Here is a 72089-nt window from a genome sequence, read left to right on the forward strand (position 1 = left end):
TCGAAGCTTTCGCGGTGGAGTGCAGAGCTTGATTCATACGATTTCAAGGTCGTTCATTGTAAATCTACATAAAATATTTCCGACGACCTTCGCAGGGAGTCAACCAACTCCCCGGACGACGAATCGCCAGAATCGGGCCAGCCTCATATATTTCTTCTCCAGGATGAATCAATAGATGTGGGAAAACACCACCGTGACGACTAATTTTTTCAGAAATCATAAAATTTTTGGAGAGGGCTGATGACGCCCAAACCCACTTCGAACGACAGCTTTTTATTATGTGCTGGAAAATGGTCTTTTATACAGGAACCACAAGATGGGTGGGGGAAGTAAGAAATTACTTTGTATACCTAAGTCCTTACGTCATACTGTAATAGAACAATTACATTCTCACCCATGTGGTGGTGGTCATTCAGGGTCTAATAAAACATATTACAATGCGGCCAATCGCATATATTTTCCCTATATGAAACGATTTATACAGGACAAATGTCGCCAGTGCCTATCTTGTCAAACAAACAAGCGCCCTACAGGGTTGCCCCACGGCGAGCTCCAGACCTTTCCGAGATGTCGCCCTTTTGAACGCCTAGCTATAGATTTCATGGGACCTTTCACTCCCAGTGGCCCAAATAAATGTAAATACATTTTATCATGCATGGACTTCGGTACCCGCTATATGATTGCTGCTCCTGTTGTCGATACCACTGCTCAAACGGCTGCTAACTTTCTCTACGAGCACATAATATTAAGATTCGGATGCCCAAAAATTTTAAACTCAGGCAGGGGTAGTTCATTTAATTCCTCTGTATTTAAAGAACTTAGGGCCAGTTTTTCAATGTGCTGTTAATCTTTATGTTAACTAACTGCCAGTTGGAGACAACAGCCAGTCTTAACCAGCACCGGGTTTTTCAATGTGAAAGTAACTGCCAGTTAACTAAACCATGGTTCGTTCTCCGAAACAGTGTGTTGGCAATTCTGAAGCACGGAAATTACAGGAAATCGATCTGCACGCCATCTCTTAGTATAGTTTCAAACCGTGCCGACTGGCACACAACCTGGCATTTAAATATAGAACTACAATTGAATTTGAATTTGATTTAAAATTGTGGGAGCGTCAGCACTTAGGCTATTTTCCTCCCGTCACATTATACGGGGGCCAGCCCCTTATCATTACAAACAACAACTCTAACGTTGCATAATTAAAAATCTTAAAATGTTCTGACTTCTGTTAAAAGCTGAGGCTGTAAACGGGCACTCAGCACAAATAAGGACAAAACAAAGAACATCACAAACAAAATTATACTGGCCATGGGACCAGTCGCCAGAGCCTCGTTAGTCTTCAGTCCAGGGTGTACTAGCGTGGAAGTGAGGTTGACATTTGGGTGTACTATGTGGAAGGTCACCCCTTACACCCCTATAGAATTACAAGCACGCCGCCTCGAAAGCACGTTATTGCATTGTGAAACGATAGGAACAATGGCTGCGCATCCATTTTGTATGCTTACGAAATAAATTAATGAAAGACAGCACCACAAATTTGGTTTTCTTCTAATAAAGGCCAATTCCACCTGGGGGAAATCATGTTATGAGGCGCAAGTGCAGATACTTTCTTGTAAAAGAAGCGTGAAGAACTCGAAAGTCGAGACATTAATAATAACGGTTTGTTGATATAAACACTACTATTATTATTAATATGTAAATATTGTACATTTGACTGCATGCTTTGTACCTCTCTATGCATGTTGTTGAGCGAAAAAACATGACGTTAATAGTAAGCATGCTTTCGAAACTTCTAAAAATATGAAGGTACGAGTAAAAATAATTTTAAAATTTACTCTAATATTTATCCGAGAAGATGATTCAACAATAAAGCGCGAATTAAATGCAACACACGTAATAAATAATTGACAAGAAAAAAAACCTTAACCAGGACTCGAACTCGTATTACAAAACAGAACACGCTTCGAAAGGTCTAACCACTACACCAAATTATCGATTGGAGATTGTCCCGCTTAGTAGACCGGATATCCTGGCCACAAATTCTCTAACACAACCTTACCAAGCGAATTCTAGCAACTACGCTGCTTAATTTCCATATTTGGATGGACGTTGGTAAGCTCTGCCAAACAAAACAAGTCTTTTTCTGTAACAATTTAAAAGTTTCGTGAATCATATCTTGTTTAGGGCCGTTTTTTCAATGTTCAGTTAAAGTTCATGTTAGCACGTAACTGGAAGTTAGTGAAAATTTCTGTTTTTCAATGTACAGTTAGCTCGTAACTGGAACTCTGGTGGCGATTATCTTTACTGGTGCTTCTTCTTGTAGTTACCAGCCTAACTGTAAGTTACGAGGCAACATGGATGCCTCGTGCAGCTATCGAAGTTCCACACTTGCAACTTCACTGTCAGATTAAACAAGATATGATTCATAAAACTTTTAAATTTGTACAGAAAAATACTTGTTTTGTTTGGCAGAGCTTGCCAACGTCCATGCAAATATGGAAATTAAGCAGCGTAGTTGCTAGAATTCGCTTGGTAAGGTAATGTTAGAGAATTTGTGGCCAGGATATCCGGTGTACTAGGCGGGATAATCTCCAGTAAGTACTTTGGTGTAGTGGTTAGCGGCACCATCTTTCGGAGCGTGTTGCGTTTTGTAATACGAGTTCGAGTCCTGGTCAAGGCCGGTGGCAACCCACCATCGTGAGGAAATTGGGGAGCTCCGAGTGAGTGAACGTAATCCGGTCACGGAGACCTACTATAATGGCTGGGGATACGTCGGGCTGACCTCCCGACTTTTCCAATACTGGTTGAAGATCTCCACGCTTAGAGGTGGCGAAGGAAAGTGTGGGAGGGAGACCGGCAGTCGGTAGGTATGCCTAGGCCCTTCATGGGCTGTTGCACGACGGATTATTATTATTATTGTTGAATGATCTTCTCGGATAAATATTAGAGTGTTTTAAAATTATTTTTACTCGTACCTTCATATTTTAAGAAGTTCAGAAAGCATGCTTACTATTAACATCATGTTTTTTCGCTCAACAGCATGCATAGAGAGGTACAAAGCATGCAGCCAAATGTACAATATTTACATATTAATAATAATAATAATAATAATAATAGTGTTTATATCAACAAACCGTTATTATTAATGACTCGAGATTCGAGTGCTTCACGCTTCTTCTACAAGAAAGTATCTGCGCTTGCGCCTCATAACATCATTTCCCCCACGTGGAATTGGCCTTTATTAGAAGAAAACCAAATTTGAGGTGCTGTCTTTCGTTAATTTATTTCGTAAGCATACCAAATGGATGCGGAGCCATTGTTCCTATCGTTTCACAATGCAATAACGTGCTTTCGAGCGCGGCGTGCTTGTAGTTCTATATTTAAACGCCAGGCTGTGTGCCAGTCGACGCGGTTTGAAACTATAATAACAGATGGCGCGCAGATCGATTTCCTATAATTTCCGTGCTTCAGAATTGCCAACACACTGTTTCGGAGAACGAACCATGGTTTAATTAACTGGCAGTTACTTTCACATTGAAAAACCCGGTGCTGGTTAAGACTGGCTGTTATCTCCAACTGGCAGTTAGTTAACATAAAGATTAACAGCACATTGAAAAACTGGCCCTAAATCTGACAGTGAAGTTGCGAGTGTGGAACTTCGATAGCTGCACGAGGCATCCATGTTGCCTCGTAACTTACAGTTAGGCTGGTAACTGCAAGAAGAAGCACCAGTAAAGATAATCGCCACTAGAGTTCCAGTTACGAGCTAACTGTACATTGAAAAACAGAAATTTTCACTAACTTCCAGTTACGTGCTAACATGAACCTTAACTGAACATTGAAAAAACGGCCCTTAGTGCTAAACTAGGTATTCAGTTAAAATTTGTTACTGCGTATCATCATAACACTTTGGGCTTAGAAGAACGAGGTCACGGTATTGTATAGAGTATAATTAAGCATTTTGTAACCCCAAAACATGATGACTGGATTACCTATCTACAGCCAGCAGTGTTTACGTATAATGTTACAAGTAGCGATTCCAGCAGATTTAGCCCGTTTTACCTCATGCATGGGTTCGAAGCCCGTTTGCCCTGGGAAAGTATGTTTTACGCAGATCCCTGCGAAAATAGTGCAAACACAAACTTCAAAGGCCAAACAAGGCACGAGACGCGACTCATGAAAATTTATGTAAACGATTTGAGTCCCAAAAGAAGTATTATGACAGACGTCATCAAGCAACAAGTTACGCTCCTGGTGAATTGGTTTTATTATATAACCCCACTCAGAAGGCAAATACGGCTAAGTGCTTTTCAGGTGTTTATTCTGGGCCCGCGGTAATAGTAAGAAAGGAAAATATAAATTCCTGTTTAGTAGAATACGAAAATAAACGGGGCCAGATTCTGTTCGATTCAGTCGCAGTACAAAGGTTAAAACGCTATCACCGCCCTTCAGGGGGTGAGGAAGAAACGAATATTGTATCTCTTCAAGAGGAAGATTTCGAACCAGTAACCGCCCATATGTAGCTCAAAGCACATGTCGTAATTGTTTACTTTCTGTGTGGACCCTATTTTTTCCTTCATATTTTAATTTTATTTTTTGTTCCATTTCCCTAAAGTATCAATACGTCAATTTGTTTTCTCGCCAGACCTAATGTCCGCACCATTGTTGTTTTCTCGTAGATGTAAAACTATTTTGTTAGGCAATTGCATGTTTTATATATGAAGTTATTTATGAACACGCTCTGAAATATATGTGCATTTTTTCCATCCATGCATGAGTTATGAAAAGAATTAAATATGTTGTCAGTGAGCTCATTTAGTTAATTAAAGCAACGAAAGTGCGGCACGAGTGTTATCTAGTGTATAGTTGTCTTTTCTTTGTGTATATTGAACCTACCGGTAGTTGTGTGAAAAGACCCGTTATTATAGTTAATAACGTAAGAAATGTTAATGTCCCCAATACATTTAGTCTTAAATGAAGAAAGAAGTCTGCGTAAGCCGACTAAAATGAAGCAGAGAACCAAGTTTTCATTTAGAACATGTAATTTGTGCTAGTAATAAGCAAGGTGTGAAGTTTCATACATTTGACGAGATGTTTTTTTAAATCTATTTTCAGTTAAAATTATTCCTGGCTGACAGTTTGACTATTATCTTCTTGACCCCTCCTTGAATAATTCCTATTTGTATTGCACTAATTGCGTTGTTTCTAAAACTAATTAAAATACCCAAGAAAATTTTAATTTAAATTTATTTTGTGCAAAAATATGTGATTTATCAAATTTATTGATTTGACATTTAGTGGCCAAAAAGTAATTCATTTTTTCAATAATAACTAACAATAACAGTTGTGGTAATTTAAGCTAGTTTAGGTTCAATAATTGCTACCTAATTCAACAAGATGCAGTTCTTCCGAAATTTATTAATTTTAAATGCCTTTATCTATCATGTAAATTCCCTATCCTTCAAGGAAGTGGTCATAAGATCTTTCCAATACCCGTACATCATTTGTTCAGTAATTACGTTAACACTAGTTTTTATTTGTATTTTTATTATTGCTTTTATTTGTTGTCAGCGAAGATGCAAAAAGTTAAAAGTTTTGGAAAATAATTGCTCACGGGAAATGGAACGAGTAAATAAGTCTTCAAGTGTACAATTTTTAAATATATCCCAGTCGGATAGCGACTCTTGGCACAGTGGTCCCAACCAACCCATTATATGTCGAAATCTTGAGTCAGTTTTTATTTTTCAAGACCCTTTTTGTGACGAAGCAGGTACTCCAAACGAAATTTTTTCCACTTGAAATTCCCCCAGTCCGTCTAGATACATTTAATGTTGTATATCAAACTCTTATTCTGTTAAAGTTAGATGTTAACACCTCATCTCGCTCTGTTCAAACTAATCCTGTTAAAGTAAAGAAAGTTAAAGGAGTTACGATGAAAACACAAAACGTAGATGTGTCTCGAACCGACGACCCAAAGCCCCTTTCTGAACCAATTGTCCCTTTCATTCAAAACATGTTTTATGACGGCATATAATCAAGCTGCTTTTTCCACGCACTCCCCTAGCAGTTATGCAACCCTTTTTGTAGCAGCTTGGGGCGCTGAGCAAACTTCTCCCCCTTTTTCTCTCTGCTTTAAAAATCGCGGGAATCCAGGTACATCAAGAAACAAAAGTTCATGAAAGGTACTCTCTTCTTCTTCCTATTTGCACCTTGGCACCGCCTCCCTCGTTACCAGTCCTAAGTTTCTATCGTCGTGTTCCTCGTAGAGGAAGAACAAGTTCCTGTTATTGTTCATCACTCACGGGAGCTCCGCCCATCCAGAACGGCCGCCATATACCTTTCCCCCTCCCCCCTCTTTTCCCCCGACTCAGATCAAACCTCCAGCAGAGTTGAAAGATGTTTTTAGCTAGACTCCTCGAGTTAATTTTTATGCTGAATTGCATTTCCCTCGCAGTTCTAATTTTCGAGGCCATTTAGATGCTCAGTTTATAATTCAGGTTCAGGCTAGTGGAAGAAGCATATCCTATTTCAGTCTCCTAGAGAGATAATTTGATGACACAGTTCCTTTAAACAAGTGTCGGGATGGATGCGGAATTTGTTGTAGATGAACTTTACACTCAGGTGGCTTAGACACTGAATTTCTAGCCTCAAACCGAGGTGTTAATAAGAACCTCTTCAAGGGCGCTTATTTATGCGATTTTTTCTCGTTCCTTCAGAATTTTCCAAAGTTTCACGAATGAAATTAATTACCTTTTATAGATTATTTCCGTGTTCATTTTCGTAAAGTAGGTAATAGCGAGTAATTGTGTTTATATTTTAATCTCCCACACGTCATAGACTCTAGTTGAAGTAATATCATACGAAAGGAACGTGTGTCCAGGTTATTTGTAGGGGTGAGGAAATAGTCGCACAACATCAACCTGGCTAATTGTGACTGCCCATGCCAAATCCTACACCTTTTCTCCTGGCCCGGCGTCATGATGTTTCATTTACGGTTCCGTTTCTATTTTTTTCCCAAGGCGACCATAAAAAGTAGTATTTTTTTTTGTTTACCTTATCAGGGTAAAAACTCAAAAGACTGGATTTAGACGCCTACAGTTGTCATGGGTCAAGTGTAATATCTTACGCGGCGAGCATTTATGCTAAGTGACAAAGAAAATACACGGCGGGCTATAGCACGACGTAGAGTAGTTTTCCTCTTTTCTGTTTAACGTAATGCCTTATAATTGTTTTCCCTTTATTCTCAGAACCGTAAATTTACTTCACAGGTAGCCAAGAAATGTTTTCTAAAACAATAATCCAGTTTAGTTTCACCTTTGAATTTGCATTTTACCTCAGCGTGACAAATGTGCCCCCCCTATTTTGCCAACGGTTTTAGGACCAGCGAAGGCAACCGCCTAGTGTCACACCCGGGATGTTTATCTTTTGCTTTAATCAATTTTCATTTGATTTTTTGTTTGTTTTGTTATTATTATTTTTCTCATTTTTATTATTTTTTTTCTTTCCTCACTTTCCCACCCTCCTTTTTTCATTTTATTTCAAATATTTACAAATTTACATCTCCAATACACCATTTTTTGCGCAGTGGTACCGCATGTCCGATACCCAAATTAATAGCTCATTTCTGGTTCATTAGGCACATTAGCTCCCGATAGGGCTCGCAATGGCACGAACCGTACCCCGCTCGGGCATCGCATGCCATGGCTGCATCTTCGGTGGCAGCTTTACAAATACCGTCGAGCTTCTTAAGCGTGCGAACGACGTGCCTTCCATATAATCCATTTCGTTAATATCTCTAGGGCCTCACGCCATCAGGGGATATTTCTGCCAGGTGGAGATATTGGTGGAGGGCTATCTCCACGTCTGGAATCCAGCATAGAATGGCTAGACATACATCCATGGGCATATTTTGCAACATATTTCCTGTTGAGCTTAGAACAAATGATACAAAACATACATTTATTTCTTTTATATACCTCACTAAATTCCCGTAGTTTCAGTTTTTGAGCTTCCCACCAGCAGAATTCAAATATCACACCATGCTCATCAATTTTGAATATGTTTTGCTGATTTTACCCTTGTTGACCACTGATTTGTCATTCTGTAATTTATTGGTTTCTAGTGAATCTACATATTTTACATTAGGAACACCTTTTGTTTACGTCACCAACATTTTTTTTTCTCCCTTCCCGATACCAAGCATGGCTGACATCGCGCAATTTTATTCGAGGTGTCTTTTTCTATTCCTGACGAGCCTTCCCACCTTTCAATATACAGTGGCAAATGAAAGTGAGGATATTTTTGTAAGTGGGTTGGGCTTATTTTATGAACAACAAGGCCTTATGGTTCACAGTTCCAATTACATACATACAACTGCCAATATTCATATTGATATTAACATTTGGACCGATAACCACTCAGGCTGTGTTAAGTGGTCAGCTATTCAGAATGATACCCATGATCATATTCAACAATACTTGCACGAAATTTCACTTTACCTCCCTTGTCGTTTTAAAACCAGCGATAGTCGGCCGAACTGCCATGGGGTGTGGTAAAATGTATTTGGGAGCACTCGAGGGAAAAAATCGATTTTCTTTAATTTAATGAATTTATTTTCGGCGGGTCTTTCAATTTATAACTCCTTTTCAATTCATCACCTTAGCTCCTCTGTTCAAGCTCTAAAACATAATCAAGATCAGATTCAGGCAGAATTACAGGAAATGAAGAAAGACGAAATCCAGGCTTTCCGAGTTGTTAGTAACATTTTGGTAATCTCGGAACACCATCTGCATCACCATTGGCCGCACCATGTGTGAATCGGGTCATCTGTTGTTGCACAGCATTGGCAATGTCGTCTCGTGTCGCAAACCGCCTTCCACGTACTGGTTCCTTAACCATGCGACGTGGCGTTCGGGAGAAACGTCCGGACCTTCTGGACAGTGCAATCATCCTGCACGACAACGCTAGACCACATAAAGCAGTGTGTGTACGGCGGCAACTGCAACACTGGGGATGGGAAGAATTGGAGCACCCGCTGTACTCTCCTGACATTTCGCCCTGTGACTTTCATCTCATACGCAAGGTTAAGGAACCACTACGTGGAAGGCGGTTTGCGACACGAGACGACATTGCCAATGCTGTGCAACAACAGATGACCCGATTCACACATGGTGCGGCCAATGGTGACGCAGATGGTGTTCCGAGTCTCCCACATCGTTGGCAGCATGTGGGTCACATGGCAGGTGACTACTTTGAGGGCCTTTAGCCCCAGTTTTGTTCTGTCAACTGTAGAACAGGTATGTAATTAATTTTGCACGATCAAACCAGTATTGTCCTGTACACTATCGTAATAAATATGTGAGGCACAATGTTCGCGTGTTTCAACTGTCCCCACATGTAGTTCCCCCCTCGTCCTTTCATCTGTATATGTCGCATTTTCCAACCGGGCTGGTATCTACAAGAAAAAAAATAGTTCCAATGACTTTTGCCCCAACCCTCGTATTTATCCATCAATATTTAATCCCAGTTATTTTAGTTTGTTTTTCTGTCCCTCCTTTATTCTATATTGATCATATTTATTAATTTTCAAGAAGTCATATTTTCATTTTAATAGTGTTCCAGGGTTAAGGCATCGAAGTACATTTTCCACCTTTTATTTTATTTAGCCTTCATTCCAATTTTGTTTTATAATTTATTGGGCAGTTTGTTTTATTTTATTCTTGATTGTCACTTGCCTATAAAATGACGATTACTTTACACATTTTTTTATATTTTTTAAATATTCATGACTGAGAGCAATGTAGTTTTTCCACTGTCCTACCTGTTTTCTATCCTGTTCGGAAATTCTACGAGTTCAAAGAATTTCAAAAGTAGTCCAGCGACTCTTTTTTTTTTTTTTGAGGACGGAAGAAGAACGCATTGCTGATGGCTTTGGAGCTCAACAGCCTCCTTTGGATTCCAGCCGTGTATGTCACTGGTGTGAGAGCTGAAATCGCCTCAAGATGCCAGTGCTGCTGTTATGCATTTTCGATAATCACGGCAATCAGAACGACCTATCCCCTTTTGGTCGTCTTCGCCCCTGTTCCTATTATCTACCAACAATTGGGACCAGCGTAGCAGCAACGAAAATCCTACTCCACGTGACACCCTAGGATCGGAACATCGTCAAAAACATCCGAAGAAATTTCATCTTACAGAGCAAACCCCTCCCCCACGACTTTAACCCCCTTAAGAAGAAACATGAGCATCTTTCATGTACATCGTCCCTTTTGCTCTGTAAGGCCAGGCAGTGTACTTCCCGAGCATACTGTACAGTCAACGAACCACATGTGTTGAGACCCCGCCACTGTGGATCTGCAACCAGCCTGGCCCCTCTGCACTTTCACCTAAGCAGTGCCCATGTTTAGTGTTCCCCTTCTTGTAGCGACCGTGGCGTCACAACTCCTGGACACCTTGCATACAGTATGCAATGGCACGGTACACCTTCCGTTCTCGTATGCAACCAGCGACATTTTCTCTCTCTCCAGTGTTGGCATAAGATGAGTGCTGGAAATATGGAATGGCGTGTGCTTTGAACTTTCGGGGGCCTATCATAAATACCCCCCCCCCCCCCCCCCCGTGTCCGTCATTGGACAACACTTATTTTGGGGCTTGCAAATGCTACTTGGAGTGGCTCTCCATGGACTACCCTCTGTTCGCCCGCTCCACTGCCAACGTGCTTTCATCTGCTGAACTGTATTCCTGAACTCTCCACACGGGATTTGAACCTGGTCCCCCAGTACAATTGTGACCGGTCAAGGACCGTGGATTTCCCGGAACAGAGCATCGTACCCCCAGGTTTCCGAGGTTCACATGTGTCTGGATTGCCCTGCCTTCTGACGTCGCAAGACATAGTGTGCTCCGAACATCAATGGCAAGTGAAAATATAATCTTCAACTATTTTTTTATCTTCTGTGGTTGTGCGTAGCCAATACTGCGTGTGTTGTTTCGTTTATTGGCTTCAGTGCATCCATTTCAATGACGCGCAGTCCAAGCAGAGATTGGTGTTTACCACAGTCTTTTCGCTCTCGCCTCTTGAACTGTCATCCTGACGAGGCGGAAGACCGCGAGCATTCGGCCTCAAGGTTTCTCACGGCTTACGTTCGGTGCTTCGTTAGCATTTGTTCAGAGGCCATTACTTATCTCTCCGAGTTGTTATGCGAAACACAGAAGCCATTCGCATGTCTCAAGTTACAATACAATGTGTTGAACTTTCCACTGAATCCACAGGCCTGCGAACAACACATGCTATCATATGTTGATCAAACGTCAGCATTTTTCATTACGAAAGACTCTTCCAGCATGTGGCTAATAAAAACAAAATACTTTATTTTAGCAGTCAAGCTTTGAGCTTAATTTTGATCCATTTAATTTTTGGTGAAGGGTTTCCGACATTTTTATTTTTTACTTTATGTAACCTTTTTTCTTGTAATAAAATACCTTTTAAATTTTGGTGAATGGCAGAAGGTTCAATTTAAACTTTTAATGATTACAATTTCAATTACGGAAATTGTCTTGCAAGAGGGGTGTCCTAGCATATCCGTTGGATTAAGAAATATGACCCTGGTAGATCTTGTCAGCTCCTGCTCAGAAATGTGTAGGATAAGCCTTTCACAGGAAATGGTAAGAACACTGGTCTTTGGCAAGAGGGGACGAGAGGCCAAGCGAGGGCTTAAATAGGTTTTTTACTTGGAATCATCGGAGAAGCAGGAGCTATTGGTCTGTTTTCTAAACCGAACAGGGTAAGCTATTCTACACCCTATTCTGCCATTCACATTGCTCACTTCAGTCTAAACCGAATCATGAGGTTATTTTAATGTAAAGTTAGATATTTGTACCTGCCCGTTCAGGGTTGTTTCTACCATCAATAGAAATAATCGGGAGGAGCAAGTTACATCCCTATTTAAGATCCCCGCGTTCATGTTTTAACGCTACGACAGCTCACAAGTATGTGGATAAGTAAACATGTTTTGTGTGCATGCTAATGTCTTACCATGCCTAAATTCCTGTAACATGTATGTTATTCATATTTTGGGAACTGAAAGACATAATAAATAATTACAGAGAAACTTAGTACTCACGTTTTCCATGAAGCTGTTTTTAGTTTGTGCAGCAAGTTCTAACAAGAATGTGGCAGTGGCCACTGAAATAATTAGAACGAAGTAATAACAGCTTACTTAATGTGATTACTAAGTTTCTTTGTAAATGTGAATAGGTTATGTAGTTGTGCACTACTAAAGAATTTTAAATTATGCAAAGAAGGGGTATGAACAGAGGATGCAGATGTGTAATGGAAAAGTCAATATGTGCCAAATAAAGAATTATTGCAAACAATAGTAAAGTAAAAAACAATTAGATTCATTTTATTAATCAACAGTTTTACAACACCACTGGTAATTAAATATTAAAAAGGAATCCACTTATGAAGTTGAAATATTCGCACAACTTATACTGCAATCAACTGTTCATGGTAGGTTGATCTAATAAGAAAACAATCTCATCCTTGATTGTGGCCTCATGCTCATTTCAAAGTACAAACTTACTTCTCGAATCTGTTGATTTCACAAAAGTCAAACTTAGAATCCACCAGGGAGTATTTCTGTTAAGTTCGCAATGTAAACCTTCACTGTTCATTTCTCTAGACACTATCACACTCATTCAATTTCACACAGTTATACCTTCGATGTTCAGAGTTGTGCTTCTCATTGTCTGAATCTGAGTTTACAACCTAATAGTGCTATTTTTTTTGGCACATCTCTCTGAACTATGGTCAGTTCAGGAAATGTTAATGAATGACAAAGAAGTATTTCTTGCTCTTCAAACATGGTGAAAATTGTTTTTCGCTAACATTTAATTAGGCTACAGTGAAACTTTAGTACAGCTGACATCTGAACACTATACAATTTTTTTCAGTTCGTGCTTTCTCTGTTAGATACTGTGACATCAGGGTCATATAAAACTCTTCAGGTTTAGCACACATAACAATTTTGGTGATCAACACATGTCACTTGATAACAAAATCAGAGTTGGAAAAGGTTACTTTAAGTCTGTCCACACAGCAGTGGAAATTACATTTAATACACCAAAGTAGATATTCTACTTGATGTAACCTTTTTTCTAATTTTCTCATTTTGTAATATGTTTATGATTTATCTGAAGTAGAAACACAAGAAAAATATAATCATTGGTACTAAAAAAAATGTGTGGTGGACAGCAAAGTATATGTTTTTGGAGGATCACCGAGGTGTCTTCAATGACTCCACCAATTTGTTGCCAAATCTATCAATGGCACTTACAAGACTCGTTCCAAAATTGTTTATGGCTTCTGCTATTGCCTGGAAGAAAAAGATGCAACTTTTTAAGAAAACCATTTGACATGGGTACCAGTACACATTAATGTTCTGCACTCAAGATACTAAGCAATATTAATCCCATTACTTCTTTCTTCTTCTTTTTACACTCTGATGTTATTTTTAGTGGTTCTGTATATTAATGGTAATAACTAAGGCTAGGATTTTTATGACTTAGCATATTTCTTTTTGGTAAGGGTGATGTGTTCCCTAAATATATAGAAATTCATATTGTGAAGTAACTAACTGAATGAAGGTGCTTTTTTAAGGGCATTTATTTTGGCATATTTGGCCATTTCTATGTGATAAAGCATATTTTGATGGATTTTCGGTCATATTCAGCATTTTTCAAGTGGATTCGTTCTTACTCCCATTTTCACTAGAGGTTTTATTTTCCTTTTTAGGACTACAGCAAAATCTTTTTCATTTTTATTTGAAAATTTACAGAAAGTATTCATTGTACATTAGGTCATAAAAATCCTAGCTCTTGTAATGACTTACAAACTGTAACACGTGGCACTACACTTGTGTCTGATATTTTTAAATGTTCATTTTAGAAGGGTTATGTTTTGAATGATATTCATTCATAGAATGCTACAATGCCAGGGGTCCTGGGTTTGAATTCCAGCCTGGGCATGTGTGTCCTTTGTGAGTCCCCATCCATCAATTTCATCATATCATCACTCATCCTCATCCATTCTGATTAGCCAAAAGTGGAAAAAAAGAAGTAAAATAAACCAAATCAATTGACTTCTGTCAAGCCATACCCTTGTGTGGTTCAGCATATAGTAATAATTACAAACGTAGCACATATCTGAAGTTATACAATTATGGTAAATGTTAGTTAATTCCTAGGAAAATACATGAAAAAATGTAATTTAAGATGAGATTCATTCATAAACACTTTAGAAAATTGACTTCCAAATCATTTTATGTTCATGAACGCAGATGACATACAATTTGGATGAAGTACAGAATGCTCTAAGAATATCTAACCTTCCATATTTTTTCACATGTCCGATAAAAAAAATCTTTCTAGAATCTATTACCTAAAGGATCATTAATCTGCTATAAAAAAGGAAATCTGACTTAAATCTAACATGATGATGATTTGATGTAGAATTACACAATCACTAAATATCAATTTAGGATTACTTACATGAAGCCCATCATTTCTTTGTTTGAGCTCTTCATGCCTTGATAGGGTTGGCCTTCTCTCTCCTATTGAGAAAAAAAATCAGTGATTCAAATTAGATAAAATATTATATTTTAACCTCCATATGGCCATAATTGAACACACTTTTATTATTGTACTGTATATTTACAAAAAGAATGAGAAACTTTCAGGAATGTGTTTTTTTCAGGGTATATAAAATTTTATAAACCAGCCACTTAAGACAAAACATGGTTAAAATCATCAGTTGATACAGCATTCAAGAAAGGTGTGTCTAGACATAAAATATATTTGTGCGCGTTTCTCACATCTTGTTAGACATTAAATGACTCCTCGTTTTGTTACAAACATTTCTAAAACCAGTTTATTCAATAACCCTACAATTTCTGCTTTTGGGGCAGAAAAGGGAGGTAAGAAAACTGTTCTGAACAAGCAAACAAACAAAAAAAATATCTCTTGGGACAGTGATACTGCAATTAGTGCACAAATTACACAGTCACCTGCGAGATAAAATTTTTATTTTGTGGCATAAGAGTAAATATGATTGATTTATTGATTGATGGCCTTGCTTTATTTTATCTCGTATTTTGTGCCACTTTTGGCTAAATTGTGAGGATGGGGATGAGTTATGATGTGATGAAAACTGATGAATGGACATTCACAAACATCCATGCCCAGGCCAGGATTCAAATTTGGGAGCCCTGGCATCGTACCCACGATGTGCTAACCATTCTGCCATGGGGGCCGGCTGGGTAAATAGGCGTTCCTTCCTAATTTTGGTGTGCTGAATTCAAATCTGCACAACACTTTCCTGTGTCACGTAAGGATTTTCACAATAATGACATGAAATATTTATTTCCTTGCTGATTTTATGTTAATACTCAGCATCAACCAAACTATGAAATGCATAAAACACTGGCAACAACCAAACCTCCTCGTAGCAATAACAGAACCACTATTTCATTCACAATGAAAGCAGAACAAACTATGGCTAGAGCTCCTGTTTTTAGTGGCCCGCACACTGGCATTTGGCATGAAGCTCGGCAGTTTGATTCCCTGTAGAGGCTTCAGGAGCACACATCCACACATCTTCATTGCCAGTGACATTTAATCAACACACAAACAAATACATTACAAGACACCATATTTTGCAACGTTTTTAAAATATCATTCTACTAATGTTATAAGCAGTGCTTCTAATACTATTACTGCAATGTTATCACGATTAATAAAAAGTACAATTGTACAAAATCTGTACATGATATGCTGAAATTAGTAATAGATGTGATATCAGGGCACTTGATTTGACTTAAATATTCCATACCGCAAAATCATCGCAGCCTTGTGTTATTTTCTGAAATACAGTGAGTATTGTCTCTATTACACCTTAGCATTTATCATATAGAAGGTCTGCAAGGCATGGTATGGGAATTGGGCATAACAAGTGAAATTGTTGATCAACTTCTCTGTTCAAATTCTATATCAGCCAGCATAAAATATCTTTGCAGTGGAAATGAACAATATATTTTTAATGTGGTTTTTAGCTGATTGTGCAAAAGTAGGTTTTAAGTATGTTTTGTGATATTGCACTGAATTTTATATTATATAAGAAAGTTCTGTGATATTTCCAACAGGTTTACTTATTAAATAAAATACATGTAAATCTTACGTTTGAAGAATTTTTCAAGGAATATGGAACTGGTTGTCAGAGGGCAATGTTCATAGGGGAGAAGAGGTGAGAGGTGGAATATGTTGAATTTGAAATGTGATGATCCATGCGAGAGTGCACTGTCATTAAGCTCTAAGTGTTAGTGTGCCTGTGAACTCTGTAGGAACTGGTTGCTGTGTGGTGGCGGTGGCAGAATCATGCGGAGTGGAAAAATTGAGCAGCATGTGAAACTCAAATTTCTGGTGAAATTGTACAAAATGCCAACAGAGTGTCTCCAATTACTACCTGAAGTGTACGGGGACAATACCATGTTAGGTAATGAATGACAAAAGCAAGTTTAAGGAAGAGGTGGAACACGATGAACATGTGGGTCAACCTGTGACATCAAAAACCAGAGAAAACATTCATAAAATAGGTGTGATCATGATGGATTGGGTGTCTTGGATCAGTTACTCAGCACTACTACATCAAGATTTCGACTTGACTATGAGAATGCGTGTACAGGAAATAGCCGGATGTCTGGAAGAACAACACTTGGATGCTGTATCAAAGGCAATGTGCCCTATCTGTGAGCAGTTTTTAGCTGATAAATGCATTCCAATGCTTGATTATCCCCCATACTCACCAGAGTTAGGTCCTTGTAACTTTTTCTTTTCCTCCCGAAAGTGAAAGCTACCTTGAAGGGAACAATTTCCAGTCCATGGAAAAGATGATGGCAAAAACATCCGACTGCTGAACAATGTGACAGTTGCAAAGTTGCAACACTGGTATGAACAGTGGCAGACACATATGCAGGAGAGTATGGACAGTGAAGGTGTACATTGAAGGTGATACCATGTAATATGTGCTTGTTTGTAAGTAAAGGAATTTATAGCAGGAGCCCTTTTATTAATAGCCACCATAGACATACGCATATCATGTGGACACAGTGCATGCTTACTTATGATCAGGGAATTGATTTATATGTACTAAAAATGCACTAAATATGTAAATACATATTTAGTTATTTTCACCAAAATATGGAGTTAAATATGGACTAAAATATGTAAAAAAAAATTACTTTTTTAATAATATAAGCCACAATGCAAGCTACATAAAATACAGTATTTGCATTGTAACTATTAACATAACTGTCTTAAAGAGAAACCAGAAGCGAATCCCATATGTGCAATATGGAATCTTTGCTTCTGGTGCTGCTGTCGGGCAAGAAACTAATGGTGACGGTGGTGTTAGCAATAGGCTGCTCGACTTGGGACTGTCTTTCAATAATAACAAAATAACATGTGTAGGAACAAGGAGTGGATGCTAGAGACCTCATGCTCTATTGTTGACAACAATGGTAAATACACAGGAATTTGAAGTATTTTACAACACCAGAAGCAAACAGTTGGGAGGTGTAAAATTCAAGAAGATAAACATAAATACTGTTCAGTTGATAAAAAACTTGCAATTAATGCAATTCAAAGGTGTAAAAAGGTCGTACACTTTCGTTCCTTTAATGTTCCTTCAGACTTGGTCAATTATTCGCAAAACATTTTCCCAACTCTTTTGGTCACATGGGGACATGTAGGTATTGCGCGAATATGGAGTAATGTTGAGAAATGTTCTGAAATTTGGAAATAATATGTAAAAAATAAATAAAATATGAGCCAAAACCTGAAAATTAAAACTCAGTGTAAATGCCATGATGCACAAAGATAATATAACTCATTTCAGCTTCATACATAAATATGTATTTATATAATCCATTCCCTGGTTATGATTAAGGTAGTTCATATATTATGTGGTTGAGCACAGAAACTAAAAATGAATGTTTACAATTATGTAGAAATTATCCAGTGATGTTGTAGCGACCTGATGTACTATGACTTTGAGGAAACAAGGTGGCACAAGGTTAACATTTGGATTTCCAATGGAACTGCTATTTACCTTTAAAGATAGTCTGTTAGAATTTCATTATAAAAAAATAAAAATTAGTGGTAATCCCAATACAGTCCAACTATTGTGCCACTGACTTCATTGATTTATTGATTTGCTCTTTTAAGTCCGCTTTATGCATAGTAAGGCTAATCAGGACAGGAGATACAGTTTAAAGTGGGACACGAACCACTATGAGCCTCCGAAGGGTATCTAACCGGGATTCTTCATTACAAGGAAACGACACTACCACTGTGCCATCGGGGAGGCCTTATTGTGCCACTGACAACTTAACAAAGACAAAACCTAGTTCTTGAGCCTCCCACATACTAAGTAATCATAGAAAACTTGTCTCGATCTTCAGCATTACACAATTACAGTAATTACAAAGAATGCAATCACTTTACCACCTCAGACAATGTTAAAAATTGACCTATCTTACATTTCTCTGTAGCAATACACATTGAACGAAATTTCATGTTTATGCAATTAAAACAGTGACAGGACTGAAACCTAAACTGTATGTAATCAATTAATGTAACTACAATATACCTTCTAGCCTTTTGGATAAGTCCTGACTAGTTTCCATTGTGTCCATCACCTTCCTTTCCACACCTGAAGTGTCTAAAACAAAAAAGGAAAGGATTAGTAATTCCAATAATCAATCACAGTACATCCTCTACATCCTCTACTGATAGCTCTTTCTTTAACCTGCACAATATAACTGTTAATTTATCTTCCAGAAAGAAAATTTGGGCTTTTTAATGTTATATAGGGATAAAAGAAGTTTTTTAACATTGAAAAATTTCGATATTGTTCACAAGCTATGTTAATGTTACATTTAGGTCGTTGGCCCGCCTAAACTGCTTGGCTACGAGAGGGGTTTAAACGTGAGAAGGGGGAATAATTAATGCTCCTTTGTCCTTCACCTATTTATTATGTAAGGCTGAACAGGTAAGGGGGTGAACATGCCTGAGCCAAGTTTTAACAACTAAACACTGATACTTGAATTACTAGTGTCATCACTGTACCTGACCTGGTCCGTCGGCCTGGTCTCATCGGCACCGTGTGGTCCGTTGACAGTGTGTACTTTGGGCACTGTCCAACCTTTACATGGACATACTCCACGAGTCGCACCACTTATGCTACTCGCTCCCGACTCAGCCACTAACTTCTGACTCTCTCGGTGACCTCTCGTCAACAGGGACTCGACTGGTGTTTGCTGATTTAGCATTTAATGCCGGCTTGTGACATGCCACCTCCCTCTGAAAAGAAATGGGGTTGACGAAGGGACAAGCCCATTTCTTTATTAACAAAAGAGTTTATGGTTTAAATATAGAATTAAATATATGTAGTAAAATGACCTTATCCACCAATAAATAAATGCACCTCATATATATTGCATCTCGCCGCAAACTGTTTCTATGAGTGAAAGTCGCATATTTAGATGTAAGCATATTTGTCACGTAATGTTACATTAATAGTCCAGTAAAAGTAGGCAAAATGTCATAAAAGAATGGAAAAAATTCCAACAGAGATAAAAATTGGTAGATATCACCAGTATGGTATTTTTTTTTTTTTTTTTTTTTTGATTTAGTTTATTTTACTTTGCGTTTTGTGCCTCTTGGCTAATTTGCGAAGATGGGGATGAGTGATGAAATGATGAAATTGATGAATGGACATTCACAAACAACCAAGCCCGACCGGGATTCGAACCCGGGACCCTTGGCGTCGCAGCGCGATGTGCTAACCACTCGGCCGCAGGGTCGGGCAGTATGGTATTTCAAACAACATACTAAAAGTCCCCGACAATCCGAGTTGTGCTCTGGCCGCCATATTGGAAAATGGCGGATGAACGGTGACATTTGATCATAATTGCTTTATTAACTAAAAATGGTGAAGGTTGAGCCGAAAATGTGTTCAGACATAAATTAAAGAAAAGAAAATTTCCAATAACTGTAAGAAGATAAATGTTTGTGATTTAACCAACGTATCTAATTATGTAAAAAATAAATTTAACTGTGTGGAAACTTTTCCCATTATTTTGTAATCAAATTTGCCTGGTGTTGATTGAAGTTTTACACTTTAATTCGTGACTTGTAACGAATAATATATATTACTGACCAAGTTTCTTCCAGTCTGCTTCCCCTCATCATATATCCTATCCTTCCCTGCTTCCCCTCATCATGTATCCTATCGCTCCCATATACGACATAAGCATGTGGAATCCATCTAGACGAAGGACAACTGACGACATATCTCCGTTGTCTAGAGAAGCCGCAACAATTTCAGAGGCTTTCAGATATAGAGGTTGGTCGAAAGTAACAATACATGTCTTTTGAATATGTTTCATGCATTCTTCAACTGCGAACAAAGGGATAAGTATATGGCATCTGGACTTGTCTGCAACAGCTTTATAAATGGTAATATACTTATTTCAGAAATGTGATATGCCTTGCTACCTTCAGTGGCAAGCTCCATATAACCACTCCAACTTGGACTTGGTGACAAGGTAAGGTGATTTCCACACATCCATACAAAATCATGAAGTGATGCAACATGCACTGATGGTGCTACCTGTTTGGTGTATTCAATTTCTTTAATCTTGATTTTCTGCAGCCACGGACAGCAGGCACAACGTACGTGCGTAATGGAACATTACCAAATTTGGCAAGGTAACATTCTGGTGGTTGCTTCTTCAATCGAACTTTTTCTTTTCTGGGATGAACAGATCTTGCAGGAGTAGTGCACATAATGCTCCCCATATTGTGGAAAGTTCCTAGTCCGTCCAAGGTCCAAACATTGACGTCTGCATTATCAAAAACAAAGCGATTCAATAATTCCTTGTCAGCAACAATTTCCTCATCACTTAACATTGCAGAACTAAGATACAATATGGCTTCATTGTAGGATGCACATAAACCCATGCTTGATAACATATCATTAAGATTTCTTAAACCAAAATGTCTATGTAGATGAACTGCAAGTCCAATCTGAATCATTGAATTGAATGACCGTGGTCTTACTGCTGATATAATAGCATGCTCTATACACACACATTTTCTTTTGATGGAGTCTTCATTTCCTTTTATTCGTTTCATAATCACAACCTCTGTAAAGACCCTTAATGTCTTTGGAACCATATAATCAACTGTCTTCAAGCATTCATGTGGATTTGGATACATATCTTTGGCATATGTTTCAGATCGTATATCTTCCCGAATTATTGCAGCAGCAGTTCTAACAATTCTAAGTCTTTCGTTCTTTGGATCTTCTTCTTTCTGTGTGTACCAACTTTTGGATATTATTTTATATCCTGTATCACGGAAACATACTCTAGCGGTTTGCCCTTTACGTGTTGTTATTATCATGTCTTCTCCATAGTGATCACATAGGCGTTTCCTAAGAGTTTTTTCTGAGACATCAGTATCTTGTGGAAGATATTCATTCATCTTCGTCATAAGTTGATTCATCGAGTACTGACACTCGTCATTATCATTATCAAGGTAGCAGCATAACTGCAGAAATGATATAGAAATACACTCATCTTCAGGCCTACCGCGTTTTCCCGATGTAGGTGAAGATGTGTAAAATTTAGTGAAACAAGGATGGTGGTACCTAGCCTCAACTGCAACTAGATCAATAACGGTACGAATTCGATCAAGCACTGTCCTTCCCCAATCATCATTCCTCTTGATGGCAGCTTCAATGATTTGATCCTTGAATTTTAAGGATCGAACTTAAAATATTTTAACTCGTCTGTTCACATTTTTTTTCGTTTCTGCTTGAAAATCACAAACTTCACTGCAAAACCAGCAATCACGTTTGAAGTCAAATATATGTATTATATATATATATGTATCGAAGGAGTATTGAATTTTGTGGCGAACGATTACTTGCAGCAGTAATACTACTCTCACGAGTATAGTCTTTACGGCACTTAATATGTAACCATACATTCGTCTCATTTTCCAATTTCTCAAATATTCCATCTTTTTGACGTAAACTGCTGCTGTTTATAGCATGTAAGCCTTTTATCACAACCACAGTGTTACCTTCACTCAACGTTTGTTCACAAATAATACAATATTGGGTTATATCCAATGTTGCCTTGCCGAAAAGGTTATTCAGTTTGTTTTCCGATGATCACATACATTACATCCAAGTTCCACAACGGGCAGCATGTAAAGAAATTACATATATTATTAACAGTGAAATGGTTGGTTAAATCACAAAAAAATATTTTCTTACAGTTATTGGCAATTTTCTTTTCTTTAATTTATGTCTGAACACATTTTCGGCTCAACCTTCACCATTTTTAGTTAATAAAGCAATTATGATCAAACGTCACCGTTCATCCGCCATTTTTCAATATGGCGGCCAGAGCACAACTCGGATTGTCGGGGACTTTTAGTATGTTGTTTGAAATACCATACTGGTGATATCTACCAATTTTTGTCTCTATTGGAATTTTTTCCATTCTTTTTTCTAATTTGCCTGGACTATAAGTTGCACTGTATCACGGTGCAAAGTTCAGTACACAAAATTGAAGCGAAATGAAAAAAGAAAAAAACAAAACAAATATGTCGATCTCATTACGAGCACTGATGTAAACACTGTTGAAACACTTGAAAAAATGTCACTGTTCACACTGATAGAAAGATAAGTTAGGTGTACACAAATTTTGAAAAATGCACATTGAAGTTGGAGACAAAATCATGTTCATGACGAAAGTTCACCAACAAAGGAAAGTCCTTGGAATAATATTAATTCGATGCGGGTTTGTCTGCAACTCTGGATGGAATCTGGAGCAATGGCTGCATCTTATGTATACTACAAGGTACATTAATGATGACACAGCGATTCGTGATATATTATCAGTGTTTAGTCAAAATAAAGTTTGGGCGTAAATTGGAGCATTGTTAATTAAGTCAGATGTAAATAACAAGATTAGTTATTGAATTATGCACTCTATTTTAGCAGTAACTCGTGATTAAAAGGAATGGAAGTTTCTAATATGTAATAATACTTAATGTAAATAGATGGAAATGGCAAAATTGCATGATGTCATAAAAATGGCAGATTTAACAAGAGGCTGGGACTCGATTTGGTATTTCTGTTCAAATCGTGAGAGTTGTGTTTCGTATCAAGAAAAAATGTGTTTCTGTGCGAGAGTTTGGTCGCTTTTTAATGATGCAGCACTCTCAGTTCGCTTCATCGATAGCTGGGACACATCTGCACGATAATAATTTAGAAGTTAACATGCTGTCATATATTAATTATATTGATAATATTGCTGTTTATATGTAAGAAGTTATATGAATTGAAGAATTATGAAGAGAAAAGGTGGATAAGACATTGGCCAATGCATGATCTGTAAGGGCATTTTGACATGTTGAAGGTAGTTGTGAATTATTGAAAAGTCAGAGAATGAGAAATTTACAGCGAATGATGCATAGTGTTTTTTCTCCGCCAACAGTGAGAACACATGAGTTCTCTTCCCATATGCAGTAGCTATATTCAACTCGTTCGTGCTTTTTGTTTACATACACAAAGCAGAAGGTCGTGTTGCTACGATATTGTCTTCAGAATTCCATCCTACTCTGTGTGAAATCACATCATACAGTGACGTCATGGTGACAAAGGGTCGGCATCTTGTATGAGAAAGAAAATAAAATGTTGCGGCGAGTGCTGTCGCGTGTAGGAGATATATTTAATTTTCTTCTTGTTCTGTGAGTTATTGGTGCAGAGGAAAAAACAACAGAATTTATAAGAAGAAGCATAGTTCATACGTGTTATTCAACATGGTAAAATATATAGTTGATGGATTGTTACTATTACTGTTCGAATTTTTGTCGCGGCGAGGAACTATGAAGGATGATGATGATGATCGTCTTCGTTAGGAAGTAGCTGTTTTATGCTGCCAGTGTTTCAATGTCTCTTGCAGTGTTGTCAACTTCTGATGTATAAGGTTCACTAGTTGTGAATTCCTCCAAATAAAGCCCCTAGAATATGACGGATATCCGCTTGTGTTCCTGAATGTAAATCTAAGGTGTTCATATTATCTTCCTCTGTACCGGTTCGATCGAGAGTTACCGTTTGTGGTGTGTAAAGTTTCATCTTGACCGACGCTTAATTTTGTTCAAACAGTTTTCCTTGCTTGATCCCTTCAATTCTGCAATGGTTTTTATCGAGTCGCTTGATTACTGTGAAGGGGCCTTCGTACTTGCCTGAAAATGCTTTGGACGTCTCTGATAAGCATCGATCGTTCCACAAAAGTATTTGATCGCCAGATTTAAATGCTGCTTGAGAATAGTGAGGATCAAGCCGTGCCTTATCCGTTCTGGGGCGTTTGAGGAGATTTTCTTGTGCCAATCAGCGCGAAAGCTTCATATCTTCCAGCCGTTCATAATTGCATCCAGTAAGGTGCTGGGATGATAACCCATCAGTAAATAGGCGAGTACTGTGCAGATGAATGTGGCATGTTGTTGATAGCTGAGACCGCTGTTGGTAAGAAATTGGACCAATTACTGTGTTTGGCATTGACGTAGAACTTGATCATTGCTTCCAGCGTTTGTCGCATTTTTTCAACTAAGCCAAGGCTCTGATGAAATCCTGGGCTGACAAAGCTTAGTTCAATTTGGAATTTGTTGGCCAATTCTTTGAACAAATCTGAAGTTTGACCTGGAAGTTGGTCGACAATGATTTTTTCTGGAAAGCCAAATTTTAATATGATTTTCGTGTACAGAAAAAGCGCTAAAACTTCAGCAGTGAGAGAATGTGTCGGTGCGGCTACTACGTAAGACGTGGCTGCATCAATGCATGTGATCACGTAGCGACGTCCCTCGGGTCCTGAAGTGACGTATGGACAACATTGATCCAAGGTGATAATTTAGAAAGGTGTCAGAGAAGTCCTTCTTTGAAGTTCGAAGTGCTTTGGTTGGCGGGACTGCTTAAGTTGTGCACACTGTTCACATTCTTTCCATTTCTTGTAGATGAAGGATTTCTGAGAAGGAAAGTAATAATGGTCCTTCGTATAGGCATATGTTTTATAGTATCCAAAATGGTTGAGAGTGTGTGGAGAAGAGTGCACTTGTTCGAACCATATATCTTTTAATGAATATGGGATGCACGTGAGTAGCCTTTCCTCTTTGAACTTCGTATCCTTCTATAAATAATTTCATCTAGGTGAGGAATTGCTGGCTGGTTCTGTCATATTTAGGGTCGGTTTCTTTACATCCAATTAAATGTAGGTAAATATTTTTGAGAAAAGGGTCTGCTTGCTGTTCCTTGGCAAGGTCAAATTCATGTGTTCTCAAAACAGACACAATTTCATCTTCCAGGAGAGGAGAAAAAGTTTTATCTTGGATCCTCGTGTTACGGCTTATGGCATCCGAGGCACTGTTGTCGGTTCCCATTAGATGTTGAATAACGAAATAAATCGTAGTCGGACAGAAATTGTGAAAAATGCCAAAGGTGGCCTTTTAGGGTAGTTGATTGTCGTAAATTTTGAATACATTTACAATCGGTGTGTAATATAAATCTTTTGAAAAGGATGTAGTGTCGGAATGCTTTTAAAGCAAAAATTATGCCAGAGAGTTTCTAACATGTTTATGTCTTGTTCCCTTTCCTTATCACTTAGTATCCTGCTTGCATATGCAATTGGCTTAACATTTCCTTGGGGGTCTTCGGTAGCTATTTTGCCTATACTACGACAAAACCGGCACCTCCACCACGTTATGTTTAGGTCGTTGGCCGGCCTACTAAACTGCTTGGCTACGAGAGGGGTTTAAACATGAGGAGGAGGAATAATTAATGCTCCTTTGTCCTTCACCTATTTATTGTGTAAGGCCGAACAGATAAGAGGGTGAACACGCCTGAGCCAAGTTTTAACAAGTAAACACTGATACTTAAATTACTAGTGTCATCACTGTACCTGATCTGGTCCGTCGGCCTGGTCTCGTCGGCATTGTGTACTTTGGGCACTGCCCAACCTTTGCACCGACACACTTCACGAGTTGCACCACTTAGGCTACTCACTCCTGACTCTGTCGGCCACTAACTTATGACTCTCTCGGTGACCTCTCGTCACCGGGGACTCGATTGTTGTTTGCTGATTTAGCATTTAATGCCGGCTCGTGACAATAAACTTTTGAAAGAATGTACTACACAATTACATGATGCAGTCAAGTATTACATTGATTTTTTAAACCAATTAAACCACTAAAATTTTGCCTCGTGTATCAAAATCTAATAAAATAAAATTTGATTTATTGATCAATTTGATTTATTTCACTTTGCATTTCTGCCAATTTTGGCTAATCGTGACAATGGGGATGAGGGGATACTCACAAATAACACCCATGTCCAGGCTGGAATTTGAATCTGGGACCCCTGGTGTCATAGTGCAAAATTTATTTATGTTGCACACATTAGGCGGTAGTATTTCCCCAAAAAGGAAACTTTCTCGATGTAATTATGTAATTTGATTACAGGATGGAAACAGATAAAAAGGTTGACATCCTGCAACAAATATTTTTACTCTGACACTACTTACCTGTAGGGGATGCTGATGCCGGTTCATGGTAATCAACCACAGTGGAGGGCTCGTACTCATGGATTTCCTCTACTTCAATAAAGTCCTCCTGAAATATATGAAAAGTACCAACATATTTATTACTATGTAGAATTTTCAGCGAAAAGTGCAGGCTTGACCAGGAATCAAACCTGGGTCTCTGGCATACTGTGGCATTTCTCTACCACTGAACTACCAAGCCAGCCTGGCTTCACCTGATTTTCTGCTGCCACTGTTTTACTTGTGTGGAATCGCCTCTGCTAGCTTGGTAGTTCAATGGTAGAGCAATGACACGGTATGCCTGAGAACCGGGTTCAAGTCCTGGTTGAGCCTGTATTTTTCACTGAAAATTCTACATATGACATCTCCTGTGTGTGACTAATTTTTATTAAGAAAACATTTGTTACAGTCTACTCACACAAACCAAAAAGAAAGAAATGAAATTTTAATTAGGTTAACTGCAAAGAATGGTACATATAAAATTTTCTTACCAACTTATTTGATTCATCAATAAAGCCAGCTTTTAAAAGCCCTAGTCCTTGTGACAACTCCTTTTTAATAGCAGATATAACTAGGGCCTCTTCATGGCTCAATCTTGGAGAATGACTTGGTTTCTCTGTTTGTTGGACAGCCCTTTTGATGCCTGCATTTCTACTTCGGTTCAGGGAGCATTGGTTTTTCCATGCCTGCAAAACATTAGAGCTAACATTATTATCTACAACAAGTACTATATTTCGTTTAGCAACACTTCAGCATATTCATGTTTTCAATGGTTAAAAATTTGTAGTAACAATTATTTTAACATAATACAGCTTTTGAAAATAGCTGAATCCGTGAAAGGAAATGGTATTTTAAGATGAATTTCCTGTAGATTAATTTCTTCCATTATTTATGGTCAACAAATTTCAGAATACAAAAGCTTATGCAGCAGCATGTCATGTTGCTAAGCTGTGAACTTTTATGCTTTGTCTTCAAGTAGCAGGCAACATGTGTCTCTTGTCAGTAAGGTGTACAATGGGCCTTAATTTTAATGTCTGTCACAAAGTGTGTTAGGTTCCAGGCACAACAATCTGGAAAGCAATAAATAAGATACACATATGAACCCGCAAATAAAGTGAGTCAAAAGTGCTACATGATCACAGAAATAAGAAATGTTATAAATAAAACAAAAAACCTAGTCAATGATAAATCAGGCTTATGTAGAATCAATAATATCCTTGCAATATTTATGTGGGGACAATTCCGAAAGATAATTGCAATTATAATAATGCAGAATAAGAATCACAGAATGTGTGCCTGTAAACCATTATTTGCTACACTAAGGTTTCTGACATTCTCCTGCATTTTTATTAAACACTAAATCAACCAGAATTTGCCAAAAACCATGAAGTACAGTGGGATCCACAAGTATTGCTCGGCAAATTGTTCATGACTACTTTCATTAATTTTGATCTCTTATCCTGTTAGTTTTTAATGAATTAATTTTTATTTATGTTATGCAGAAAAATGGCCATTTGGCATTTTGTTCGAATTCTTGAAGCTGTCTTTGTGTAAAATAAAGAGAGTAAACTTGGTGATGGACAATTTGCTTGGTAATACTCCTGGATCTCACTGTAGACAGATACCAAACAATAATTTTTCATTTTGTTCATCTGGTGACACACACAACCAAATGCTCAACAAGCAGTGTTTATCATAAATATACAAGAAATTATCTCAGAAATACAACTCACTGAATGTGGTGGATCCTTACAATAAATTTAAAAAAAATAACATTCCTTTTATTCTGTAGATGAATATCTTGTGCATCGCATCTGTAAGGGGATTCAATCACTTTACTTGAATCTATATATGTCTATGTATATCCATTTATGCATGTATGTGTGTGTGCATAAATCCATGCAACATAGTTTCCAAATGTCACTGTGTAAAAAAAAACACTAATATCTGCAACCATGCATTGCTGGGAAATGTAATTCTTTTGTAAGAATGTTAAATTAAGTATTTTATTCCTGTCCCTAGCTATGGTTCTGTAGGAAAGTTTGAGTGTAGAGACTTTTCTTTCGGAAATGGTTAGTAGGTGCCTTTGCAACTTTTGTTTGGCGTGGGTGGACAGCTGTCACTTGCTACATTTTCCCACTATGACATCAAAGATGGCAGCCACTTGATCACAAAACTGCTTATATCTCTGTTACTACTTGACCGATTTTCATGCAGATTGAGTCAGTATGTTGTAATTTCTATTTAGAAGGTGAATGAAGATGAATCGAAAATAGTTTTGTCTTTGTTTATTACTTTTCTAGTTTTCTCTCACATGAAAAAGCTCCATAGATACTTTCACTTAATACATATTGAAATAAGTTAAATATTACTGTTGGGTTTGTGTTTAAGTCCACTTTATGCACAGAAAGGCTCATCAGGAATGAACCAACAGTATAAAGTGGGATCAGAACCACTATATGGCTCCACTGGGTATCAAACTCTGTACCCTTAGATTGAAAAAGGTGATGTTTGCATGATTTGGTTTATTTTACTTCGCTTTTCTGCCACTTTTGGCTAATAACGAATATGAGGATGAATGACGATATGATGAAATTGATGAAGGGACACTCACCAAGAACACCCATGCCCAGGATGGGATTCGAACCCAGGACCCCTAGCATTGTAGCATACTGTGTTAATAGGCGATGACATATCCAATCTGTCAATAATCATAATACAATGATACCATGAATAAAGGTGGTTTTAACTACCATTAAAATTAACAGAACCATAGCCAGGTCCTGGACTATTTGTACTATATGTCCAGAAACTAGATGCTCTCGGTGGCTGTGGCCACATCTGGAACTGACGATGGTATGAGAAATTATGTGCAACATGTAACAATGCCCCTTCACATTTAAAATACGTGAGTTTTGTCACATCAATGTAGACGGGAGAGAATATGTTGCCACAGAAGTCTAGTTCTGAGTTGCAGACTTTAAGTCTATTCCAGCTTGTAAAAATAAACTAGTGTATGTTAACAAAGTTTGCAAGATTGCTGACGATCTTTAAGACAAAATTTCAAGATAGTTTGTTGGAGTGGTAAAGTTTGAAAGTGGTAAAAGGACTGGCCCAGTTGTCTAAAGGTCACAGGTTTGAATCTCTTTTAGAGCCGATTATTTTTTTATTGACTAGAATTAGTGTATTGTCGACATTTAAAAGAAGCAAAATACGATAAATCTAATTCCTCGTCGATGCCACTTAGGATGTGTTTCTCGTGTAGTTTCTCCAATACTAAATTACTTCTTACAGGAGGTAATAGGGTGGACAGAGAGATATTGGCGAAAATCTTAACCCTTTGAGGCCCACCTTGTGAGGTAAAATATGAGTTGATTGTTTTTAAATAAACTAGTAGAACAATGACAACCCATATATAGCCAGTGGTGTAGCAACATATCATGAGGTCCTGGGCAAGATGATAATATGAGTCCCCAAACAGTTTTTAAATTTGAAATCTCTGTGTGACTCGATACAAAATCTTCAGAGATACGTCAGCAAATTATCATATTTATATAATAAATTATTGAAGAAAATTATATTTAATAATTTCACTCACTCTCATAATATCTTTCTTTGTCTTCCGGGAGCTGAAATATGAAGTTGTAGGAAGGAAGTAAGAACTGCTTATATTATCCATTGCCTTCTTGAGTTGCAAACGACCAAAGCATTTAAATGCCTCACACTTGCTTCGTGGCAGTTGGAGATACTTTATTGTTAATATATTAAAATCGGGAGTGCAAGGTCGAGAGATAGAAGAAAAGACAAAACAAATTGCTTTTTATTCGAGAAATGAATAAATATGCAAAAATGTCCATGCAATATATCGTGAATTTTTGCAAAAATGTTAAACATGAGAAATATGACAATAATTTTTAATTTTTCCGGACCCCCTTAGGCTTAGAGCCTGTATGTTATGCCCCTGATTTGACATATTATGAATATAACATTTAACTAGAATTTAAAGTCAGATAAAAACAGAATGTTTTAATTTTATTGCCTACAAAAATTAGCCTGTTCCATCTTTTTCCCCCCTCACTTAATACATTTTTTGTATCAACCCCATGAGATGCGATGCCCTGGGCACCCACTTCGCCCACCCCTTGATATGTCACTGCATATACCTCCTTTACAAATTCTTGGGCACCTGCTGTAAAACAACCAAGGATGATGTCATACTGCTGAGAAAACCTTCGTGAATTGTGGGCTCAGACAGAGAACACGAAGCTTGCCAATCATAGAACTGCGCATGCTCAGCTTGCAGTCTTCTTAGGTAGACTGTTGAATCATACATTACATGGGCCATCCTATATGTGACCGAATTCTAAATTTCATTGTTTACAATATATAGAGTTAACAAGAAAACATTATGCTTCGTAGTTTCGAGGAACACTAATTTAATTACAATATACTTTTTATGAATAGCATATAGAATAGTTCGATACCTGGTGGAGGCACATAGTGGTTCGGATCCCACTTTAAACTGTAGGTCCAGTCCCGATTAGCCTTACTGTACATAAAGTGGACTTAAAACACCAAATGAATCAATCATTAAAACATAGACAAAGACATGGATTACTGTAATCTCTAAAAGGGAATAAATCAACCAATAAAAGTTTCCATCTCTACTTGACTCACTGAAATGTTTGTCATTAATTATATAGAAATAACATTCAAGGGTAAACTAAGATTATTTTAGAACTCTTCAAAACACAGAGCTAATTTCTTTACATACTTTTTGCCAACCTGCAACACTCTTCTGAGTTCCCATTTTATTGAGAGCACTTGCTAGTTGCTCCCATCCTTTCCTCAGCTGTTCTTTTCCCATGGACCCTTTACGCCGTGAGACTGCAAAGTCCGTGTGGCTGGCCATATATTCCGCCAAGTGTTTTAACTGCTGTTCATTGGCTCTGGATTTTTTGTTGCCTGCCCTAAATGTACAACATGATATTACTCACAATAATATTCAGAATCACAACTGAATATGAACTGAACCTAAAGAATAAACATATTAGTAAAATTGATTCTTTGAATACTTCTGAGAATGGGTGTGTACAAAAAGAAAGTTAATTTCACTGTAGACAATGACTGGCTGCTGAACACTGTAAGTGCATTGGGTGTAACCAAAAATGCCCTCCATTGAAGATGGAACACATATTTTAGCAAGACATTTCACACATTAAGGAATTCTTGTAAGCAACTCTTGTTGTGAGAGGTTCAAAATCAAAATAATTAACAACTGGTAATAAATGTGCCACTACATGTAACTTTCACCAAAACTAATTATAAATCATCTAATGTACCATACAAACAAAAAATTGGCCAATTTGATCCTAGATTCCAACCCCCACAACTCTTTTTTGGACACCTTTAGTACTTCCATCATCTGTCTCCAATCTTAAATTCTTACACCTGCAGCAAAATGACTTCTGACCTCATAACAAAAACATAAGAAATTACATCTTTATTGCAGGCAGGAGTCCCGCATAATTGACTTGTTGATAAAAGCAAGAGACTTGGTAGGATTAATTGTTCTATCATTAAAGATATTTTCAGTCGAGTAGCCAATCAATATCTGCAGTCCGATGGCCGCCATCTTGAAAATAATCCGCCATATTTGATATTTTTTTGATTTGATATATCTCGGGAACAGTGTCTTCTATAAACCCCCGGTTTTCTCAGAAATGTTCAAAATAGTGCAGATTTTCATAATAAATCAATAAATCTATTTTTGAAAAATAAGAAATAGAAGTTTGCAGAAAGTCTTAATTAATAATTCTCGCACCAAACAATGGCATTTTCTATTTTGTAAGATTACTTAGTGTTTGTTAGAAGTCTTTAGACGAACTGAACCCCTATTTTTTTCTAGATTTATAAATTTACCTTAAATAACATTTTAAAAGAAATACAATTTACAAACAAGTCGACATAATTTTTTAAAAAAGAATCGTTGTTAAGACTTTCAACTTGCCGTTATTCTCATAAAATGTTTTGTGGTTTTTTGAAACACTTCTATTTCTTATTTTTCAAAAACAGATTTATTGATTTATTATGGAAGTTTACACTATTTGGAACATTGCTGAGAAAACTGGATGTTGATAGGAGACACCGTTCCCGAGATATATCAAATCAAAAAAATATAAAATATGGCGGATTATTTTCAAGATGGTAGCCGTCGGAGTGCAGATATCGATTGGCAACTTGACTGATAATATCTTTAATGATAGAACAATTAAACCTACCAAGTCTCTTGCTTTTATCAACAAGTCAATGATTTGGGACTTAGCCTCCGGCCTGTGATAAAGATGTAAGTCTTTGTGCTTTTGTTATGAGGTCCGAAGTCATTTTGCGATGGGTGTATTACCCACTACCATGAATTGTTCTTTGCACCAGTCATTCCAGTGATTCATGAGTTCGTTTCTTACTCTAGGTAATATATTATTTTATTTGTGCGAGTAAGTATGTAACGTGCACAATGAGGTATTTAAGTCTTTGGACTTATGTTCCGCGGATTACACAAGTCATTTCTGTTTCACACCTATAAATCCACTAATTTAAAAAAAAGAGATTATGTGGTAAGAAGACATAAAATGTAAAGGTATACAATATCAGCTTTCTGTTAACATGTATGAAAGCTTCACATCCTTGTAATTCTTCTTCTTCTTCTTTTGTATGACCCTATCAACGTTTATATCCTGTTGACTTTGGTAAGCGTTTCTGTTACTGTAGATCTTCCGGGTTTGGTAGATTGTCTCATTTCAAGAGTAACATACGTAGATTTAAATCAATTTATCTTTGCACTGTTCATTCTGATCACTATTTACATTTCAAGACTACATTTTCATGAATATCTGTATAGAAGCCAGATATGTGGAGTAGATAATTCTGATAAAAGGAAAGAGAGTGACACAGGGAATGGAATTTTTTCAATCATTGTAATCCTTTGTAGAGTATGATTCGTTGTTAGAAAATTTAACATTCTAAGAATAAATGTTGCAAATCGGGGTTTTCATTACTGCATTTGCAATTTTGATGAGTTACAATATGAATTATTGATAAGTGTGCTGGTGTGCGTAAGTGTCCTGTTCTTAATCTCTTGATATCCATCTATATGTATTACCCACTACCATGAATTGTTCTTTGCACCAGTCATTCCAGTGATTCATGAGTTCGTTTTTAACTCTAGGTAATATATTATTTTATTTGTGCGAGTAAGTATGTAATGTGCACAATGTGGTATTTAAGTCTTTGGACTTTTTAAAAATATTTGATTTTATTTGTTGTCACATGTTGCAATTCGGTGATTAGGCTACCTCCCTGGAATGTGGATGGTCTTAATCTTGATCCCTGAGTGAGAATTGATGCTTGCAACTGTCTAGTCAGTAAAGGAGCAGTGTGTTGCCTAATTCGTGGCTCCATAACCTGGAGTTGCAATTGTGATGGCACGTTGCATATGCCCTCAGTCTATTTTCCATATTTTAATAATAGAACCAGTCCAAATCGCTTGTAAAAGAACCACAGATGTACAATTCTGTTATGTTAAAGCACACATTGTTAACGTGAGAAATGAAGGAGTGAACATATATGCTAAGAAAGGCAGAGACTTCCAACACATAAATTTCAATAGATTATGTTACACATTGTTTTAAACAATATGAGATGTTTTCTGTTTATGTTGGTTAATGAGGTTAACTGCAAGCCATAATAAAATAAATTTCTTTAGAAGTATAAATGGCAAACATGTTAACATAAGTAACAATTTCACAAACATTCAGTACCAACAAGTAGGTTTTGACTTGCAAATAACATTGTTAGAAATTGCATTGGCAAATGCAATATGTGTGTTAACTTTGAGGAAGGTAAATATGGCAGAAGATAGTCTCCTATTCATGTAAAACATGACTTATTTCTAGCATATTGATATTAATGTCACATTTAGTTTTGCATTACCTTCATAATCAATGCCAAAAGAAGACTAATATTCTTATCAGCCACAGAAATTATCAATTGTCCCACTCAAAAGAACACCCATGCACTAATGTTTGTTGTTTGAACAGTCACCAAACATTCTCACAAAATAATTTTTGCTTACAAAATCAATGAACTTACGTGTAACTATTACTAGTTAGAGAAAAGTTGGGTGGAGAAAGTGCTAAAAGCATACATAACAGCTTTATCTCACAAAATGAGGATTCCTGAGAGGTTTAACATGTATTTCCAATGTAAAACTAATTAGGTCAAGAATATATGAAAAAGCAAGGTTACTTCAATTTTATAACATGACAGTTGATACATCCTTTCCTCTTGTACAAATATTTATGGTTTATAATTACCTTTCTCATTGTACAAATGTTTACTGTTCTAGTCAATAGTTATTTCATATTTAGACATATCACTGATAACATCAAGATAGTGACTGACCTGTATATACATACCTTGTAAAAGCTGTTGCCATGGGAATTATGATTGTGTCTTGTCTTTACATTTTTTGGTTCAGGTATTGAGTTTTAACCCTTAACTGGTATCATCAGGCCCCCTGCACCGGGTGCAAAAAGCCGAACAAGGTAAATTTCAGAATTCATTTGTCCGTGCATGAACTAACCAGCTACCAGTCGGCACCACCATCGATTCTAAATCCTAATTTTCTCATTAAAAATTTAGTTTAGGTCTCTATTAATCAATGATGATCACTTGTACGTGATTTTGTATTTTATCAAATGACTTTCCCTTCTTAAACATGTATAAGAAAAATCGTATTTTTAAAGTCACTACTTCTACATGACGTAACATCGTTCCGTATGATCTGCGATGGACGTACACTAACTATTTTAATAAGGATGTAGAAAAACAAAAAAAATGGCTTATTGTGCACGTTTTTATTGTAAAAACTGTCAGAAGAGAAATCCAGAGCTGTCTTTTTTTCGTGTTCCGTCAAATCCTGGAAGGTTAGTTACTTATGAATTCTGTTCGCTCTTTATGTAAAAATAATTTCCATAAAGTTAGTTTCCACGGAGAATAATTCCTAGCATGTCTTCCTATTCTGTATTTTCCTTCATTTAAGTAAAAGGCCATGTGTTAAAAAAATGTCTGAAAGGGTAAAGGTTCGATTTTGTAACTTAATACTATTTATAAGTTACACAGGAGGATTGGAAGTCAACGAGAATAGTGGGAATGACTTGAAGTTTGTTTGAAGTTCAGAAAAGCTCATTTGTGCATGTTATAATGCAGAAAGTTGCAAGTTATATCGCTCCTATTCACTTCTGCATGAAGTTTATTTCTTCTAGCATATAAAACTTTGTCAACATGTACAGGAGATGAAAAAAAGCGTGTACATATTAAAGCGATAAAACCTAAGGTAACGGTTCCTATCGTTCTATGATTTTTTTTAAAAAATTCTCTTAACAGGAAGACTAATTATCGTAGAATTTTAGCAATCATTGTCACACGAAATTTGAACCTTCCTTAAAGTAATTAGCACTCTTTGGATTTTTTTTAAAAGAAATTATTTATGTTGAAAAAAACAACTTAAAAATCACCTTACACAAGCTTGCACGCTTTCCAAGGACAATCTATTTTCCACTGACAAGAGACTGTAAGTATCGTAGACTAGTGGGAATTAATGTAGAACTAAACCGGAACCTTAGTAAAATGAATTTATTTATAATACTAACAGAACCAAACCTGGCCTGCCTAACCTAACTACGAAAGCATACATTGAACCAAATCATAAGTAATCACTAGTTTTGGAAACGAAATGAGTGTAACTAACCTACATGTGCAATATATTCAAAATATTTTACCAACATTTACACATGTGTTACTATAAAGAATAATCCTTTCTCACTGGTGCCACAGGAGGAAGATTTTTGTGTTTCAAATCGCATTTTAATCTATGTGCTTTAGTCCAACCCTACAGAATTGTGGATGTTACTCCTATTATTAATAATAATACATTTTGTTGTTGGAATCATCTAATTATACCTGTAGTTAATATTATTGCTGTAATAGCTCTTGTTGCTGGTCATGTGCTTTGATCTACTAGATGGTATGGGTGATTTTGATTTGTTGACATATTTCCTGTCCTGGTATCTTCTTCAGAAATATGTTGTGTCATAACATTTTTCTTGAAAGCACTCCCGGAAGTAGATTCCATGATCCATTCAATGACAAAAATTGCATTGTTAGTCAGTTGTAGGTTAGGCAGTAAGCTTCAGGGGCTCTTTCTAAAAAATAATGTGGTAAAACTTTGCTTCATATGTTAGGAAGTTTAGTGCAATATCTATAATACTTTTTTATTTGCATTGCCACACACTGTATGGTGCCATAAAAATTAGTTACGATGAGAAATAATGTGAAAATTGAGTAAAAATAATTCAATTGAATGGTGACAAGCTCATAAGATTTTCCGCAATAGTTGAAGGAGCTATCATAGAATGGACCCTTATACATTTGACACTACTTTATTCAACAGATACAGATAGTGATCTAATGCACATTCATTTTCAGTAACTTTTCTTTGTGTTGACACGCTTTGACCTTAGCTCACAAACAACTCTTGCACCATGGAATTTATCTTTTTTGAGTGACATAAAATGCAGAACACTTTGTCTTACATAGTTATATGTTTCTAAAATAATTTTTCATCTTTTATTCTCTCGTAGAGCTGATATATGGTTGGAGAAAATATGGCGAAAGGACTTGAGGCACAAAACATACAAAAGTTACAGAGTTTGTGGAGACAATTTTTCAGAGAAAACGTTTATGAATTCTAATAGAAATAAGTTAGTGCATGATGCATACCCAGATGTAGAACCAAGTAAGTATATTGCATTTCTTATGGAATAACATTGTCATTAGTTATGGCTCATGCATAAGACATTTTTTTTTCCCTTTTCTGCATTAAAAAAATATATGTTTTAGAGATAAATTTCGCTTAAAATATAACACCTAACAACACAATACATTGCTTGAGTATGTTAGAAACAAATGTATTTAATGTTTCACTAAATATTCCAAGCAGGGTGGATAAAAAAGTATATGATTTTCAGCTAAACAGTCCTGTAAAATATTTGAACAGTTTGATTAAAGGAAATAAAATGCACATATTTTTCTGTTTGAGACTGTACATATGTGAACCTACTATGGAAATGTTTGTTGAGTGTGTTAATGATGCTTTAATAATTTCAGAAACTTTTATTCCAGTGAAAGTCTGTAGGACCTCAAAGAGATTATCATACCTTATGCAAAATATATTAATTACTAGTGATTCAATAAATATATATACCTGAATAACAATGTGTTTATTTTCCCTTACATTTGTTATTAGCAATAGAATATAATGTTTAACATTTCCACAGTATGAATACTAAATCATTAAGAGTAATGTACTTACTCTGAAACTGTTCTCTTCTTCTGGAGTATTTCAACATGTAAATTCATTCTTGGTGAAGTTTAACATGTCACCATAGTGAGTGCCCGACCAAGAAACCTATCAGTATATCTATCAATGGTTTGTCTAATGGAATTCCATTAACAATATTATGATAATATTCAATACAGTGGAAATTAATTGATGTAGGGTTTTAAGGATTTCTTATAGTCTTTTGCTCTATATTCCATATGTTTAAATAGCAATATGTTTTAGGTAAGAATTTACAATATAGAGAAAGTCTCCAATTTCGTTAATTTTCGGTATACTAACTAACTTTGGCATCCTAATCACGAATCTTTTGTAAAAAACCGGGGGTCACGTCTGGAAATTGTACATTTTGATGAAAAATTGTTCGTTAGCGCCAAAAACCATCCACGGGTAGCTCCACAAACCATTGACGTTAGCCCCAAAAACCATCCACAGGTAGCCCCACGAACCATCCACGGGTAGCCCCACAAACCATTGACGTTAGCCCCAAAAACCATCCACGGGTAGCCCCACGAACCATTCACACAAGGTTAGGTTAGGTTCCATTAGCACTCATTTCACACCTAAATTCATCGAAAAAAATAGGGATCGTACTAGAATTGAACATCATAAATCATTTTCTTGTAAAATAACGGCGTGGTTGGACACAATGACAGGAGATTACATTTTTGTTCGTAAAACTACGCATATACACCTACAGGGTGACAAGAAATAACCCGTACTAATGTTTGTGATCATAAATTTATTAAACCAAAACAATTGAGCAAAACAATACTGAAGAACAATGACACGGGACCTTAGGAACAAGATGTTCAGCCGGTTTCGAAGTGGCCTCCCTGGGCGGCGATACAGAGGTCCAAACGGTCTTTGAAATTTTGGGCGATGGGGCGCAGGTCCTCGGGCGACAATCGGTTCCACTCATGACGCAGCGATTGCTTCAGCGACTCCAAACTGTGGTGGCGTTTAGCACATACCCTGGCCTTAAAATCGACCAGACACTGTAGTACATTGGGTTGAGATCCGGCGAGTAGGGTTAAAGTGGGATCCGAAACACTATGGGTCTCCACCGGGTATCGAACCCATACATGAGTTAAAAAAATTGGTGTACAAAGTAATTCCGCTGGTTCCCATCTTACGGGCCCCATGAAGTGTAATATCCTTCAACGTGGGTCCCCGACTGAAAAAGGTTGAGATCCACTGCTCTACAGCCCTGGAAGGGCCTTGGCCTATCAACTGACTGCCAGTCTGCCTCCCACAACCCTATCTAGAGGTGTGGAGATCTTCAACCAGTAATGGGGTGACGTGGAGTCAGCACATCGAACCCTCAGCTGTTATAGGAGATTTCCCAGACTGGGTTATGCTACTCACTTGTAGGTCCCCAATTTTCTTAGGATGGTGGTTAAGTTTGGAAAACAAGTACTGACTATACGTATATATATCTTTTATTTCAGTATATTTCATACCTACAAGCCGCCAGCCGATTTGTAATGGTTTCGTTAGATGAATAGCGCTAATGTTCCATCAGTAGTTTTTAATATACGTTTTATGATTTATTCTTATTTCCTGAGTCAAAACCTTCGAATCCTGTCATTTTTCCCCTGGCAATTTCAGCATCAAATCTCCCCCCTCTCAGGGTACTCCACTGATATCAATTGCAGAGAAAGTGGATGCATTTGTCTTTCGTTTTATGAGGCCATAGACAGATGAATGGAATTTTCTACGTTGGTAAATCAGAAGTGTCTACATCTTGAGATTGAATATGGTACACAAGGGAGAAAAATATGGTACACAAGGGAGAAAATTACAGTGACGGCACCAGAAACAATTGCTGATATTAAGTGTGCTGTATCCTGCAGATTGCCATCCACGTTAAACTTTGCAGCAATTGTTATGAAGAGAAAGAGACAATTTGGGAAATGTTGCAACATGGCTCGAGCGCCCTTTAGAACACTTTGGGTAGCGCAATGATCCGCTCACCCCACCCTTCCATTCCTGCTAATAATTCGGACATATCTCGTAAGGTCGTAGTATTTATTTTATTTAAGTGCATAAAATGTACCATCGTTCAGTTAATGCAGGGGTCCTGGGTTTGAATCCCTGTTAGAGCTTTCTTTGTGTCAATTTTTCATAGCATCGTCGCGATTAGCCTAAAATTGAAAAATGCGACGCTAAATAAACAACGACGAGGGAGGGTAAAACACATTGATCTACGAACAAAGTAATCGCTGTAGAGTGTACACAAGATACAATCGCGATTTGCCCAAAATGTCAGAAAAGCAACGCATAATAGGGAGAATACGAAATAAAAATACTTATTACCACAGATAATACACGGACCATTTTTCATGCACAGCGGAATGATTTACGTTCTGTAATTTCAGGAACTTGAAATTATTTTCCTATGTTGTGCTTCTGGGCTACTAATTCTGTATATCTCGTAACTTAGATGTTGAAATCATTCAAACGTAACATGCATTAACTGAACAATGGTATTTATCCTTGTAGAACATTTTTATGCACTTAAATAAAATAATTAATACGACCTTACGAGATATGTTCCGAATTATTAGCAGAAAATAAAAGCAGGAATGGAAGGGTGGGGTGAGCGTATCATTGCGCTGAGAAGCATTCAACTGTCAATGCCAAGAGTAAGATATGATTGGCGGAGAGGTTGCTATGACAACGCTTTACGTTTCGAAACAGCCGTAGGGTGGCTCTACATGCTCGGTTTGGTATACGCACAGATTACAAAGGAGAGATAGGAAGTAAGCGATCTTACAAATCTGTGGTATCATAGTGAAATATCGAAGGATTACTGGATGACATAGGATGAATCGGATGATGCTGAGGGTGTAGTGCTCACTACAGCTACTAGTTCGCGGCACCATTGGCACTGAATTGGGAATTATATTTCGAAAATTAAATAATTAAAATTAATACTAAGAAATATAAATTAATAGAAAATGTATAAAAATTTTTCCATGCCATAAGTGATACAAATTGTCCTTTATTGTACTTTGTAAAATTACTGGTGTAAGATCATGAGTGAGTTCGATTCTGGTTTCTTTATCAAAACAATATGGATGCAATGTTCACGGCGAGATAATTTGTATTGAATTAGATTTAATTGAAAGGAAATGAATAACATGCCACTTTAGTACTCCTGAAAAACTTGAAAGGTTAGTAGTTTTATGGGAATGATAACTCTTAAATCTTGTCTAATTTATTTTGATGTGTGGGTAATGATTTTCGGAAGCAAGTGAAGTAGAACTTCATAAGTTTTTTCAATTTTTTGCCTCAAAGGACGAATGAAAGTTATATATTGTTACGATACATGAAATAATTTCTACATATTGATAAAATTTCAACAACAAAAATTCGTTCAAATTGGTTTCATAGTAATTACATTTTACACGATCAAAGTTACGAGTGCAAGGGAGAGCATATATGGATCTATACAGGGTGACTGGTAATTAGATGTATTCCCTGAAAGGGGTTAAAGTAGAGACAATTTGCAATAAATTTGAACGTATGATACCCCATCCGAAAATTAGTAGTTTTCGAGATAATCGAGTTTCTATTGTTTTTTCTAAAAATGACAATTTTCACAAAAAAGATGAATTGAGAAAAAACTGATAATTGTAGGGAACTTATTTAAGCGTTTTCTGATAGCTAACAAACAAGTGGTTCGTTTAAAAAAAAGTTTTTTCCAAATAACAATCGGGGGATCGAGCTGGGCAGTCATCATGCTGATAAATCATGTCACGTCTTGTAGCTAGAGGCACATCCTCCAACAACATTGCCATCCCGTTCCGCAAAAAATGTTCATAAGTGATGCCATTTAAGATTTGGGGCAGGAAAAATGGCTCGATGAAATGATTGTTGATTACGCCCATCCATACTTCTGCCTGGGCGTGCGACAGTGGCTGGATGAAAAGTACCCAAAGAAATGGATTGGCCGAGGTGGACCGATTCCCTGGCCGGCTTGATCCCCCGATTTGACGCCTTGCGACTTTTACATTTGGAGCCACATGACAAGGCACCGGTAAACTCGCAAGAAGAGCTCAGGGAGAGGATCTTAACAGCTGGTCAACACGTCAAGGCCAACATCACATCACGAGTTAAGAAACCAAATGACCCGTAAAAACCTGCGTGCCTGCATTCGTAACGGAGGTGCCCACTTTGAGCAAGACGTGTAATGTTCTTTAATTGTATTGTTCATTGATTCCATACACATGAAGATGAATGAAGTATTATTTCTTGTACACAAATGTAAATGTTAGCAACATTTGTACCTTGTTGGATAGCTGATGACTCAAGGAAGTAATTTAAGTAATTTGTACGCTTCGTGTCATACCATTTTTGTTATTAATACGTTGCCAAGTAAACTAAGAGTGCATTTTTTATCATCACTTGTAAGTTTAGACCCACCCGGTACTTACATGTGATTGTTATTTGGAAAAAACTTTTTTTTAAAGGAACCACTTGTTTGTTAGCTATCAGAAAATGCTTAAATAAGTTCCCTACAATTATCAGTTTTTTCTCAATTCATCTTTTTATGTGGAAAATTGTCATTTTTAGAAAAAACAATAGAAACTCGATTATCTCGAAAACTACTAATTTTCGGACGGGGTATCATATGGTCAAATTTATTGCAAATTGTCTCTACTTTAACCCCTTTCAGGGAATACATCTAATTACCAGTCACCCTGTATATATTTGTAAATAATTAATCTGTCGTTAGCTAACACATTTTTTTGTACTGAATTGTGGAATCATATTCACAGTACCTTTTTTAAAAAGTGCTACAATAATGTACGTAGTATACAAGGAAGAGTAGAATTTGCAGATAATGTTTTATATTCACTGTAAGTGAAGTTAACTAGTTCTCGTATACAGTGCACAATCGAATCAGGTTACGGAAACTTGGGTAACGGCTCCGATTGTTTTATGATTTTTTCAAATTCTCTTAGCAGGATTTGATTTGATTTAGTCCGTTCATTTGATCATCCATGGTACAAAATGTGGCCGCGGTGGCTCAGTCGGTAACGCGTCTGACTACCATGCTCAAGGTCCCGGGTTCGATCCCCGGCCGGTTCAAATCCGGGAACTTTTCTAACGGTGGAAGCGGCCCCGGCGCCTACCCAGCATCGAATAACATGGGTACCTGGGGGAAACCCTGGGGGGTAAAGGCGGTCAGGGGCGTGATGCTGATCACATCACCCCCACTCACGACCGGATCAAGAAAGTGTGGGGCGTTATCCCCACACCCCCTATACGCCTTCATGGCGTGGTGCTATGCACAGGGGAACACTTTACCTTTTTTTATGGTACAAAATGTACAATGATATTGAACAGGTCATTCTTATAAATTAGTATAAAAAATTATAAGGTTATGCTACATAAATTGTAAAACAATGCTAATACAAGTAACATTTAAAAAAAAAAATAGTTACACTGCTACAGCAAACAATGCTAAAGATGAAAACAGTACAAATTGTAGTTATAAAAGAACAGTTACAGTTGGTACATGATGAAAAACAGGACAAGATCTCAATTAATACATGTTGAAGGACTTTCATATGTATATCAAAAATAGCAATAAAATATACTCTTTCTTTACATATTAAAATCCATGATTCAAATGTCTATCAAAATTTAAACATTAGGAACTCTATTATATCATAAAATAAGTTTGACATCAATAAGAAGACTAATTATTGTAGAATAATGCATTATCGATGCATAATTTTCATTTCTAATGTTAAACTAAAGTTCAATTCTGTATTTACAGTAAACACACTAAAATATCTGAGATTTGCTTCTTTGTTAAGTTAAATGTGAGATAGTATGTATATATTTTGTGTTAATACATAATTCTTAATTGCAGGTGAGCAATATTATTCACAAGAACTGTTTATACGTAACACACCCCAAGTTGGTGAACAGAGTGAATTGAGTTGTGAAGACATGTTGCAATTTCTATGCAAGAAGTTTTGTGCCAGGTGATTTTGATTTAAGCAATGTAGATTAGAACAAAAATGCTGGTAATACAGTAGTTAGCAAACAAACCCTCTTCAAATCAGATTCAAACACTAATTTGATCCTACCACGTCGAGGTTGCAAGCTCAGCTGTATAGAACAAGAGAACACGTGAAAGGCATCAAAATACCTTCTCAGGATGTAATGTGAAAGAGAAAACAAACAAGTGGAGATTATATGTGATGTATTTTAAGTGATGTTTCTCTTGTGATATTCTTTTTTAATTTAAGTTGAATATTTTTTCAATATATACACACATTATGTATTTTCATGCATACCAGTATGTCAAGATTTTCACTGTTAATAAAATAGAAACCTCATGAAAATGTGTTTCTTTATCATCCTTTAGATTACCTGCATGAATTTGTTTATAGTGACTTGAAAAATTGTTGCTAGGTACTAAAGTATTTGAAAAGTGTAGAGTGTTGTTCGAGGCCATTTTCCTATTAGCTACAATTTGTTTCATGCACATATTTTACGTGAATTTCAAATCTAGATCATTTATATTGTGGATATATGTGTGTCTGTGAATTGTTCTAAATGTATGTATATGTAAACTTCATCTTGCATTTAAAATGTGTGTCATGTGTTGACAACATCATGTCTTGTTTTTTGATTGATTGAATTGTTGTTTTAAGTCCACTTTAAGCACATTAAGCTTAATCAGGACTGGACCTACAGTTTAAAGTGACATCCAAACCAGTGTACCTTCATCGGGTATCGAACTTGGGACACTTATCATGACATGTGCTTTCATAAAAATGTTAATTGTTTGCATATGTGGTTTACATCCACAGTTGTAATATGTTTAACTGAGAACTTCACCATGAGATTAAGTTTATGAAATGCATTTCTTACTTTCCCAATGTAGAAGCTTTGGTTGTAACCCCACAGAAACTGTCAATGTTGTCGAATATGTGTTGTATGTAACTCAGACATACAAATATAATTTTTGCAGAAAACACAAACTGTGAAATAACACATTGCACTGAGCATTTTTAATGTATCTGAAAGGTGTGAGTTGCATATTCAAACCATGTTTTGTCACAAACTGATGGGAAATGAACTGAAAAATGCAAAATAAGCTCTTGAGGACAAAATATAGTGCTTATTTACTGACGCGACACTTTCTGAAGGTAGAATTATTTTAGAAGTTATGCACTGGCACAAGTGAACAAACATTACATTAAGAGTTATATATTACAGCTTTCACATTGTCTGAATTGGAAATATTTTGTTTACAGATCGTTGGTTAGTCGGTTTTGTGTTTTTCTCCCATGACAACTGTGACATTTGTGCGCCACTGTCCGGGAATATGGAATGACTTTTACAGCGGGAGAAATCTGGCAGGGCACCATTCTCCCACTTCTTTATGTCTCTGCGAGCATTCTCAGGTGAGGCCGCATGGGGGGAGAGGCAAGGCAAATGGGCAGAAAACATGCACGGGATCTGTACATGGGAGGATGATGGTTTTGTCGTCCGAAACCCAACCACCTAGCCGAGGCTGGCCTCTCTCTCTCCGGAGAACTGTAAACAATTAAGAGTTGCCAGAAGCAAGGACGTTAACATAAGACAGAAAATTACCAACTGTTGAAAAAAAACATTCTATATTCAATTTATGACATAAGCGTGGAGCAATAAATAACGTAATATCCAATGAGGACAAAATAATATAACCTGCAATTGAAAAAATACTCTTGTTTGAATTTTGTTATTTAGCATAGCTTTCTTATACTTTTGGCAAATCACGACGATGAGAATTAGTGATGATATAATGAAATTGATGAAGGACATTCACAAAGAACACCCATACCCAGGCCGGGATTCGAACCTGGGACTTCTGACTCATAATGCGGTATGCTAGACATGGAAGTCGGCCGAAATTCGTCATTTAAACTCACATTACTAGTAGAGATTTGATTGATTGATTTGCTTTATTTTACTTCACTTCTTGTTCCACTTTTGGCTAATTTGCGAAGATGGGGATGAGTGATATGATGAAATAGACGAATGGACACTCACAAAACATCCATGCCAAGGCCAGAATTCAAACCCTGGGCCCCTAGCATGATGTGGTAACCACTGCACATGGGGGTCGGCTACTACTGTAGTAGAGAAAATTTGTGACCTATCGCTCCTCCACGTTGGTTCACCACAGCCGCCACTACACAGGAATAAACTTAATACTCTGATAACTACATAAATGTGGTACTAGACACGAAAGGTTTATTTTGTGCAATAAGTATACTTTCAAAAAATCAAATTTAAGGTTTTATTCACAATTTTAACACTGAAATGCCACTTTATATACTGATTTTGATTCTACTCGGTAGGGTGTCTCTGACTGCCACACAGGATACCAGTGTTCAATTTCATGGGTGGGTGATCAAAGGTTGCAATTTTTAAGGACTTGTCCCTGCATTAAACGATTCGGGGGCTCACCCAGTCTCAAATAAAGGAGTACGTGGGGGAAAGCGGGGGTAAAGGTGGCCAGAGCATGGTGCTGATTGCATCAACTCCAATATTGGCCAAGATCGAGAATATGTGTGCCCCACATGCCCTAAAAGTGCCTTCATGGTACGGTGCTATATACCCGTGGAATGCTACCTTTCATAATAAATTCACAAATATGTATGTGTGTGCGGCCTCTGTGGCGCAGTGGTTAGCACATCGTGATGTGACGTCATGGATTCCTGGTGCGAATCTGACAAGGGCTTGGGTGTTTGTGAGTATTCATTCAATAATTTCTATCATCACGCATTCCCATCTTCGTGAATAGCCATAAGTAGCAGAGAAGTAAATTAAAACAAATCATATCAATCAATCAATATGTATGTGTGGGGGTGTGAATTAAAATCTTCCTCCACCAACCAGTCTCAAATTATTCGGAATCTCTTTCTTAGCCTATAAGGTTCCAATACTTGTCGACGATTTTCATCTTACATATTATTTATTTGGGGATTTTTGCAGTTTTTCTCATGCCTATCGCCTTAGACAAATATTTATAGGTTTCTACCTTCTTCTCCTTCTTTTTTTGGGGAAGGAGTCTTGCTAGCCAGTTCTCGTCCTATTCTCGATATTTTCTAATAATAATTTGGACATTTCTCGTAACTTTAACACAGCATATCTACAAACACAATATGAGTAAATGAGAAATGCTGATTTTTTAAGACATTTTTTCTTTCGGTTACTTCCGATCTTCTGCATTTGACAGAGAGCTCTTAGCTCAAACACAGCAAATCGTAAGTGACTGAAGAAAAAAGGATGCCTAAAAATCATCATTGTTCAAATTACTCCTATTGTGTTTGTAGATATCATACGAGAAATGTCCAAATTATTATTAGAAAATATCGAGAATAGGACGAGAACTGGCGAGTTATTGCATGGGAACACCTTCAACTGTCACAATTGAAGTAGGATGCAATTGGTGACCTGGTTACTGTGACAACGATATGAACGCATGGATCTGATTGGCAAATAGGTTGCCATGACAACGAACTAGTTTTCACTACAACTACCAGGTGGCTCTGCATGCTACACTTTGTGACGTCATTGTGTTCGCAAAATTTACATGGGAAGCATAAGAAGTGACCAATCCTGTTTATTCTTGGTATCAACTCATAATGTAATGTAACTGGCATCACGGTGACTGAGAGACACCTAATATATTTCATTATATAAAACTATATTTTCATTCATTTTAAGTAATTTATTTGTTTCATGTTCTTCTTACATATATTTTGAAGTACTTGAAAGGAAACCAATTCAAAAATATATAATACAAATTTGAAGACAACTCATATAAAATGCAGCATTTTTTACAAATATAAATAATCCTTTTTATTATATATTTCGTAAGATTTATTTTTATTATTAATTTTCAAAACATACAGTTTAAAATAAAAATGAAAATTATGAAAGAATATGAATTTATAAACTAACATTGTGGAGATCCAATGCTTTTGTTTTTTGGAGCGTATAGTTTTTCCTATTAGGAAGTAATATTAATAACCATTTTCTTCTCATGCAAACTGGTAGTGAAAAATATAGTTTGTATTAACGTAGAATATACATGTATATCACAATAATCTGCGAAGACAGAAAACTGATTTTAACAAATGCAGGTACAATTTCAATCACTTATTTTAACAAAGCAATACTGACATATATTTCTGATGCATTTCAGGCAGATTGGCCTGCTATGCTTCTTGCAAGGGTATTTTGTTCTCCATTTAAGTTTTGGTGGACAATAAGTGCATGATTTTCTAAAATCAAATAATTTGGGAACATCATGTGGCACGATTTGTGATATTTAATAAAAATAGTCAAAGCAAACACAAGGTTTGCCAGGAAAAGTTCCATAACTGGTATCATACGTCTCTGAGAAGGACCAACAACTTTGTCACGATAAAAATTCAGGTCAGATAATGATAGAGGCGAGAGATATTCACTGCATGTAGAGAACAATCCAACTCGAATGTACAGGGAGGAAGAGAGCAATACCACGTCAGGGGGGAGAGGGATGGATGTGAGAAAAAACAAAACAAGATGTCTCTCAGACGTATGATACCAGTAGAGGGTTAAAAAATTGGTGAAGCTGAATTGTAAGAAGCTGTTATTTCTTTGACTGGAATGGATTTATGCACATAAGTATTTTTATTTTTGCTAAGAAGTAAAATATAATTCTCTTCTCTTAGTGAAAACTTGACTTTGATTTTGGACCAACAAACGAACAGAGATATTACCCATACCCTGAGAGGCATCACATAAATGCTGCAAGTCTTCATGTGACCATTTTTCTTAGTGTTTGAATTGAATCATATTCTTTTGACTAAAGAAATGTGTCAAGATTTTGGTGCATTAACATGGGGCTCAAAATATGTTGTTTTGTTAGTGTTTATTTTTGTGTGTTCGTGAAGTGTAACTGATTTGTAATTTTGATTAAAATTCTGTGCTAGAACAAAATGGATAAGAAAATATTGAGAAGTGCAAGTAAACCGTCAGTTGAGGAGAATTAATCTCCAGTGCAGTCAGTTACTGTAACAGCGGACCTGCTTACATCATTACAGATTATGTTGGAGGAAAGTACAAGGGCTATGGAAATCAAAATGCAAGAAAACTCCAGTTCTCTGGAATCTAAAATTCAGGATAACATTAGAGAGAACTCCAGCAATCTGGAAGCTAAAATTCAGAAGAATGTAACCATGCTGGAATGAAGCTTGAACTTAAGGTTAGAGGAAAGTGGTAGAAATCTGGTTGAAGCGGGACAAAACTCAGAAGAGAAGTTTTCAGTAGTTTATTCGTAGCTCACAGAATCTGCTTTGGAGATGGGACAGAGGCTGGAGAATTTGACTGCAAAAACGGAAGAAAATCAACAGAAGATAAAAGAAAGCCTCCAAACAGAGTCTTATGCCAGACTTGTGAAACAAACTCTCAACAAGTGCAATCAAACATGCAGAAAAAAATTACCCTGTTGAGAGGAGAGGTTGAACAATCACAGGGAAACTTCCACAAGGTAATTACCAAAGAACAGAGAAATTTCAGGAATGAAGTATTTGAAAAGGTGAATCACCAGGTACCTTTTGTTACAGATAACTACCATTAACAAGAAAGTGACAAAGAAACTTGCTTAGAATATAAAAGAAAGAAAGGGATACAGAAAAGCCGACGAAGAATGAATGAAAACAGTTGAAACTAAACAAGGCAAATTTTCCTCAGATGTTGGTCACATCTGTAGTGAAATTGCTCATATTTCTACCAAGCTGAATAGGTTGCAGATACAGATGAACTCTGATTATCCTCAAATCCACCGTGTAGATGAAGGTTCTGGAAGATCAACATTTTATCCCATCAGATGATGCAAAGAAAAATCCAACGGAAAAAAAAGAGGTACAAGAATATGAACGAATACAGCTTTTCAGATAGTGAATCAACTTCTCACAGCAGAAGCAACAGAAAAGAGCCACCTTCACACATTGTACGTACTGGTGTAACTCCTAGGATGGCAGACATAAATTCCATGAGAAAGCTTGGCGGCAATATTATTGCCACGCCAACTGAAATATATCAAAAACAATTGAATACTGACCTTGAAATTCTTCCTCAACAATATAAGCTTGAAATTATCCCACATTTTTTAACTTGTTTTATTCCCATGAGAATGTTTCCGCATTTACTCTGATTTCTGCAGATAATTCAAGAAGAGTTTTGCTTCAACAGAAGTGAAAGAGAGAGAACTGGAATCTGTGAGCCAGTACAACAAGCAGAATGATAATAATATGGAGGAATATGTTTGGCCTGTGTACTCTGCCTATATGAATCTGAGTATTCATTACACCGTGCAGGAAGTAGTTAATCTAATCATCGGACAGCTACCTTGTAGAGTAAAGCAATTGTGCCTGGCTCATGCTCCAAACACCGTGGATCTTTTAGCTGATTTTGTTAAGAGATATGAGCAAGCAGAGGAACAAGATACTTAGCGGTCGACATGGAGACAAGAGAATGGAGCTCAACAAAACAGCAGAGATGTTCAAGACCATCTAGAGTTCGCTTAGTTCAGCGGCAAAACAGAAGTAAACAAGTTGGAAGTTCAGACCCTAGAAATGGAAATTGTTACCATCAGCAGCATCAGTTTAGATCATGATGATAATATCCAACATCCAGAGGCAATCCTTACGATATACCATATCCTAACAAGGGTCTTTAATTGCCAAGACAACATCTATTTCCACCGAGAGATAGCAATAATTCTCCCAGGACTCAAACGACAAGCAGTGGCATGCAGACAGACATTGTTGAAATATAACCCGACACTGAACAAGAGCGTAGTGTGGAATTAACGAGGAACTTCTGTTGGGACAACAGATCTCATCTGAATCAGGTGTGGGATTTCACCCCTCGCCTGATATAGAAATGTTCCTTATGTTAGGCAGTTTCGGATGGAACTGGTGGCAAGAAGGGACAATTCCCAGACTGGTGATGAAGCTGATACTTGTAAAAATCAGGAGGAAAATGAATGTATGTGTAAATTAGGGAGCTAGAAGAGGATAACTCTGTAGACAAGCAAATGAGCATCCAGAAATTTAAAGCTAGCCATTACAAATGAAAAACTGAAAGCCTTCACCAGATGATATGAAAAAGAAGATTGATTCCAGTAAATAACTGACAATGGAATAGAGAACAAACATAATTTGAAATCTATATGATAAATAGGAATTCATAATTGGGAAAAGAGAGACGCGGTAGTATATAAATACGGAGAAACTAGTACTCACTTTTATCCGCGAAGCTGTTTTTTCTTCTTTTTCGATTAATTTCAGTGGCCACTGACACCATCCTCGTTGGAACTTGCTGCGCAAGCAAGCAACAGCGCAGCAAGTTCCAACGAGGATGGTGGCAGTGGCCACTGAAATTAATCGAAAAAGAAGAAAAAACAGCTTCGCGGATAAAAGTGAGTACTAGTTTCTCCGTATTTATAAATAGGAAGGTGTCTTTGGAAAGGCCTGGCACTGAAAATGTTTTCAATTAGTCTGTGGTTACCACATGTTCTAGCATGCAAGCATATTGAAAGAGGCTGCTGAAAGTTTATTTGATCTGGTCTTATTATTTGTTTGATAGTTTATGGGCACTTCTGTATCAGAAGTCACAGGCTGTACTGAAATTAAATAAATCTTCAAGCACCCAGTTTTATCCCAGAACCAGTGAACTAAGTACATGAAGAATTGTAAACTGTTATCCAGAGATGATGAGGAAAATCTTATTGGTTATTAAATACACAAGCTCCTAGTCTGTTGAAAGTTTCCTAGATTGTCATCAATTTTGTTATTGCTTGGAGGGAGCAATTGACACATTTATGGTTTATAATTACCTTTCTCGTTGTACAAATTTTATTGTTCTAGTCAATAGTTATTTCATATTTAGACCTACGAGTATCATTGATAATGTCAGGATAGTGACTGACCTGCATATACATATAATCTTGTTCTTGTAAGAGCTGTTGCCACGGGAATTACGATTGGGTTTTGTTTTTACTTTTTTGGTTTAGGCTTTGAGTTTTAAAAGAGTGGTCAAGCTGAATTGTAAAAAGCTCTTAATTCTTTGACTGAAATGGATTTATGCATGTAAGTATTTTTATTTTTGCTAAGAAGTCAAATATACTTCTCTTCTCTTAGTGAAAACTTGACTTTGATTTCATTGGACCAACGAACGAACAGATATATTAACCATGCCCTGAGAGGCATCACATGAGTAATTTTTCCTATTACACTTTACATTTCAGTGTTAGGTTTTGTTATATGGAATAAGAAGGCAACTATTTATTGACAAACCTGTCTTTGTGCCTATTGATCAATTTGGTTCCGAAGATGAGGATAAAGATAGTGAGGAAATACAGAAAGATGATAGAGCAGTGGAACACTCTGGAGATGAAGAGATAAATGTTGTAGCAGGGCCTGAGTATACGAGCAAGGATAAAGAAATTACACGGACCAATCACTGCCTTCCCAGTTTTAAGTGAATAGGTAAATACAATTTCGTTTGGCACCTCCTAGGCATGAGGCAAGAAATGGATGTTTAAAGTATTTTTTTTATTATTTTTGTTCAGACACAGGTTTTCATGCATATGAAGTTTTTCATGTTTCAAGGGAGTTTAGAACTTTTGATTTTGGAAGAAAAATACAGGTTCTTTTGTTTCATGATAAATCATTAGAATAAGTAAACTTATTATGTGTTTTTATTCATTAATAAGTAAAATTATACACTAAACTTGATTAGATTACGTAGTGATTAAAAAAAAAACTTCATTTTGTACTTCTTTGCCATATTTTTTTACAGCTGGTCTAAACGACTGTGCGCAAACCCACATAACATTTCCCACACGATCCCTCATGGGTTAGTTACTGTGTGATTACTAAGCCATATATTTCTTCTCTTTTATATAAAAGAATGCATGGTTTAATCTGGAGTGTACTGAATTGTTGAGATGTAGGTAACTTCTCAGCATTTCTTGTCTTATTCGACGAAATTTCTGTTGATGCGATGGTAAGCAAATGTGTATGATGAATTGCAAGCCATTGTTTTACATATAAATAACATGGTCATGGTGACTTTCTGTACACCTATGGGAGAGTGGAAAATTTTGCATGGTCTATGAACGTTTATCATAGTTCTTTTGCTTGCGCAGATGCGTTCCGAGAAAGCAGTGATTTTATATGGTATCAATTGTGATGTTATAACGTTATTCTTCAAATATGCACGTGTTTCGTGTGTGCAGAACGAAATTTGCTTTTGAAAAACTGGTGCGGAATATGAGGAATTCAACGTATGCTGATATCGGTGCTAAATATTTTGCTTATTGCTGGTTTCTGAAACTGTCTTGCCTGGCGGTGGCAAAATAACTGAAAACTGCAATTTGTAAAAACAATTGGGGTTTGTATACATGCTTATGTTTTTTATGGGGGTTATGACCCCCCACCCTTCTTTGCATACCCCAATGTTGGTGTTGTAGGGCTATGGCACAAATATCGATATTGATGGGTGACTGGCAGAAAATATCTCTGATGTAGACACACTATTTGAGCATAATAGCGATGAATATAAGGTAGTGGTGTGCCCAAGGGGGTGTTGGCGGAGGTAATAACATCCGCCCCCCTGCCCTTTGGCCTAGTACTTTTTAAAAAGACCGTGAAAAAGGGGGAAAAGACAGAAAATAAGAGCTGGCTAATAAAAAAAAACAAGTATATATAACTTACCCCCTTACCAAAATCCAGGGCACGTCACTGTTGGGAGGTCAAGAGTGATGACTCTTTTTATTTACTCTTTCTTACTCACATTCTTGTAATTTATATATGTCTTCTGAGGAGTATATTCTAAAATGTGTAACAGATAGGGTGTAGATATTTTTCATGTAAGTGTTGAAGGGAGTATATATTCATAACTAAGCACCATATGATATACATCATTTCTCCCTCTATACACAAAACGTTAGTGGCCTGTCGGGACTTTCAGGTCCCATTAATTGAAATTAGTATTATTCAGAATTTTTTTTTTTTTTGTTAATCCTGCCAAAGGAAGTCTTACCCATACAAATATATGTTTCAAACAGCCATATAGTTCCATAACAAAAATTCAGGCTATGAAGGTATTAATTAATGCAACACATGTTTGGACTGTGACATTTATAGAAGAAAGTATAATATATCATCTTTACTTTTAAATTTCACCAAAATTGGAGCGAATGCAGAATATAGAATGTCTCCAATTTTGTTAATATTTCATATACTAACTAAAGTTGGCCTTCTAATCACGAATCCATTGTTAAAATGCAGGGGTCACATGTGGAAATTGGGAATTGTGTTTTTGAGGACTTTCTGAAGCCAGGGAAATTGTTTTTTCGAATCGTGCAACTTATTTGGCCTGTAAGTAAAGTATTATTCGTCATTCATGCATCTCCGTTGTAAGATAGCTCGTGCCGCCATTACCGTCGACTACGCGAATCAAATGTTCCGTGCGTTCGATTATGTAACCCCCTGTCAGTGTAGCAACCATGCGGTAGTTTTTCAAGATGACGTGTGAGCATTTTTTTTTCCAATTTAAGGTAAGACTCTAGTTTACGTCCTTTTCCTAAGCAATACGTGTCATACATCGTTGGAAAGCTTATTTCATAAGGAATTCAACAACGTAAATCCCAAGGCGAGAAAAAAATTCCTGAAGAAGTAAATCGACAAAAACCTATGTTGTTTGGATATGCGTAATTGAACGTACTGAGGAATTTTTTAGATGATGAAGCACATATTTAGGGGTGAAATGAGTGCTAATGGAACCTAACCTAACCTCGTAGGCATACCTCGACCCCGTGAATGGATAGTGGGGCTATCGTGAACAGAAAGTTTAAAAATAAAAAAGGTACTTATCCGGAGAGATGCTGGGTGCTGCACCACGATCGCGCACCGCGAACGCAAAGAAGCAATCACCATGCAGATAAGGACGTAAAGTAGAGTCTAGCCTCAATTTTCGCTTAAAAACCTTTTGTGAATAGTTTGTGCGGCATTTATCGGTTCATAAGTTTGGAAACACTGCACATCAGCTGACGATACTGAATATCAGCTGACGACAGACAACGTGAGTCAAGATTTGCCCGCCGAATTAGCAACGACCAATAAATGATTATAAAGTTAAAAATAACGCTTTTTTTCATGGAAAAAAAAGTGATTCCCAGCTTGAAAAATGTTCCGGTATGCATATGAGGTAAGTAGCAATGATTTTTATTTCAAAATAAACGAGTTTAATGTGTCTCCGGCTTATACTACAGCCATTCCGGGTAAAGAGGGAATTATACCAAAAAAAATTAATAATCAAAAATATGTTCTATTTGCATGCACTGAGTAGATAAAACTTGTCATTTAAGCATTCTGCTGAGATATTTTGAAAAATAGTATAATTGATATGTTTTATTGTTACAAGAAATAGCTGCTGTTAGTTGGCAATACATGGCCAGTTTCATTCACTAAAGTTGGCAGCTCCCTTGACATTCAGTTCAACTGTTAACTCCATTCTGAGGAAGTTTACTGCTGAGTTTATGTTTTGAGAGTCTACACACTGAATTTCAGAGACCAAGGTGAGTAAATTTATGAATTAATTGTAAAACAGTAATCAGATGTACATGGTGTAACATCCGTGACAAAAAAGAAGATACTTTTTAAAAATACAGAATTGAACTTAATTTGTTTTTGTCAAAAGTAGATAATGTTGACATTCTAGTAAAATACTTGCACCCTACCATCTTAAAGATATTATCTGAGTTTAAATAAGAATAAAATAGATGTCACGGATGTTACAAGTCACGGATGTTACATTTCTATCACCACTGATACTTTTAGGTTTGGGTTGTCTAACTTTATGAACTATAGTCCATGTTACATAACCTATTACTGGTATAATTCAGAGAGATTTAAAATATATTATTGATGTGTAGAACTTGATTATATTAAGTCATAGAGTAAAATGAAATTATTTTTCTTCGTTCCATCTAGAATTTATTTTTTATGTTATAATGAAATGTCCTTAAAATCAGTGGTAGGTAAACAGAAACATAAAATAACCTATAATTTGCTCCAAGCTTATGTTTTCTCTTGTTGCAGATAATGCCACCTGTAAAGTCTGCTCCTAGAATGGCAAAAATGAGAGCTAAAATGAAATCTGAAAATCCAGAGAGATGGGCTGCATATTTGGAAAAGGATAGAGAAAGAAATAGGTTAAAAAGGCAAGAAGAAAAGGAAAAGTGTGCAAAAGACAAAAACCTTTTAAATTTGAGGAGAGAAAAGACTAGGTTGAGGGTACAGGAGTGGAGGAGGAAAAAAGCAGAAGCGATGAAGACCAATATGTGGTTGTAAGTGATGATGTAAGTCACTCTAGACATTCAGCTTGGACTTTCATTAAGACAATAGTATCTCATTTTCAGAGTAGATACCCTGATGCCCCTTTACGTAATCTGATGATATTTTCAGATAATTGTTCTTCCCAATTTAAGAGCAAGTATACAGCTTTCAATATGTGCCACTTGCCTGATGATCTCAGTGTGGAAACTGTAGAGTGGAACTATTTTGCAGCTGGCCATGGTAAAGGAGCAGTTTATGCCATCGGCGGGCAAGTTAAACGAATGGTCTGGACAGCAGTAAAATCACGACATTGTACTGTTCAAAATGCTGAAGAATTCTTCAAAGTTGCTGAAGCTCAATGTAAGTTAACTGAGGTTCTTTTTGTAACCAAGAAAGAGACAGAAGAAACAAACGATGGGAGTACGTGCGAACGGCACCAGGAATACGAGAAATACATCACATCAAGAAAATTGATGACGTACATGTAGCTGTTGGATTGACTTCAAAATCTGTCAAACAGAAAGTACAAGTTGCCTTTCCAGAAATAGTGCCACACAGTATGAACAGTAAATTGCGGTGGCGTGATGTGTATTCATCTGATTCTGGCAGTGGATCTGAATCATATTCTGATGACGATGATGATGATGCATCTGTTGAAAACAACATAAATGAACTTGGACATACCTCGAAAACAGAAGAATTAGACCTATCTGAACTCAATGTGAATATTGTACCTGGACTATACGTTGAAGTCTGCATCACTGGTCATGGAAAGACTCAGGTTAGCCATAACTATGTTGCAGTGTGTCAAACAAGTGTTTTGCGAAACAGTGGTGATTTACGTGTGATCTTCATGAAGCAGTATGGAAAAACTGGCAATTTATTCGTACCTAATGAAGAGGATGAAAAAGAAATAAACATTAAGCAGGTGGTCCGCATTCTACCTAATCCAACTATAACGGAAATTGGAAGTAGAGTTATCTATGATTTCAAAAACAAAATCTGCTTGTAGGAGTTTTATTTTTAAGAAAAGTCTTTAAAATCCTATTTATGTTATAATAATTACAAATTGGATAATGACCACACAGACTTTTCTTCAATCCATGGTTTCTTCCAAATAAAATTATTTGCTCTGATTTCTAATTAAGAGACCTAATTATGTATCACTGCATAATTGTGTTAATTATACCATGTAATCTTATTAATTTAAGAAAGGTAGAACAGTACAAATCTACTGTTTGTCATACATCATGTCAGATGTAACATCCGTGACAAATTATATGTAACATCTGTGACATGAATAAATCAATTATAAAATAAATTCCTTTTTGTTTTTGTGAATTAATAGATCAGAACTAGAACCTGTAAAGCTTGCAGATCAACACAATGAGTATAAAATGAATTTTGTCTCAGGCAGTAACCTGAATTTTTAAATTTTAGTTCACAGCCTGTAATGTGAGTTCACAAATTCTGTGACATCCGTGACTGAACATTTTTTTCAGTTTCCGGAATAGTAATACATTTTACTCAACATAGTTTCTTCTGTAGGGAGGTCATCACCATTTACTCTGTTTCATGTTAAAAAAGTTTACAAAATACATTTAAATTTTAATGTTAAGAGCTTTAAATTAGTAAAACTGTAACGTCCGTGACAACTGGAATGGCTGACTACTGGTACCGTAGTGGTAGTTTCTTCTGTAAAAATGAAGAAATGTGTGTCCGATGTATGAAACTTTCAGTCAAAATGGTTGGCAACACTGTATCGACCCGTTAAGTGCGTTCGGTAGCACCTAGAAAAATGCGTTATTTTAGTAGAAAAAGTGTTTGTTTTCGTGCAAAAAGCATAATGGCACCTTGAACTATGTTCCGCAATACACAATTGGTAAGTACGAACCATGCGAAACAAAATATCCTATTTTAATGTGTCTCCGGGTAAGACTGCAGAATATGGGCTGCTTAGAAGGAATGCGGTTCCTAATTTTTTGGTAAAGTATTGAAGTAAGTATTCGAGCAAAGTAAGTTGGAAAGTGCGGAAAAAATTTTTTATTTGAAAAAAAAATGGAAAATACATGTCCAGGCTAGATGCTTTCCGAAGCGGTGAAACGATCGACAAAGCGACATTGTTTCGCACGTTCCTGCATGGAAATAAAGAAAATGGTAAGGAAATCAATAATGTAATTTAACAGAACATAGGAAAAAGTAATAAAAGTAGAAAAAGTAAAAAAAGTAAGGCTATCTGTGCAGTTTCACGCGATGCCGTTGAACTTTATCCTTACTGCGGATAAACGTATCTCACTGCATTTAAAAGTTTTGAAAACCTGTCGCTTATCGCAGAACACTTGAGCACACGGGAAAAAGCTCGTTAATTTAATGCCGGATGGCTACTTTGTCACGTTAGACTATCTTGGTTTTGTATTTATGCTAATGAGACCTAACCTAACCTTATAGGCATTCCTCGTGAAAATAAATGAAAGCAACTGTTTTTAAAGAATATGACGTCGGAACAAAAGACAAATGCTTATCGCACAACAATTGAGCACGTGGGAAAAAGGTTGTTAATTTAATGCGTTTTGTATTTATGCTAATGAAACCTAACCTAACCTTATAGGCATTCCTCGTGAAAATAAATGAAAGCAACTGTTTTTAAAGAATATGACGTCGGAACACAAGACAAATGCTTATCGCACAACAATTGAGCACATGGGAAAAAGGTTGTTAATTTAATGCATTTTGTATTTATGCTAATGAAACCTAACCTAACCTTATAGGCATTCCTCGTGAAAATAAATGAAAGCAACTGTTTTTAAAGAATATGACGTCGGAACACAAGACAAATGCTTATTGCACAACAATTGAGCACATGGGTAAAAGGTTGTTAATTTAATGCGTTTTGTATTTATGCTAATGAAACCTAACCTAACAGACCTAACCTAACCTTATAGGCATTCCTCGTGAAAATAAATGAAAGCAACTGTTTTTAAAGAATATGACGTCGGAACACAAGACAAATGCTTATCGCACAACAATTGAGCACATGGGAAAAAGGTTGTTAATTTAATGCCCGATGCCTACGTTGTCACGTTAGACTATCTTTGTTTTGTATTTATGCTAATGAAACCTAACCTAACCTTATAGGCATTCCTCGTGAAAAGAAATGAAAGGAACTGTTTGTAAAGAATATGACGTCGGAACACAAGGTGGCCAAACTGTTGTGCGGAGAGGAAAACCCCGAAACAAATGAAAGCAACTGTTCGTAAAGAATATGGACGCGAACGAATTGACAAATGCATTGCTTTTAGTACCAGGAAAAACATTTTTACGTGTAATAATACAATAGTAATCGTAAAAGGAACACCGGAAAATGGATGTAGAAGGTACGTACTTTCAGGGGATATAAATTTTGTTCGTCTATTTAGAGGAAAACAGCAGCCCATGTTCTGCAGTGAGACCTGTCTCCGATCTATGAAACTGGTACCAACAACGGATTCGTGATTAGAAGGCCATATCTAGTTAGTATACCAAATATTAACGAAATTGGAGACATTCTCTATATTGTGCAATAATAACTTAAATTTATCCAAATAACTTTACGTTTTCAAAGGCAATATACACCACTTACATCACGATTCTTTCGGAATGTTTCCAAAAAAACTATTCAATACATGGCGTCCAAAAGTGTAAACAAACCGCGCAGTATCCAAGCACAGTTGGTACGCGATATTCGGAGCCCAGAAAAAGCACCATAATCGATATTAATATCGACATTCTTGTTGTAGAATCTGTGGTCGCAGCCTGGTGATCACAGAAGGTTTAACGTATTGCACAAAACTTTAGCAACCTTGTCTTCTGACGTCATGGTAGATATATTTTTAATTTTAGGTTAGGTGCCTACATTGTCGGGTTAGGCTAGCTACGTTTAGTTCTCCCTAAATAATAATTTTTCATTGTATTTATGGTAATGGAACCTAACCTAACAGGTCTAACCTAACCACATTGGCGTTCATCATCTGACCATGACGTCAGAACACAACGTAGCAAAACTGTTGTGCGGAGAGTTAGGGGTGTTCGGGATCCCGAAAAGTCTGGACCGGGATCGGGAAAAAAAATCCGTTCCGATCCTGAATTCGGAAAATGACTTACCGAATTTTCTGGATCCCGAGCAGTTAGGAAATACCGAGTGGTCATTTTAAAAAGTCGTAAATTCTCGACGTTCTCTGCATTGTAAATGTGTGGAACTTATCTGAAATTGTTAGTTTTTGTACCTGAAAGGCAAAGACAATCACTTAAGGTGAAAATGACGTGTAGAATTGGAAATTTCAAGAGCCTCTGACAATTTCGAACTTTCCCTTACCGAAGATTTCCCAACTTTCTCCGGAAATTGTGAATTTTTCAAGTCCTGAATGTCGTGATTTAAAAAAAAAATAGCTACCCAAAAAATTCTGTCCCGCACGCGAAATTTCTTTTTCCACATAGGACAGGACTAGCACCGGAAGTGATGATGAAATCCTGATTAAGGGGCCTCGCGCAATCGTTATGTAAACAAATGAAGATCAGTTACCGAAGTCGTGTTGTTTGTTGTCCTATTTTGTATATTAATTGAATATATGTTAATTATAAAGAAGAGTGTGAATAATTTGTCGGATTGATATCTTTTTCAGGTGAAATCCTTTTACAAACTCCCGAAAGTGAGTAGACAGTTGAATCAATAATGCAATAACTAGAGTATAAAATTATGATATTGAAAACTGTAAGATACATACTCCCGAAAGTGAGTAGACAGTTGAATCGATAATGCAATAAGTGGAGTATAAAATTATGATATTGAAAACTGCAAGAGGAGCTGTGACGAAAGAAATGTCTGTAAGAGAAACCTTACCATTGGCGTAATGATCGTTTAGTGCAAGATTCCAGCAATATGCAACATGTTGATATGGGTATGTACTGCGAGGCGGTGATTTATCAGCACAAATCCCACATTTTTTCACAAATGTCCAATTTACAGTTATTTTGGCTCTAAATTTACCCCTACACCCCTCTAAATGCAATGTTAGACCTAGCCAGATTAATATTTCCGAATAAACCTCTTCTGTGAGGGGTTGTAATGCACTGTTGTTTTTTTTTACATTAAATAGTTAATGATATTTTATTGCAAGCTTCTTGAAATATGTTGATATGAGTGTGTTATGTGAGGCAGTGATATATCCGTACAACCCCCACATTTTTTCATAAATGCCCAATTTAGAGTGATTTTGGGGCCCAAGTTCCTTTTGTTTTATTGCGATTTCATCATGCTACGTACGTAATTTTTACATGGTTCGATTTACGTCTGTTAACACATACTGTGGAGTTTGGCACCCTTGACCCTGTGTACACCCTCTATAGAATGTGAAAGGTTTTGCATGGTATATGAATATTTTGTTGTTTGTGAACGTATTCTGTTGATTTTAGCTCGCGAAAATGTGCCACTGTGAAATAAAGTGTTTCTTTACCAATAAGAGCCTGAAAGCTTCGCGCAATTGAATCTAGCACCCAAAATGACATTCTACAACAGCAAGTATAATTTTACACAGTTAGGTTAGGTTTGGTACCAATAGTTATTATCGACTTGTTCTTTTGCTATTTGAGTGTGCATACAAAGGGTTTTAATAATAAGCGGCAGAAGCACTCCAAAATGGCAGGTTTGTGCTTTTGCTGGTCATACTTTATGATCGAATATCTCAGTTATTTCTGTTTTCCACACGCTGCAACTAATTTTATATTATGCAAAACATCAAAATCTGTCGATTAATATAAATTTCAATGTAATTCTGGAGGGGTATGGTGGGTAAACGGCCCCATGTGCTTGACACTAGTCATTCGTGTATCAAAATGTTTGAAGATTTTGTTCAATACCCTTCTGCAGGTGCCATGATTGCCAAAATACTGCAATTTAAAGGTGTTGAAAAAATTGCACATTTTGCACTCATACTTTCGTAGTTAGGTGGGTCAGGTTTAGTTCTTTTAGCATTTTCACATGGAATGACCCTGTTTAGAATTTGATGATAAATTACAGAACACAAAGTTAAAATGCAATTATGTCCATGATGAAAAGGACCAAAATATATACTTCAGGAAATGAGTTCATGTTAATGCTAGTATAAATTCTGCGGTAAATATGCGATAACGCCCGGACACTTTTCACTCATTTATTTCCTTAATTTTACCACTGGTACTTACCTATTTTGCCTTGCGGAACATTCTTTAAAGTGAAGTTATGCCTTTTTCCATAAAATACTGTCAACTTTTCTTATTACGATTGATTATTTGTCTTACTTTTTCCGCTTCTGTAATAGACAATATGGTGCACTCGTAATGGATCATCGCACGTCATGACGCGCCAGCTTGTGTTTTGTCGATTTTCAGTGCTCAAGCAGTGTTTCAAATCTTCATGACGGAAAATTACGTACTATTTCGATATTTTTTTCATGTTTACCTCCACAAACCATGCACGTTAGCCCCAAAAACCATCCACAGCTAGCCCCAAAATCCATCCATGGGTAGCCCCAAAAACCATCCACGGATAGCCCACAAACCATTCACACAAGGTTAGGTTAGGTTCCATTAGCCCTCATTTCACCCCTAAATTCATCGAAAAAAGAACGCGCATCGAACATAGATAAAAATAGAAATGTTCATAAAAAGAAGGCACGTTTGGAAACACTGCAGAGATCGCGTGACTTTCAACGCTCTCGCGATCTGCACGCACACAATGGAAACAACGGCATAATGTGGCAGGCAATGCCAATTTCTTACGTAAAAAGTGATTAATTCTTGTTCGGCAGCATTAAACTACGAAGTTTTTACTTTCCGTGAAAGAAAATACCTCCAACAACGTCCAGAATACTAAAGAAATTCATTTCAGTAAGTACTTTCTCCTGTAAATTTGAAGAAATCCGTCCGGGCGATATCACATATTTACCAATTCTGCTTTTGGTAACAGTTAGATATAGTGAAAACAGAATTCTTCAAATTTACAGGAGAAATGATGGGAAAGTACTTACGAAATTGAGTTCCTGTGGACTTTTGGAAGCTGGGAATAGTGTTCTTTCGATTCGTGCAACTTATTCGGCCGGTAAATAATGTCATTTTCGACATTAATGTATCTCTGTTGCACGATAGCTCGTGCCACCATTACCGTCGACTACGTGAATCAAATGTTCCGTGCATTCGAATATGTAACCCCCTGTCAGTGTAGCAACCACGCAGTCGTTTTACAAGATGACATATGAGCGAGTTTTTTTTTTCCAATTTAATTTTCTATTTTTGCCTAACCTAACTGAACCTAACCTAACCTTCTGTGAATGGTTTGTGGATCAATGTTAGCCTAAAAACCATCATTTTTTGGTTAATAAGTGTTAGTGTAGCAACCACACGGTAGTTTTACAAGATGACGTGTGAGTGGTTTTTTCCCCCAATTTAATTTTCTATGTTTGCCTAACCTAACCTTCCATGAATGGTTTGTGGATCAATTTTCGCTTAAAAACCTTTTGTGAATAGTTTGTGCGGCATTTTTCGGTTCATAAGTTTGGAAACACTGCATATCAGCTGACGATAGACAACGTGAGTCAAGATTTGCCCGCCATATTGTGTGTCACGAAAGCGAATTAGCAACGACCAATAAATACTTGTAATGTGAAAAATTACATTTTTTTCAGTGAAAAAACATAATCCCAAGTTGAAAAATGTTCTGCTATGCATATAAGGTAAGTACAAATGTAAATAATTCGGAAATAAACGAGTTAAATGTGTTTTCACTATATATAACTGGTACCCTGCTTTTTATACAGTAACGCACAGGTTTCTGAAAATTTGATCTGGTGTACCAGATATAGGCCTATGTAATAGATGTAATATATGTAATAGAAGAAAAACACTAATGAAGGCATGCTAGTAAATAAAAGAAAATGGAAATCCAACAACTTTAAATTTTCTGCTTTTTTTTAATTTTTCATAAATTTCCCTCTTTACCTACAATTGGACATAGGTTTCCCTGTAGCAAGATAAATTTCCCTTCACATAACAACACTGCCTCTGCCAAGCACCCTGAAGCCTCATGTTTTTAAATAACCACTCGTCTCCCTTACCTACAATCTGGAAGGAAACCTCTTCATCAGAAGGGTGTGATGGAGACCAGTTTTTAAGTTTTTTTAAATAATTTACTTAAATTCTGGTTTAGAAGCTTGTTTTAGTAGCTTGCAGAATATATAATGAGCAATAAACCATGCTTTAAATGAAATACAATATGAAAAAGTTGGTTTACTAGCTGTAAACGTGGTAATTGGAGAATGTGCCACTGTAATTTACATACACAGATACGAACATCTGAAAGGAGCCAAGGAAAATGACTGTCCACCTAAAAACTACATATTTCACACATAATTTCATTTCAGTCACCGTAATTCATGTTATTTATTATAAATTCATTGAAGGAACATGATCATTTCAAATCGAAATAGTGTTTTTTGAGGGGTAAAAATATTCCTGCCCACACCCCTCAAAAAGATCCTGGAGATGTCCATGTACACAGAAGTAAGACAACTTATAGTAAACTTTATTTATATAAAAAGGCTAGGCAATACCAAATTCAAAAAGTTACATATATTTTCAACCAGATATGATGCATCATATACATAGCTTAAACAGTTTTTAAATATCAGTAAAGTAAAGTGCTCCCCTGTGTTATGCACCAAGCCATGATGGCATATAGGGGGTGTGAGGTTAGGTCCCCACAATATCTTGATCACAGCCGAAGGTGGGGGTGATGTGATCAGCACCATGCCCATGGCTGCCTTTACCCCCTCCTCCCCCCAAATTTTCTCTAGGTACCCACTTTATACGACGCTGGGTGGGCATCGGAGCTGCTTGAACAGGTGGAAAAATTCCTGGTTCTCCCCCGCCGGTGATCAAACCTGGGTGTCTCACATCAATCAGATGCCTTAATGACTGAGCTACCGCAACTACTTTTAAATATCAGTGAAGAAATTATATGGGTCATTCCTTGTCAGACCAATTTCAGAAAGTCTTGGATTTGGATGATGGTCCAGTTATGTATGGAAAGGTTCTATACAAATATTAGGTTTCTCTGAGAAATAGTTCTAAAGCTATAGCCTGTGGATGAAGGTGGTGCACAACAAAAATTGTGACCCATATTTGACCAATAAGTATTGTAGCTAACTACAAGGTTCAATAACTTTGGAACTATTGATCAATCACAGCTTGTTTAGCAAATACAAAATCAAAATATGTGTTAAAAGGTCTTGCACGCCATAACAGGCATATTTTGTGTGCATAAAGTTACAACTGTAATCCACCCAGGAACATGGTATTAATAGTAACACTGATGTTGGCTGAATAGACACACATTAGATTATTTCAATATCTATCACATGTGGCTGAATCTACTAGAAATGGAAGAATCACTGGAAAATGTAGCACAAAAAGGGTGATATCCAAGCCAAGTTAGACACACTATCTAATCAGACTTCTCCTTAACACTATCTAATCAGACTTCTCCTTAATGAGTGACATAATACTAACTTGTTATTGCAAGGCATTAGTGTACAGTAAAGGTTTATAAACATGTATTGGGATAGGTGATGTAAACAAAGTTTTAAAAATGTTGATTCGAAATCTCCTTCATTGCCATGTGCCATGATCTCATAGGAAAATCATTTGTAAATGAAGAAGCATCGAAGGTGAACAAGAAAATGGATGCTCTGAACAACAGTGGTTCTCTACATTTGTAAGCCCACAGCCCAGTAAATTTGTATTTTCAAAGTTGATGCTCCGATCCCAACAATTTTTCTCGCAAATATCATCCTATTTTTTTCAACTTTATACATTAATTAATATGTACCCTTGAAATTTAACATTAATACATGAATTATGGAATATTCAAAGAGAGTATCAGGCCGTGTCCAAAAGATGCAAGACCATACTTGAAGCGAGTGTACTTCAAGAATGATCTTGCAGTGTGATCTTGAAGGTGTTGACTGGAAGTGTAAATCTTTCAAACTGCACTTTGACTGCAGTGCCAAATACGATCAGTAGATATAACCGAGAACACGTTGCTTTTCCACATTTTAAACACTTGTGTTTCACCACAGAAATCACATAGCAAATGTTCGTATACATACATTTCCACACATTTGAAGAACTGCAACAAACAACTTGCTGGCTTTCTACCTCTGCAATTTCAAACAAATGAACAACAACTCCACTTGTCATGTGACCAAGCCTGTAACTTGGCATGCTCTTTAAAATCTCTGTGTACGCCACTTGCGGCTCCACCTTGAATAACACACAATAGGTTATAAATGATGGTATTTTCCCTCAGGTTTTTTTATCACCCTGTCTCTGAACCACCCATCCCAATTTTTCCATCAGGCATTAGCACACACTCCGAGCTACCCACATATAAAATTGGTGGAAAATTGAAGGGGGGGTGTATTGCACGAAATTCGCTATTGAAGTAAGTAATTTATTCTTCTAAAAATTACATGGAACTATACATAAAAATACATGGTTATTAATACATTCATCTGAAACCTTATTTTAATGAAAGCTTACACCATTTTTAACAAAAGAAAAGAAACTTGAAGTTTCTACGGCAAACCTGAGGAAAGATACTATCATGTATAACCTAATGTGCATCATTCAAAGTGGATCTGCAAGTGGCGTACACGGAGATTTTAGAAAGTGCGTTAACTTCTGAACCCCTAGACCAATCTAAAAAATATTGTCGTTTTTGTAATCAGCATTAAAAATTGTATAAGTATACTGAATGTAGTCAAAATCGGGGATGGTGGGTGACATGACCTGGATGAATTGACATCCAATGACCCCGAAGCAAGTGTCACTTGTTACTTGGCCTGTACTATTTTCTCAGGGAACTTTCAGACTGAAGCAACAAGTGACATGTGTCAGTCACTTGGAAGCAGACTCTCAGTAAACCATTCAACCTTTTAAAACAAAGTGTGACAACGACCTAAACATGTCACTTGCATGTTGCTCGGACTACACTGTTTTCTCAATGGTATGCATGGTAAATGTTTTGCTTTATACTGAATGAGACTGTGTCGCTCGTCATCTGTGACTTCAGTCTGAAAGCTCCTTCAGTGGTGCACGTCATTTCACCTCGGTCTTGCTTGTGGATGCTTGGTGGATGCTTGCTTACAGACTGAAGAGGCCCATGTCAGTTTTCATGGCCCCCCCACTGTCATGTGTTGATTTGGTCTGAATATTCTCTAAACTTAACAAGATTGTTAGCTACTTCATCAGATATTAAGATTTAATTTAGCCTGTAAATTACGAGAACAAATTGCTAGTACTATTGTTGTAAAAAGGCCGGCTTTTTGATAGAAGTTTCCTTTTATAATCACGAAGAAGATTGAACCTCAGTGGTCAGAGTGCTTCGGATCTCATTTCAATCTGTAGGTCCAGTCCAGATTTCTCAAATAGGATTTTTTTGCTTGACATTTGTGAACAGTCTTATTTGCTTCTGCTTCAGTTTTAGTGCCAGTGTTTTTCAACTGCTGGGCCGCAAAAATCCATTGCACCCAGGGATTGACAACAAATTTAAATCTAATTTTATATTTGACAGCAAGTCTATACATAATTGAACCATGATTATGCCAGAGTTGATATATAAATATTAATTAAGGGTGCATATTAATTTCCATATAAACTTTAAAGATCAGAGATGTATTTATCAGTGAAATTGTTGGGATCAGGGCATCGACTTGTAAGAAATAAATTTACTGGGCTGAGGTCTCCCAAATGTTGAGAATTTTGCAACAAGCAGCGAAAATACACCACTAGCTGCTCTGTGACCAGGGTTAGCAGCCATTTATCCAAATTATGCATGATATACTGGAAAGCCAGAATACAAATATACATATTTTACTGAACACAAAATTTAATGTAAAGAGATTTGATACTAGACTTTCTAAAGGTAGAGCAGTATTTTCTTTTTTGCTTCATGTACGTGTTTGTATAACAAATTCAAACATCGTAAATAGTATCTTACTGATCATACTATTAGGTTATATTAAAAAAAAAAACATACAAAACTACTCTAATTACATGAATATGTTTATACTACATAGATTTATTTAATAAGCCAACCAAAATATGAAGATAACACTCGGTAGGAACCGTTTCAACAATGTTTATGTCTAGCTACGAATTTCATATTGTAAATTGTATTTTATATTATGAATTGAGTGTCCACTTTACAGTGGGGAGCTAAACGAAAACAATGAAACAGGAAAAATACTGCCAACTCCTGTATTTTCATTGATTTGACACACTTTTGTGAAAAAAGCCACAGAAAGCCATTTTTTCCCGACCATTTCCAATTCTAATTCTGCATGGATTTTTCTCTGTGCACGTGAAAATAGCAACTTTTGTGAATCAAAATTCCATTGAATTTATACATGTCTATAAATTCACTGAGACATATTTTTCACAGAGCAGCGTTATTTTTATCAAAGAAGGAAAAGAAAGCTGCGTGGAAAATAGAACAGAATTCTCTCAATCCGTTTACTTTGTTAGTATCCTTTGCAGAACAATCTATCCGACAGATGGAAGATTATTGCAAGATACAATATCTCGAAGTTGATGTTAAATTGAGTTTGAAATGTTTATACAATTAACAATTTTTCATAGATTAGTATATGCCGTAACATTTGTGATTTATGTTTGTAGATGCATGGCAAATGTAAACTCTGCACCATAAATTAAATATTTTTTTAAGTATGTACACCATTTAATTGAATTAGAATTTTTGGATCCATTGGAATGACTCCGACCCTTTATATTGTTACTATATCTGTGTGTGGTTGGAGAGAGACGGTACTAATACAGGGTGGCGACAGACCTGGAAAACCTGGAAAACCGGGAAAAGTCAGGGAATTTGAGGTGTCAAAAAAAGTCAGGGAAATGTCAGGGAATATCGTCTTCATTGACTTCGAACACTCTTTTGACGAAAATTGTTATAACTCGGGCACTATGGGAGCAATCTACTTCGGATAACTTTTGTTTTGCAGCTAGAACATCATCGCATGCAATCTTGTACAATTTAGAACACCGGACCGAGGAAGGGGGCTTGGGGGGCACGTCCCCCAAATTTCAATGGGAAAAACAAAAATCTGAAGTTTGCGCCCTCTTCTCCCGTTATTTTGGGGAGAAGGCACAAACTTTAGTATTCTTTTCAAAGAATGGATATTTCTCAAGAGAATGAAACATGTTTCATGTTCTTGGTTTCCATACAAGTTGAATAATAAGCCAAAATGTGATTTTTTTTAACGAAAAATAGGTAATTTGCATTTTTGGAGGAAAATTGTTATAACTCTGACACTATGGGAGCAATCTACTTATGATAAGTTTTGTTTTGCAGCTAAAACATCATAGCATGCAACCGTGTACAATTCAGAACGCCGTACCGAGGAAGGGGGTTTGGGGGGCGCGACCCCCGAATTTCAATGAAAACCATAAACATCTGGAGTTTGCCCCCTCTTCTCCCGCTATTTGGGAAGAAGGCGTGAACTTTAGTATTATTTTTAAAGAATGGAGATTTCTGAAGAGAATGAAACATGTTCCATGTTCTTGGGTGTCATACAAGTTGAATAATAAGCCAAAATGTGATTTTTTTTTTTTTTTTTTTTTTTTTACGAAAAATAGGTAATTAGCATTTTTGGAGGAAAATTGTTATAACTCTGGCACTATGGGAGCAATTTACTTCGGATAAGTTTTGTTTTGCAGCTAAAACATCATAGCATGTAACCGTGTACAATCAAAATCGCCGAACCGAGGAAGCGGGGTTTGGGGGTGTGACCATCGAATTTCAATTTTAAAAAATCTTTAGTTTGCTCCCCCTCTTCTCTCGCTATTTTCGGAAGAAGGCGCAAACCTTAGTATTCTCTTCAAATAATGGACCATTCCAAAGAGATTGAAACTTGTTTCATGTTCCTGGGTGCCATACAAGTTGAATAATGAGCCAAAATGTGAGACACTTCGGAAATGTGTCATGGATATGTTGCGGAGCGGGGGGAGGTTGGTCATCAATATGAATTTACCCAGGCTTGCTCCAGAGCTGTGTCAGAGTTTCAACTCAAACAGAAGAGTTTGAGGGTCCAAAAAGCACATTCATTTCGTAATCTGCACCATGATACCATATGGTTTCATCGGGCCAGAACGACCTTACTCTGATGATACCATATAATAACATCGGGGGAGTAAAGGTTAACCCTCTAAATATTACGTGGAAAATGCATTGAATTATCATTTTTTCTTGTCCATATGGGAGAGTAGTAAGGAGACCGAACTGTCAACAGATGGAGGGGATGGGAGCGGGTGGCGCCGTCCGATAGTTGTCGGACGTCGTAGTAAGCATTTTGTTGGGCAAACTGAAGGAACATGGAAACAAATAGGTTCCATTGATACATACGATTTTTGTCGAATATCGCCACCCGACAAAGTATCTCACTACAACATGTGACAGAAATTGCATGCATGGGACTCTTATGATTTTTGTTCGATGTCTTCGGACTGCAACATCCAACAAAAATCGTATGCATAAACAAGAAGAGCTTTAGACTGCAAATATGCTGCTGGAATTGTATTACTTTTCTGGCTTGCTTCACCTTATTTAATGTAGCAATGCTTACAAAGGTTTTCTTACATCATCCTGATGTATGCATGTATGACATTTCACTATTCTTAGATATCAAGAAGAATCCAACAAAACTGGATATATATTGAATACTATCACGAAAAAGTGAAACATACACCTGCATTGGTGAACGTTATAAAAATTGGCAAGTGCATGCTCCCAACCTCAAATTTACTGCAACACTAGTATTGCAATGAAATTAACACCATTCTCTGCCCTGTCTGTTTAAACTCGTGAGAGATGGTCATTAATCTCTCACTGAGTAAGGTTAATGTCCAATATTATGAAATAAAATACTAGTAATAAATACGTAAATATTTTAATATGATATTTACTCGAATCATTCAATCATGAAAGCAAATCACTTTCTTCAAGAAATGACTTTTTTCTGCCAGCCCTGCTAAATTTTCACTTTCCATCTACTGATTTATACGAGGGGTGGCCAGAAAGTAATTTCCGATTGATTTTTCGCAAACGCCAAAACCATGAAAAATGGTAATTGCTGCGAAGTTATGTTTAGGAATGAGCAGTGATGTCTGGACACATTTTTCGCCCTTTCTAAATATCAAAATAATGCGAATTTGGCATAAAACGTGAATTGTTGGCGTTTTTATTGATTTTTTTTTAAAGAAACAAAAAATTCCATGAAATCCAACATTCTTGTCTTTTCTAGGCCATGTTTGTGTACATAGAACATGCAAGTTTTCCAACATTTTACTCAAGAGTAAACTATTGAGTTATACTTACATGGAATAATTCCGACAGCCACATTAAATCAT

General features: G+C 36.7%; 1 protein-coding gene across 1 annotated transcript; it reads right to left on the reverse strand.

The window, feature by feature from the left end:
* Positions 1-12434: 12434 nt before the first annotated feature.
* Positions 12435-35292, reverse strand: LOC146003085 (uncharacterized). The gene is made up of 7 exons (XM_083141254.1): positions 35198-35292; positions 31498-31693; positions 27215-27409; positions 26706-26793; positions 18701-18772; positions 14548-14609; positions 12435-13373 (listed from the first exon to the last, which is right to left on the reverse strand). Exons 1-7 carry the CDS (start codon positions 35215-35217, stop codon positions 13275-13277), a joined length of 732 nt encoding a protein of 243 aa, XP_082997380.1. The 5' UTR covers positions 35218-35292; the 3' UTR covers positions 12435-13274.
* Between the last annotated feature and the right edge of the window lie 36797 nt (positions 35293-72089).

This window comes from Lepisma saccharinum, chromosome 19, assembly GCF_977018435.1.
Source record: "Lepisma saccharinum chromosome 19, izLepSacc3.1, whole genome shotgun sequence".
NCBI classification, from domain to species: domain Eukaryota; kingdom Metazoa; phylum Arthropoda; class Insecta; order Zygentoma; family Lepismatidae; genus Lepisma; species Lepisma saccharinum.

What these genes read in the sequence shown, in the direction of transcription:
- LOC146003085 (XM_083141254.1), bottom strand. Translation starts at nt 35,217, where the DNA reads ATGGCAACAGCTTTTACAAG. An exon ending in TTGATGAATCAAATAAGTTG is followed by an intron (nt 26,794 to 27,214) that starts GTAAGAAAATTT and finishes CATATATTTCAG; the next exon opens with GAGGACTTTATTGAAGTAGA. An exon ending in AAAGAAATGATGGGCTTCAT is followed by an intron (nt 13,374 to 14,547) that starts GTAAGTAATCCT and finishes TTTTTCTTCCAG; the next exon opens with GCAATAGCAGAAGCCATAAA.